Here is a 60,948-nt window from a genome sequence, read left to right as displayed (position 1 = left end):
ACTTCGCAATCTAGCTCGCAAGATCTCCTTAACAGAGTGGAATACCGCACATACAAAGCGCACACGACTGCACAGACCAAACCCGTCAGTTGAACTCAGAGATCCGGGCGGTCTGCACCGACGCGAAGCGACTCTTCGTTGTCAGTTGTAGCTTGGAGTTGTCTTTACGAATGCCTACTCAGCACTAATCGGAATGGCTGATAGTCCTACGTGTGATGTTTGATGATGCGAAGAGAACATTGACCACTTATTGTGCCATTGTCCTCAATTTCAAGCGCAAAAACAATCTTTGTCCAACGCATTGAGGAAATTCGATGATCGTCCTCTGAGTGAACAGACAGTACTAAAGCACCGTCCCCACCGATCATCGGTTCAGAAGACAGTGAAGGCACTTTTATGCTTTCTCAGAAAGTCTGGTTTGCGAGAGCGGCTTTAACTGAAGTACTGCCCGTACACGTATCTACACCTTCTCTCTCCCTTCTCTCACTTCCCCTTCTCCCTTCCCCCCAGCGTATGGTAGCCAACCAGACCCTTGACTGGTTAACATCCCTGCCTTCCTATATTCCTCTCTCTATCTCTCTATACATAGAAAGGCAGGGAGGTTAACGAGACGTAGTTCAGGTTGGGTACCCTGCATGGGGAGGGGGGGAGGAGGAGTAGGGGACAAAAAGAGAAAGAGACTCGAAGGGGGGAAGAGAGAAAGAGAGACCAGCACAACTAAACCAGTTACACTATAGAGCGGTAGGGGGCGGCGTTCTTAAAGGGCCCCTCACCAGGCCCCATAGCAAATTTTAGTTATACGCCGGAAGTTGTTAAGTGTGAACTCTAGGGAGCTTTCTGACGCAAAAAAAGAAATTCAAATCGGCTCATTAATAGCCAAGATAGAAATATTTCAGTGCCGCGAACCCATGATCTCAGCAGGCGGGCTCCACTGCCAAGCAAGACGCTCTCTCCACTCGCCCTGTCTAAAAAGCTCCAACAGAGTCAACCTTTCCTTATCCCTTCATGAACCACTTCTCTCCATCCACGCGCCACCGCCGCTTTCTTCGGTGGAGGGGCTTTAGCCTACGCAAGCGAAATCCCTTCACTGCGTTCTCCCATACCGGACCGGGATGATCGCGTGACGCGTACGTCACAGACTCCGCCTACATTTTTTTTCTCCTCGCTTTTTTTTTTCGGTGCTACGCGCTTCCGCCGACGGCGTCGCGCTCGAGCTGTTGTCTCGTTCACACAGCGCACGATTTTGCGCGCTGTGCACAAAGAAACATGACTAGCGGTATAATTCAGTGCTCCATGAATACTGAGGCAGAACAAGCGGATCGCAGAGCATGATCACGCTGCTGGAACACGGTAAAAAATGGCATAGTTTCGGTACGTGCGCACGTGACCGCATGACCGTGGGAACAAGCAGACGAAGCGGAAGTACAACTCTCTTGCTTCGGTGCGAAGTAAAACAAAGAACACGCAGAGATTCCGTTTGTGTGTTTTATTATTTCGCTACACTTCTATTCGCCGATTCAAGCAACAGATCGCACAGATAACAGATGTTGTCTTGAATAATTCTCGAAGTCACGTATCACTACGAGCGGCGTCACACTGCGGACACGACTATGTGGGCGCCGGCATAGAGTTTCATACAAAAATAGGAAACTCTATGGGCGCAGGGGCATCGTTAAGGTCACCGTCCGGCTTGGAGCGCGGCGGCCGCGAGGAGAAGGAACAACGGCGTTTGGTTTGAAATTTCAGATCTTTCCGCGGCGCGTTGCGCTGTAGTACTTTGCAGACACGATCGTTATCGCGCAATGTATGATCTGCGCTTGTCAGCTCAATATGGCCAGACCTCGCTAGGGGCCCTTTAAAGGGCAACTCCGGTTATTTTTCGATATCCACTGATCGTAATAAAATTTTGCATATATGTTCTCTTTTGCACTCTGGTTATCCGTGCTAAACAATATGGCTGCAAGTCGTTTAGTTTTCCTGAAAATCCGTTTTAAAGATTGGTTGCGTGCCCGACTCATGTTTTTCTACTGGTCACCCCGTGTTTGTGAGGTCAGATACTACACCGCCACTGGCGCTTTAAATCGTCGCTTACATCGCCGATCTTCGGAAACTCTGTAAAAGCTGCCTGTGTGGTCAGTAGACATCATCCACTTCGCTTTTTCGGCGTTAGCGCCAAGTGTAATGCGTGTTTAGCACGCGTTCTGCGTGTTTACATTACGGTAGTGACGGATCTGACGTCATCGACTCATCGTGCCGTGACCCGAATGCAAGTGATCCGAAAAGCGGGCATGTGACCCAAAAAGCAGGCAACATAGATGACGACTATTGTTGTTGTGGAACAAAGGTACGCCCCAAAAGCCTGCAAACTGTGTTTTGGGGTGTAGCGCATTCGTAGAATTCTCAGTCCACGCGTTGCCCAGTGCAGTTGCTTTTTTTATCTTCGACGCTTTCATCTACGGAATAACACTCCGTATAGTACCACTGCAATTCGGGGATGCAAAGTTACGTCATATCACGTATGATTTGCGCCCCTTCGTGCTTCCAGTATATGCGAAATACTCCCTTTTCTATCTTTTTTTTTGTTTTGTCTCGAGCACGAGCGGTGCATGCGCTGTAAACCGATTTACACCCGTAAGGGTGTTCTTATGCGTACTTCATTCACGCCCTTAAAGGGGTTGGGACACCAAATTTTGAGGCTATAAAAAGCATGTGGTAGGCTGCTTCCGTCTGCAAGGACACCCAGAACGAGGTATTGGACGCTGCAAACATTTCAAAATAATTTTAATTCAACTCCAAAAAGTCATTAAAAACTCCTTCTAGTAGTCGAGACCCATCGCTAGCGCGGCATTTACTACGTCACAGAGGAGGAACCAAAATATTGGCGTCATAGCACACTAGCACAAGAACGTGACGTATGATGAGTAGCGATGAAATGCCGATTACGGAGCCTGCGACCGAGCATAGCCTCCACTATGACCGAGCTACAGGCATATAGAAATCCTTTCTCAATGCAAAGAAGGGGTAAGGCGCGCAGACACGGACACAAGAGTAGAGAAGTGGACAACACGAACGCCGCACGGCGGCCCGCGAACGACAAACTGCGTGCGGCGAGTTGCCGTGCGGACGGGCCTTTACACGCTTGAGTGTAACACTAGCCGGCCGACTCCGAAAGGGACCAGGATATGCGGCGTTCGTGTTGTCCGCTTCTCTCCTCGCAGAGTCGCATAGTTCGGCAGCTCGGAGCGGACTCTCTCTCTCCTTCGCTTGGCCTTTCCCCATTACCGGCCCGTCACAGCATCCCCAGGAGCCGAGAAACCAGAAACCGAAATCGCTCGGTATAATAATGCTATTATTAAATTATTTATCGGATATATATGAATCCCGCTGTGTGTATCGTGCTCCCTGAAGCATGACGCAACGTTTGAATCAACAAACGCATGAACGAAAATCTTGATGTCTCCACCCCCTTAAAGCCCTCGAAATGGCTATTTTGCATGTAGATGCGTCGTTTTCAAGGGTGGAATTTGCAACAGTACACCCTTAGCAAGGTCAGGTATTGACGGGTGCAAATTTCTATATTACGCCCTTCAAACAGGTAACAAAATGTATTTCAGGAAGAAGGTCATAAATAAACTATCTGTCCTCTATAGGCAATCTACTCTAAAATTAAATTATGGGGTTTTACGCCCAAACCGCTTTCTGATTATGAGGCACGCCGTATAGTGGGGGACTCCGGAAATTTCGACCACCTGGGGTTCTTTAACGTGCACCTAAATCTAAGTACACGGGTGTTTTCGCCCCCATTGAAATGCGGCCGCCGTGACCGGGATTCGATCCCGCGACCTCGTGCTCAGCAGCCCAACACCATATCCACTGAGCAACCTCGACGGGTGCAATCTACTCTCTCTGACTGAATATTTACTAAACAAACGAAAAAAAGAACACTCCGCAACCACATTTGCTTGTAGGATGCGAACACGAACTCAACAGCATGATCGGTACTAACAGTTCACTCATGTTCAATTAGGTAACCGCTTTAATAGCACATAGGAGCATTGCGCACATGCATGTGACAGCGAGCAGATGACAAGTATTCCATGAAGTTGGTTCTCCCTTTATTTTTTACAAGTTGCCCACTACTTGGCGAGGCGTAATAAGAGGTATGATCGGAATTTATGGCCGTAAATACGAAGGCAACGCTGGGAACCTTGAGCACGCCTGTGTGTTTTGCATAAATACGCGGTCACCTGCGGACAGACAGTCACATTTAGTGGAGATAACGGTGCTTCTGTTGCTTTCATTTTGATGCTTTCATTGCATAGTTCCATATAAGTGCTGTTTCTGCGAATAAAATCAGTTGCAAGTCGGCGCTATCCGTGTAGCCTCTTTTTTGTTGTCTTGCACGAAGGTTTCACTTTCATCAACTGGCAACACATGCAGGCGTTATCACCCTGAGGTAACGAAGAGCTAAACGAGCTGCAATCAAGCTCCTTACTATAACCATTTAAGAATGCGATAAGCCCTAATAAGTGCGAATGTGATATGACTTGTGAATATATATGATATGGCCTTTATGAATTGCAATCATCGCGAATATTTTTAAGTGTTTGGACGTTCGCTATTGCCGTTTTGCCATTCGACATCGGGAACACGATCGCTAACGTTTGGATCCTTATTGCGCCTGGTTTCTGCATTATGTGACGTAGTACTCAGGTTTTATCTCACGGAATAATATTTGGTCATTCGCGTGCAGATGTACGCATTTAGTTAGACTCATTGTCTCAAGTCGTGCCTTCATTGTGCTCGCTATTACCGCACGCTTCCGAGTGTGGACGTTGTTCTCACGTTTTCGCGCGAAGTACGGAATCACTTTTCCCCAGTGCACTTGCACGACCGCGTGAACCCTTGTTCTCCACTTTTATTGACATTTTCTTTCTTTTTACGTCTTCATATCTTTTTATCTCTGTTTTTTTTTTTTTTTTGGTGTGGCGTTATGCAGTTTTTTTTTACCATACCCGCCGAAATCACTCGCTGGTGTATAGCGTTCTGCTGCTAATCACGAGGTCGTGGGTTCGACTCGCTGGCGCGCCGGCCGCATTCCAAGCGCTCGCGTATACCCTGCTTCCCATGCATGTAAAAGTATCCCAAGTCGTCAAGATTAATCCAGCGCTTCTACACCTCTTATAGCCTCTCGTGCGGCTATGCTAAAAAAAAAAAAAGAAAAACCGTCAATAAACTCACATAATTTAGAAAGCTATTAAACAATGAACATCTATTAAGTACTCCCGTGTCTGTTGAGCCGACTCAGCTTAATTGTCAGTGGGCCGAAGCTGCAGCAACTTCTGTGAGCAGAAAAAAATTAAATAAATACAATAATACCAACAAACATACTTAAAAAATAAGGGAAGAAAAGGAGGGCAGGTTGCGCGTTTCTTTTTTTTTTTTTGTGGACGACGGGCGGCTTTGGGGACGTGCGGCAGAAAAAGGGAAAGGAGGATCGAAACTGAGAGGGAGAGGCCAGGGCCCGGGCGAAAACGCACGGCCCCGTTGCTCGGGGAACCGATTCGTATAGTCGCATAGAACGTGTGGTGTCGCGCCGGCGGTCAGCTGCGACGCTTCGATCGCCAGCCGCTGTGCCATACACGGCATATATACGCGGGACAAACGCGGGAAGCGGTGGTTTGCGTACACAGGCGCAGCCTCCGCGAGGACAACTAACCCGGACGCCCGGCCGAACGTCCGACCGGCGCGCTATAGGTGGACTTTACGTCACAGCGAAAGCAAGGTGAGCGGGTCGTATACTGCGCGAGCGACGTATTTAGGAACGGTAACATTGTTTTCGTAATAGAGCACCTCGAGCTGTTTAGAAACTGATCAAGTTAAAGCTCGAGCCATACACGGTTACGTAGGCCTCTGCTTGCCTGTTCCGATGCTTGTGGAAGGGGCGTGAGGTAGGCCGGAAGTTGACCAATTCGAAGCCTTACGCCCGATGACACAGTTAACCCTGTACTGACGCGGTATACGAACTGTGGTACACTCCAAAGGAGACCACAGCAATAAACAGAGCCACTCATTGAGAGTACACCATAAAGAGGTCATTCGTTTCAGTAAAATGTCTATATCTTCAATATGTCTTGAAAGCCAGCTGAACAACTGAAACGATGCAAAAGTAATCGATCACTTCGACGTTGCATCCTCCTCGCCACTTTCGACGGAATTCCCCCAGCATGACGAAACTGGCCTTACATTTTCCTGGGTTTCACACTTTTTATACCCACGTAAGTTTTCCCCAGTTGGTGCTTCTGGGGGATTTCGTCGAGTGTCAGCCGAAGGGTATGCCTGCGTTATTCCGGAAGTACGCGCTAGCCCCGCGATTCGAATTGTTGCGGTTGTTGTCGTCTCGAAACATGGAATCTTCTCACGACACCGGCGGCGTAGCAGTGTCGTCGACTGATTGAGCACTTTGTTCACATTACTACACCTGCGGCTAAAGTCTTCCGAAGAGTTTCGGCCGCTTTGTCTTCCGGAATTTCACACGCGAGGTTTCCTTGTATAGCTTCACCCTCAATTATTCAGCTAGTTGCATAGAAAATACTCGTTCAGACCATCGTTCGTAACCGTGTGTTTGCTCAGATTACAGCTCTATATGAAAAAAATGTTTGCAAATATATTACCCCTGCTGAAATGGAAGAGTTTTTCACATAAGATTACAAAATATATGAAATGGCAACCCATATATTATAGATATATATTATACATATGCAGAGGCTGCTTGACGCACGGAAGCCGCTCTGTAGCTTATTTATAACAGGTATTACTGCTCAGCAACAGATCGCGAACGTAAATGCAGCCAGGATAAACACAGTGTACGAACTTATGTCCCTGGAAGGCAAAACACTAAAAGTGCGCTGCTGGCAAGCCTGCAGCGAGACTTAAGTACACTCCATGGGTCACCAACTTCTGAATGTGGTCTTGATTTCACCGTCCAGTGACGTAACGTACATTAGGCGCTGTGTTTAAAAGTGTGGTCGACGTGAGTCTTGCCTACGCACTGCAAAATACACGATGAAAAACTGTCAGTGATGGGAAGTTTATGCGCGCGTTAATTTTTCTAAACATCGTCGCCACGTAACCTCCCAAAACACTCAATTTTCGGCAATCGCGAAGTGATGAGACAGGAAGACAGCGGCGTGGTTTAGATAGCAAACGGGGTAGCCGATATTCCAGTTGACATTAGAAGAAAAAAAAATGGAGCTGGACAGGCCATGTAACGTGTAGGGCAGATAACCGGTGGACCATTAGAGATAAAGAATGGGTGCCTGCCAAGGGAGACGAAGCGCAGCCGAGGACGGCAAAAAATTAGGTGGGGTGACGAAATTAGGAACTTTGCAGGCATAAAGTGGAGTCAACTGACGCAAGAAAGGAGCAATGGGAGATTGCTGGGAGAAGCCTTCGTCCGACAGTGGATATAAATAGATTGGTGATTATGATGATGAATGATGATGATGATGATGATGATGTTGATGATGATGATGAGAAGATGAGACTTTCTCGGGAGTGTCTTTTCATTTAATTGTTTCTATGCGTCTTCCATACTACTTTATTATAAGTAAGCCATTATATTACCACCTGCGGTGGCGAGCGCATAGTCGGAATGTGTATAGGAAAAACAACCCCTTTTTTTCTAAAACAGAGTCAAATCGGGAGATACATCCTTTTGTTTCTCTCTAATCTGCAGCTATACTTGCATATACAAGGACCCGGTGGCTGCGCTGCCAGAGTTACGTCGGAGCGGGAAGTAACATGAAACACCGAAGAAAGCGTCCTTCTTGGGAGGTACGGTCCCCGGTCACTCCCCTTCAGTATGGCTTGTCTATGTAATGGGTGCTTAACTTTTGCAGCTATAGAGACATGACATCAATGGCTGGTGGCGGCGGCGGTGGCTGCAGCGTTTGCGCAACCAATAGAAATCGCACGCTGCGGATCGCGCTATGGAGCTCGCGGGCTACTTATGTTTTATTGAAATTCAAGGTTGAAGGAGCACTGATAGGACACTTATGACTGCATTGCTTGAGTGGAATGAAGGTTCTCGAGCTTGAAATTCTAGAAGAAACACTGCAAAGTCCCACATTTGCCTAATTTATTTACTAGAATAACTTCTGAACGAGTAGGTTTCTGTTTGGATTTTCCGACTAATGCGGGTGACGGGTCACGCAGAAGGTGGTCACGTGGGAGCGAAGAGCATTGTGAAGTTTTGACGCTCGCTCCGGCTCGCTAGATTGTGTTGCTGTGCGTCTACATCGGAGCGTGCAGCGACGAGCTCCTGTAGTATAAAAATGTACTGCGTTGCATGTTGAACTTTTATAGCGACGTTCTCTGTAGCATTATTTTTTATCTAAACTACAGCTGGAGTTCTCGATCGCCCTAAATACTGGAAAGTACAGATGTTTTCATCGCTTACGGGTGCACAAGCTATGTAGTGTTTCCTGAAATACTTGCCCATGTGCACGACTAAAGTACCCTTGTTCACTTTCAGTTAAAGTAATATGTTGTTACATTGCCAATGGAAGACTGTTATTATTGTAGTATTTGTTTTTAGTAATCTGAAGCAGTTGAACTTGCATAATTCAAATGACCAATTGGCTATCTTGTATTGTCCCTCTGTATTGCCTAGCTGCACCAGCCCTACAGCAGAAATACTAACTAACTAACTAACTAACTAACTAACTAACTAACTAACTAACTAACTAACTAACTAACTAACTAACTAACTAACTAACTAACTAACTAACTAACTAACTAACTAACTAACTAACTAACTAACTAACTAACTAACTAACTAACTAACTAACTAACTAACTAATTAACTAACTAACTAGTTAACTAACTAACTAACTAACTAACTAACTAACTAACTAACTAACTAACTAATAAACGAACCTACTTATATCTGCATTTCACCCAGACTGGAATGTAACGTAGTAAGATGAGAGTATGTGTTAATAACTGAACATTTTTATTAATGAAATATTTTTTGCGGGCCTTAGATGCGTCTGCGCGCTCTTCCAATGTTTCTAGCGATTCGAATATGTATACAGCACTTCATCTTTCATCGAATCAACATTGGAACCGAGGTTAGCGCTTTAGGCTTGTTGGTGCAGCGTGATACCAAACAATAAAAGGAAAGAAAAACGGAGAGAGAGAACAACAGCAAAGAAATTTAGACAGGGACAGAAGGCAGGAAGGAAGGTAAAGCGCTTGTGTTTGTTGTCCTGCCTTTTGTCCCTGTACCAAGTTTCTTGCATACTACCAGCTAAATTCGCCGGTGCTGCCTAACACGCGAAACAACGCCTTCATATTTTTTTCGCGCGCAGTGATGCTTGTCGGCCGGTGTGGTGCTACGCCGGCGCCGCGCCGTGGTCATGCTGTCGGACCCCTGGCGGCTGCGACCGGCAGTGCCCGACGTGATTGGAGATGACGTCAGCTCTGACGATGACGACGACTACTACGATGACAGTGGTAGGCAGTTCATCTTTTGAAAATAAGGGGGGGGGGGGGTGCAAATTAAGAGTATTTTACGAGCTCACTTTTACGTCGTGAGAGCGCTGTGTGCACTGTCCTGATTCAACCAAGTTTGACTGGAACAGCGCGAAGAAACGAAGGAAGCCCATTTTTATATCTCCATGCGCGGTACCGGTTAATTTAATTTTCATTTATTTCGTATCCGGGCTCGGTCTTTAGTGCTACAGCCTTTGGATTCTCTGTAATTGCCAGTGGATTCGCCTCTGTATCTTCCAGTGGCTCCCATTTGAGTTGGCTCACACTCAGCGACAGTCACAGACTTTGATGCTCGCGTACACTCACATTAGATCAGAGATAAGAACATAATGTGCGCGAAACGCCTAGCGACGCCTCTCGGTGGTTGGGTGCTCAGCGCTGAGTAACTGAATCGGCATCGGAGTTCGACAAATGTTCTGTCTCCAAAAAACGATCAGTTTAGTTATCAAAACGATCAAAAAACGATCAGATTAGTTATCGATCAGTATTTGACTGATATATGAGAAGAACGGCCTATTCGAGAACATTTTCTGTAAACTTATGTAATGTGCTAATAAAGCTCCAGCTTCTGCGTGTTCTTATTACTTCAGTGGGTCACCTTTTCAAATTAGCTGTACAAGAACATAGTGTTTTTTACCACGTAGCTGAAATTCCCTAAAGATGTCCCCAAATAGGTCGTTTTCATATATCAATTCAATACCAATTGACATTTTTCGGACACCGATGGTCCTTCACTTAAGCAGCTTCAAGCTAGACAGTGTACTTAGGCGAGCGGACGACCACCATGAGAGGACGCTAGGATCGAGTGTCACACACGCCTCACGTGTCGCATGTCTGAGGATGCACCGGCACTCTCGTTTCTATATATACTCATGTCCACTCATAATCTTCGTCCCTAATGCGTACAGCTATGAAATCAGGGTGAGTACGAGCAAGTGATTTCCTGAGTGATCGCACCAAACCTATGGCGCTGAATCGCAGGTTTGGCCGACGCGTACGAGATCGCGCGCAAGGTCCGCGAGGCCAACGCCCGGCTACGGGCCGACATCACGCCCCTGGAATCGAGTCGCCAACGACGGGTTCAGTTCCGGGATCCCATCCGGGCCGTGCTCCTCTTCACGCCCGACGGAGGGGAGGAGAACGGCGAGGAGGACGAGGACGACAACGCGGTCGACGACGGGGAGGAAGACGATGACGAGGCGGCTCCGCAGGCCGAGGACGCGCTGGCGCGCTCCGGTGCAATTCGGAGGCTCGTGACGGCCGCCGTGGAACGGAGGAGCAGCCTGACCAGCGAGGAACCGGACGAGCCTTCTTCTACGGTAATGATGACGGCTGGCGGACCCGAAGGCGCTGACGACGACGACGACTTCGAGCAGAGAATGGCACATGCTAACGACTCCGGTGACGACGTTGTAAGCTTTTTGTAACATTATTGTTGGAATCAATCAATCAATCAATCAATCAATCAATCAATCAATCAATCAATCAATCAATCAATCAATCAATCAATCAATCAATCAATTTCTTTTTAGGTTCATTGACCCTAGGCGGGTACAAAGAAAGGGTAACCTATCAGGCCTCACAGCGTATGCATGTGCCGACCTGGAAAATTGGCAAACAGCGTGCGCGGAAAGTTCAGCACATCAGCAAAACACAACTGAACCAGGAGCATAGGGACGACAGGTGTTGTAAATAAAGCTATATTTAAATTGGCTAGTAGTATCTTAAATGGTCGAAACAAAAGGGAACCCTTTATCAGCTCATTGTGCAGCAAACGTTTGCACATAGAAAGGGAAATTCACATGAGTATACGCAAACCACAAATAATTGCACATCGCTTTGTGATATAGAAAACGAAACCAACAACAGCAGATAGCTGGGTAAGAGGGAAGTTCACTCGAACCCATTCCCATCGAACGCAGCTCCCGGCCTGTCGACAGCGCAGGGTCAGATCGTCGAGTTGACGTGGTGCGACGACCGAGCAAACATGGCCGAAGTATGACCCTTGTAGTTGTTGATAAAAGCCTATGTTACGCATTTACATCCCGTTATAGCAGCGTATGCTTACTTGTGGCGCGGGAACCAAGCGGGTTGGAGCACATAAAATACAGCAGGTCCTCCCATGACTTCGTCCTGCAGTGGACATAAGTTAGACTGATTATGGTGAAGACGATAGTAATCACAGTGTAGTTGCTACGCGGCGGGGAACGAAGTAGTTGACGCTTCGCTCGAAGTTCGGTGGATGGACTGTTCCGTTGAGGCGGTATAGGAACAACGGACAAAATTTGCCTCGAGCGTGGCAGATTAAGATATGCTCGCTGTAAAAGATGTCAGCCAAGCGGCGCGGAGCTAACGCCGGATGCCGCTTCACGTGCTACACATGGGCCTGCTGCGAAGAATTTAATTTCGCTAACCATCTCTTGTTGCCTTTTCTTGGTCATCGTTTTGCTCACGTCGTCTTGAGCGACAGAAAGCTTAATTATCTTTACGTCTGATACACTCAGTGAAGATTGACAGTTGCGCTGAGCACTTGTGCGATGACTCGCCGAGATGACTTAGCCGCAATGACACCGCCACTTAGAACGAGATGCGGTTAATTGTTCGAATGCCGGCCCAAATTCCAAAGAAGGAGATGGCTTATCGACCTTTTGAATGAACGCTAAATAAACTCAGCTCCTCAAACTTATTCCACAGTGGCATCCCTGGCAGCGTTTGTGTTGCTTTGGGGCTTTAAACTCGTCTATAAACTTTACCACTACTTGTACTTGGTGAGCGAGCAAAAGTACAAGAATCTGTTTCACGTTCTTAATAAGGCATTAATGAGGAAGATGGAAAACGCGGCTGCTAATTGAAGCAGCTTGGTGAGGTTCTCTATATCGCTAATACACGAGCATGAAAACGAAAATAATATGAATGCTCAGAAATCGTGCGGTTCACATGTATATTTGAAGCAGGCTTGAGGCATTAGGACAGGCCGCCATTGGAATCTGAACCTGGCAACGTTTAACGTTAGAACGTTATCTAGTGAGGCGAGTGTAGCAGTGTTATTGGAGGAATTAGAGGGTAGTAAAAGGGATATAATAGGGCTCAGTGAGGTTAGGCGGACAAAAGAAGCATATACAGTGCTAAAAAGCGGGCACGTACTGTGCTACCGGGGCTTAGCGGAGAGACGAGAACTAGGAGTCGGATTCCTGATTAATAAGGAAATAGCTGGTAACATACAGGAATTCTATAGCATAACGAGAGGGTGGCAGGTCTTGTTGTGAAACTTAATAAGAGGTACAAATTGAAGGTAGTACAAGTCTACGCCCCTACATCCAGTCATGATGACCAGGAAGTCGAAAGCTTTTATGAAGACGTGGAATCGGCGATGGGTAAAGTCAAAACAAAATACACTACACTGATGGGCGACTTCAATGCCAGGGTAGGCAAGAAGCAGGCTGGAGACAAGTCAATGGGGGAATATGTCATAGGCTCTAGGAATAGCAGAGGAGAGTTATTAGTGGAGTTTGCGGACCAGAATAATATGCGGATATTGAATACCTTCTTCCGCAAGCGGGTTAGCCGAAAGTGGACGTGGAGGAGCCCGAATGGTGAGACTAGAAATGAAATCGACTTCATACTTTGCGGGAACCCTGGCATCATACAAGATGTAGACGTGCTCGGCAAGGTGCGCTGCAGTGACCATAGGATGGTAAGAACTCGAATTAGCCTTGACTTGAGGAGGGAACGGAAGAAACTGGTTCATAAGAAGCCAATAAATGAGTTAGCGGTAAGAGGGATCAATGAGTTAGCGGTAAGAGGGAAACACGAGGAATTCCGGATCAAGCTACAGAACAGGTATTCGGCTTTAACTCAGGAAGAGGACCTCAGTGTTGAAGCAGTGAACGACAATTTCATGGGCATCATTAAGGAGTGCGCAAGAGAAGTCGGTGGTAACGCCGTTAGACAGGAAACCAGTAACCTATCGCAGGAGACGAAAGATCTGATCAAGAAACGCCAATGTATGAAAGCCTCTAACCCTACAGCTAGAATAGAACTGGCAGAACTTTCTAAGTTAATCAACAAGCGTAAGACTAATGGCATAAGAAACTATAATATGGATAGAATTGAACATGCTCTCAGGAACGGAGGAAGCCTAAAAGCAGTGAAGAAGAAACTAGGAATAGGCAAGAATCAGATGTGTGCGTTAAGAGACAAAGCCGGCAATATCGTTACTAATATGGTGAGATAGTTCAAGTGGCTGAGGAGTTCTATAGAGATTTATATAGTACGAGTAACACCCACGACGATAAGGTGAGAGAGAATAGTCTAGAAGAACTTGAAATCCCACAAGTAACGCTGGAAGAGGTAAAGAACGCCTTGGGAGCTATGAAAAGGGGGAAGGCCGCCGGGGAGGATCAGGTAACAGCAGATTTGTTGAAGGATGGCGTGAACACTGTCCTAGAAAGATTGGCCGCCCTATATACACAATGCCTCATGACCTCGAACGTACCGGAATCTTGGAAGAACGCTAACATAATCCTAATCCATAAGAAAGGGGACGCCAACGACTTGAAAAATTATAGACCGATCAGCTTACTCTCCGTTGCCTACAAAGTATTTACTAAGGTAATCGGAAATAGAATCAGGAATACCTTAGACTTCTGTCAACCAAAGGACCAGGCAGGATTCCGTAAAGGCTACTCAACAATAGACCATATTCACACTATCAATCAAGTGATAGAGAAATGTGCGGAATATAACCAACCCTTATATATAGCCTTCATTGATTACGAAAAAGCGTTTGATTCAGTCGAAACCTCAGCAGTCATGGAGGCATTACGGAATCAGGGTGTAGATGAGCCATGTGTAGATATACTGGAAGATATATATAGCGGCTCCACAGCCACCGTAGTCCTCCACAAAGGAAGCAACAAAATCCCAATAAAGAAAGGCGTCAGACAGGGAGATACGGTCTCTCCAATGCTATTCACAGCATGTTTACAGGAGGTGTTCAGAGACCTGGAGTGGGAAGAATTGGGGATAAAAGTTGATGGAGGATACCTTAGCAACTTGCGATTCGCTGATGATATTGCCTTGCTTAGTAACTCGGGAGACCAATTGCAATGCATGCTCACTGACCTGGAGAGGCAAAGCAGAAGGGTGGGTCTGAAAATTAATCTGCAGAAAACTAAAGTAATGTTTAACAGTCTCAGAAGAGAACAGCAGTTTACGATAGATAGTGAGGCACTGGAAGTGGTAAGGGAATACATCTACTTAGGGCAGGCAGTGACCACGGATCCGGATCATGAGTCTGAAATAACCAGAAGAATAATAATGGGCTGGGGTGCGTTTGGCAGGCATTCTCAAATTATGAACAGCAGGTTGCCACTGTCCCTCAAGAGGAAAGTGTATAACAGCTGTGTGTTACCAGTACTAATGTATGGGGCAGAAACCTGGAGGCTTACGAAAAGGGTTCTGCTGAAATTGAGGACGACGCAACGAGCTATGGAAAGAAGAATGATGGTTGTAACGGTAAGGGATAAGAAGAGAGCAGATTGGGTGAGGGAACAAACGCGGGTAAATGACATCTTAGTTGAAATCAGGAAAAAGAAATAGGGGGGGGGGGGCATGGGCCGGACATGTTGTGAGGAGGGAAGATAACCGATGGTCATTAAGGGTTACGGACTGGATCCCAAGGGAAGGGAAGCGTAGCAGGGTGCGGCAGATAGTTAGGTGGACGGATGACATTAAGACGTTTGCAGGGACAACATGGCCACAATTAGTACATGACCGGGGTAGTTGGCGAAGTGTGGGAGAGGCCTTTGCCCTGCAGTGGGCGCAACTAGGCTGATGATGATGATGAGGCATTATTCGGAAACTTCAGTGCAGCACCTGACGGGTTTGACCTGACGAGTTCGGGAGCTCGGCGTACTTGTGACATTTACAGGTCCCGAATGTAGTTTCAACAATAGCTTAGTGTCGCTCTGTGGGACGAAACCAGCTTTATTATAATGTTTTCGATCCCATTCGAACGTCGAAGACATCAAGAAACACTGCGTCACAACAAATTCGGGTAGAAACCATCAATAATAGTTGTCGCAGACAGTGTTATTTAGCTTGAGATCGGCTGGAATTGCGATGAGAGTTTGTGGCATTTAGAAAAAACTACGGACGTTCGCGCCGCACATCCGTGAAGGGTGACGCGCAGTGACTCGATCGCGCGCCGACGCGAGGGGAACAGAGCTGGTGAACAGAACCCGCCGAGCGCGCTTAACTGCGTTCCTCCACGTACTCCAGAACAAGTCACCCATATTCCCCCTAGTACGCCTCCTTCGCATCCCCCTCAACGCATGCTCTCTCCTCCTATACATTCATAAAATTAGTGCAATCGGGATACATTAGTAAAGACTGCACTGCAAGTTTTGGACACAAGGTAAGAAAGGGAACATACAGAAATCATTGCACAGTATGCAGAGTGTCATGTCGGCGTGACCACGATAATGCGTTGACACGTTGAAGGATCGAATCGTCACAAAGAAGCGGACGCTCAGAAATGCATTCTTTGCGCAGGACAGTTTCGAGTCGGACGACAACCCGTCGGTCAGCGAGGACATCTCGGAGCTGTCCACGGAAGGCAAGGACGACAACCAGGAGGCGTCCGTGCAGGAAGCGAGCGGCGCTGCGGACGCCGAAGACGACAGGCGCTCGCCAGATGGCGGCAGCACTGCATCGGCGTCGAGCGATTCTCAGGACAACCGGCCTCCGCAGAAGCCAGCAAATTCTCGGGACAGCAGCTTGGAAGAGGCAGCCAGCAGCACTGTGCAGGAAGAAGGGCAGGTGAACTTCGACCTCGGCGCACATGACGACGATTATGTTGACGAGGAAGCCCCGGCTAGCGGCGCTCCGAAGAGCGTCACAGAACCGGAGGTGACGTCACAGTCTCCAGTGAGGAGCGTCACAGAGCCGGAAGTGACGTCACAGTATTCCGTGAGGAGTGGTGATGACTCCAGTGCACACGGCGGCGAGAAGGTGAGCTCGCAATGCTTCTGGACTCGGCAATAACCAAAACATAGGACAGAAACCGTTGGAGGATGACTGTCAGAGTAAGAAAAATTGCTGTTCGGTAGACCTGCTGAGATGTGCTGCTGGAGGTCGGACAATTAAGTGCTGTAGCGTGTTGTCACCACGGGTTCTGGTTCGTCGTTGCTCGTCGCTGTTGTAAGAGGTGCTGTTGCGGTATGGTTTACTCAGTTGGCTAATTCTATACGGCGTGTGGGTGCTGTGACGTTGCATTACTTCCAGGATTTGCCAGCGTTACAAGAGAGAGAGAGAGAGAGGGGTAACCACACGCAAATCTTTGCGAGGACCAAAAAAATACCGTTGGGAAGGATACCCATCGTGCACCGATAGCGATATCGGGATAGGGCCATCAAGTCCACCACGTTAGATTGGACTGTCTCCGGTATTGAGCCAGTTTACATGGTCAGACAACCGCCCACGTCGTGTTAGGGGCAGAGAGGGGGGGGGGAAGCGAAAGAAGGCTTAATTGCAAAACTGCTCCACTTGCAACGCTCGGTAGCGTCATAAGGAAGACGCACTGAAAAGCAGAATGTTTGTCTATCCTCTCCCGACTTGCCAATATGACGACACGAGGTATATAGAGGCGATCCGTAAATTTATGCTTTATTTGCGGTACTTGAGGTGCTTTGAAAAGAGCTAAATCTGCTACACATGCAGTCTCGAGACTACATCCTGCACCTAGCTTAGCGCATGTGAAAGTGCGGTATAGACTCATGCTCTCTCTCTCATTCCCCATTCCCCTCCCACGCGTAGGGTAGCAAACTGGACTCAGACTCGTTAACCTCCCTGCCTTTACTTCTTCCCTTCTCTCTCTCTCGAGACTGCCTGTGTTATTATTATTATTATTATTATTATTATTATTATTATTATTATTATTATTTGTTTTGGAAACATACATACATTTATACATATGCCAGGAAGGGGAGAGCGAAGAGCAGGCTGGCTACGCCTGCCTACTCTTCAGAAAGGAGGAGAGAGAAACATAGAAATGGAACATAGGAAGACGGGGAGGAAAGAGGAAAGAAAGAGAACGACGACAAATCTCAAGAAGTGAATCAGAAAACACACAGGTCACAAATAGCACAGGTCGCACACAGTAGGGCCGGTCACTGCAGATCACGCTAGAGAAGAATGTTAAAATAGAATAGTGCCTGAGGTGTTGTCATTCGATAAATTCTAATAGGCTACAAACGTGAACCTAAATTAGTTGCTTGTCGAAAAGTAAGGAGAGCGCGATGAGCCTGGTCACGTCGAGACGCTCAACCACTGGGGTACAAACATTCATCGAGTGTCGTACACCGCAGGCCATGGAGGTGATAGTCCCTCACTAGAGACTAGCGCTGTGCAGTGAAAGCGGGACACTCCAATATCAGGTGCTGAGATGTCTCTCAGCAGCCGCAAGACGTAGACGATGGATTGGCCACACGACCTTGCCAGTATAATCGATTGAACACGTTCACACAATAACCCTTAGTTGAGTAGTAGTGCTCTAGCGCGACGAGGCAAGCCTCGACTGCGAACACAGGGCGGAAACATTCCATTTGCGATACGCTGATCTGGATGCTGCTTGAGTAGGTGGCTACGAATCAGCGGACGCGCGTCATCAAGCTTGCACACAATTTTAGGGTTGACATAGTCGTTATGGCCGCAAGTTGAAGCCAGCCGATCAGTTTATTTATTCTGGCGATCCCTGCATGTGAAGGTATCCATTTGGCAACGAGAGATACCCCATGTGATGCAATTTTGTTGGTAGAGTCAGTAATGCTACACGCATAACTGCACAATCAATTTGACTGCGTTATAATCTGCTAAGAGCAGCGCGGGAGTCCGCAAGGATGACAATCTTTGATGAGGTCAACTCCTCTTGCAAGTATTTCAGTGTGACATTAGTCGCTGCTAGAGCAGCAGTTGTTGACGTGGCTATACGCCGTACTGGTGTCGAAGGGCAGAAAAAATCTGCAGAGGCGCCTTGCCCATCGCTATGTATAGATGCATCTGTGAATACTTGGAGATAATTTGGAAGTCTTTCAAACAAGTACGATTGAGCCACTTGGAATATTGCAAAAACAGGCACACCAGACGTTTTGTGTATGTCAGGGATTGTGAGATAAACGGGGAATACGTGTTTAGTGGTATCTTTCGGAGGCGGGGGCGTAACTGAAGCAGCATTTTCAGAAATGTCAGCAATGTTAATAAATAATGCCACCATTTTTCCCATGCGAGAAAACTGGCGGTGAATCAGTCGATCAAGGAGCGATTGACAATTTGATGAACGGTGTAGACGCTCAATCTGATATAGAGCTCTCTCGTCTGCTTGCAGCCTCAAGCGTAACTGATGCGCTTCAGCGAGTAAGCAACAGATTGCGCCTCACAAGGTAATACAAGCATTATTCGAAGGGCAACGCTATGATCTCGTTCCAGTCGGGCCTGCAAATCAGGTGGCACATTCAGGACTGGTAACGCATGCATCATGCGTGGGAGTACAGATGACTGGTACACCTGCAGAGCCGTTGTTTGGTCGCAGCCGGCTCCTCTAGCAGTCAAGGCGGCCACATACTTGAGGAGGAATTGTGATTTGCGTCGTACAAATTTAACGGCGGGGCGCCAAGAGATCCGATCATCATCATCATCATCATCATCATCATCATCATCATCAGCAGCAGCAGCAGCAGCAGCAGCAGCAGCAGCAGCAGCAGCAGCAGCAGCAGCAGCAGCAGCAGCAGCAGCAGCAGCAGCAGCAGCAGCAGCAGCAGCAGCAGCAGCAGCAGCAGCAGCAGCAGCAGCAGCAGCAGCAGCAGCAGCAGCAGCAGCAGCAGCAGCAGCAGCAGCAGCAGCAGCAGCAGCAGCAGCAGCAGCAGCAGCAGCAGCAGCAGCAGCAGCAGCAGCAGCAGCAGCAGCAGCAGCAGCAGCAGCAGCAGCAGCAGCAGCAGCAGCAGCAGCAGCAGCAGCAGCAGCAGCAGCAGCAGCAGCAGCAGCAGCAGCAGCAGCAGCAGCAGCAGCAGCAGCAGCAGCAGCAGCAGCAGCAGCAGCAGCAGCAGCAGCAGCAGCAGCAGCAGCAGCAGCAGCAGCAGCAGCAGCAGCAGCAGCAGCAGCAGCAGCAGCAGCAGCAGCAGCAGCAGCAGCAGCAGCAGCAGCAGCAGCAGCAGCAGCAGCAGCAGCAGCAGCAGCAGCAGCAGCAGCAGCAGCAGCAGCAGCAGCAGCAGCAGCAGCAGCAGCAGCAGCAGCAGCAGCAGCAGCAGCAGCAGCAGCAGCAGCAGCAGCAGCAGCAGCAGCAGCAGCAGCAGCAGCAGCAGCAGCAGCAGCAGCAGCAGCAGCAGCAGCAGCAGCAGCAGCAGCAGCAGCAGCAGCAGCAGCAGCAGCAGCAGCAGCAGCAGCAGCAGCAGCAGCAGCAGCAGCAGCAGCAGCAGCAGCAGCAGCAGCAGCAGCAGCAGCAGCAGCAGCAGCAGCAGCAGCAGCAGCAGCAGCAGCAGCAGCAGCAGCAGCAGCAGCAGCAGCAGCAGCAGCAGCAGCAGCAGCAGCAGCAGCAGCAGCAGCAGCAGCAGCAGCAGCAGCAGCAGCAGCAGCAGCAGCAGCAGCAGCAGCAGCAGCAGCAGCAGCAGCAGCAGCAGCAGCAGCAGCAGCAGCAGCAGCAGCAGCAGCAGCAGCAGCAGCAGCAGCAGCAGCAGCAGCAGCAGCAGCAGCAGCAGCAGCAGCAGCAGCAGCAGCAGCAGCAGCAGCAGCAGCAGCAGCAGCAGCAGCAGCAGCAGCAGCAGCAGCAGCAGCAGCAGCAGCAGCAGCAGCAGCAGCAGCAGCAGCAGCAGCAGCAGCAGCAGCAGCAGCAGCAGCAGCAGCAGCAGCAGCAGCAGCAGCAGCAGCAGCAGCAGCAGCAGCAGCAGCAGCAGCAGCAGCAGCAGCAGCAGCAGCAGCAGCAGCAGCAGCAGCAGCAGCAGCAGCAGCAGCAGCAGCAGCAGCAGCAGCAGCAGCAGCAGCAGCAGCAGCAGCAGCAGCAGCAGCAGCAGCAGCAGCAGCAGCAGCAGCAGCAGCAGCAGCAGCAGCAGCAGCAGCAGCAGCAGCAGCAGCAGCAGCAGCAGCAGCAGCAGCAGCAGCAGCAGCAGCAGCAGCAGCAGCAGCAGCAGCAGCAGCAGCAGCAGCAGCAGCAGCAGCAGCAGCAGCAGCAGCAGCAGCAGCAGCAGCAGCAGCAGCAGCAGCAGCAGCAGCAGCAGCAGCAGCAGCAGCAGCAGCAGCAGCAGCAGCAGCAGCAGCAGCAGCAGCAGCAGCAGCAGCAGCAGCAGCAGCAGCAGCAGCAGCAGCAGCAGCAGCAGCAGCAGCAGCAGCAGCAGCAGCAGCAGCAGCAGCAGCAGCAGCAGCAGCAGCAGCAGCAGCAGCAGCAGCAGCAGCAGCAGCAGCAGCAGCAGCAGCAGCAGCAGCAGCAGCAGCAGCAGCAGCAGCAGCAGCAGCAGCAGCAGCAGCAGCAGCAGCAGCAGCAGCAGCAGCAGCAGCAGCAGCAGCAGCAGCAGCAGCAGCAGCAGCAGCAGCAGCAGCAGCAGCAGCAGCAGCAGCAGCAGCAGCAGCAGCAGCAGCAGCAGCAGCAGCAGCAGCAGCAGCAGCAGCAGCAGCAGCAGCAGCAGCAGCAGCAGCAGCAGCAGCAGCAGCAGCAGCAGCAGCAGCAGCAGCAGCAGCAGCAGCAGCAGCAGCAGCAGCAGCAGCAGCAGCAGCAGCAGCAGCAGCAGCAGCAGCAGCAGCAGCAGCAGCAGCAGCAGCAGCAGCAGCAGCAGCAGCAGCAGCAGCAGCAGCAGCAGCAGCAGCAGCAGCAGCAGCAGCAGCAGCAGCAGCAGCAGCAGCAGCAGCAGCAGCAGCAGCAGCAGCAGCAGCAGCAGCAGCAGCAGCAGCAGCAGCAGCAGCAGCAGCAGCAGCAGCAGCAGCAGCAGCAGCAGCAGCAGCAGCAGCAGCAGCAGCAGCAGCAGCAGCAGCAGCAGCAGCAGCAGCAGCAGCAGCAGCAGCAGCAGCAGCAGCAGCAGCAGCAGCAGCAGCAGCAGCAGCAGCAGCAGCAGCAGCAGCAGCAGCAGCAGCAGCAGCAGCAGCAGCAGCAGCAGCAGCAGCAGCAGCAGCAGCAGCAGCAGCAGCAGCAGCAGCAGCAGCAGCAGCAGCAGCAGCAGCAGCAGCAGCAGCAGCAGCAGCAGCAGCAGCAGCAGCAGCAGCAGCAGCAGCAGCAGCAGCAGCAGCAGCAGCAGCAGCAGCAGCAGCAGCAGCAGCAGCAGCAGCAGCAGCAGCAGCAGCAGCAGCAGCAGCAGCAGCAGCAGCAGCAGCAGCAGCAGCAGCAGCAGCAGCAGCAGCAGCAGCAGCAGCAGCAGCAGCAGCAGCAGCAGCAGCAGCAGCAGCAGCAGCAGCAGCAGCAGCAGCAGCAGCAGCAGCAGCAGCAGCAGCAGCAGCAGCAGCAGCAGCAGCAGCAGCAGCAGCAGCAGCAGCAGCAGCAGCAGCAGCAGCAGCAGCAGCAGCAGCAGCAGCAGCAGCAGCAGCAGCAGCAGCAGCAGCAGCAGCAGCAGCAGCAGCAGCAGCAGCAGCAGCAGCAGCAGCAGCAGCAGCAGCAGCAGCAGCAGCAGCAGCAGCAGCAGCAGCAGCAGCAGCAGCAGCAGCAGCAGCAGCAGCAGCAGCAGCAGCAGCAGCAGCAGCAGCAGCAGCAGCAGCAGCAGCAGCAGCAGCAGCAGCAGCAGCAGCAGCAGCAGCAGCAGCAGCAGCAGCAGCAGCAGCAGCAGCAGCAGCAGCAGCAGCAGCAGCAGCAGCAGCAGCAGCAGCAGCAGCAGCAGCAGCAGCAGCAGCAGCAGCAGCAGCAGCAGCAGCAGCAGCAGCAGCAGCAGCAGCAGCAGCAGCAGCAGCAGCAGCAGCAGCAGCAGCAGCAGCAGCAGCAGCAGCAGCAGCAGCAGCAGCAGCAGCAGCAGCAGCAGCAGCAGCAGCAGCAGCAGCAGCAGCAGCAGCAGCAGCAGCAGCAGCAGCAGCAGCAGCAGCAGCAGCAGCAGCAGCAGCAGCAGCAGCAGCAGCAGCAGCAGCAGCAGCAGCAGCAGCAGCAGCAGCAGCAGCAGCAGCAGCAGCAGCAGCAGCAGCAGCAGCAGCAGCAGCAGCAGCAGCAGCAGCAGCAGCAGCAGCAGCAGCAGCAGCAGCAGCAGCAGCAGCAGCAGCAGCAGCAGCAGCAGCAGCAGCAGCAGCAGCAGCAGCAGCAGCAGCAGCAGCAGCAGCAGCAGCAGCAGCAGCAGCAGCAGCAGCAGCAGCAGCAGCAGCAGCAGCAGCAGCAGCAGCAGCAGCAGCAGCAGCAGCAGCAGCAGCAGCAGCAGCAGCAGCAGCAGCAGCAGCAGCAGCAGCAGCAGCAGCAGCAGCAGCAGCAGCAGCAGCAGCAGCAGCAGCAGCAGCAGCAGCAGCAGCAGCAGCAGCAGCAGCAGCAGCAGCAGCAGCAGCAGCAGCAGCAGCAGCAGCAGCAGCAGCAGCAGCAGCAGCAGCAGCAGCAGCAGCAGCAGCAGCAGCAGCAGCAGCAGCAGCAGCAGCAGCAGCAGCAGCAGCAGCAGCAGCAGCAGCAGCAGCAGCAGCAGCAGCAGCAGCAGCAGCAGCAGCAGCAGCAGCAGCAGCAGCAGCAGCAGCAGCAGCAGCAGCAGCAGCAGCAGCAGCAGCAGCAGCAGCAGCAGCAGCAGCAGCAGCAGCAGCAGCAGCAGCAGCAGCAGCAGCAGCAGCAGCAGCAGCAGCAGCAGCAGCAGCAGCAGCAGCAGCAGCAGCAGCAGCAGCAGCAGCAGCAGCAGCAGCAGCAGCAGCAGCAGCAGCAGCAGCAGCAGCAGCAGCCTGGTTATGTCCACTGCAGGGCAAAGGCCTCTCCCATACTTCTCCAACTACCGCGGTCATGTACTAATTGTGGCCATGTTGTCCCTGCAAACTTCTTAATCTCATCCCTTGGGATCCATTCCGTAACTCTTAATGACCATCGGTTATCTTCCCTCCTCATTACGTGTCCTGCCCATGCCCATTTCTTTTTCTCGATTTCAACTAAGATGTCATTAACTCACGCTTGTTCCCTCACCCAATCTGCTCTTTTCTTATTCCTTAACGTTACACCCACCACTCTTCGTTCGATAGCTCTTTGCGTCGTCCTCAATTTAAGTAGAACACTTTTCGTAAGCCTCCAGGTTTCTGCCCCGTACGGGAGTACTGGTAAGACACAGCTGTTATACACTTTTCTCTTGAGGGATAATGGCAACAAGCTGTTCATGATTTGAGAATGCCTGCCAAACGCACCCCAGCCCATTCTTATTCTTCTGATTATTTCAGTCTCATGATCCGGATCCACAGTCACTACCTGTCCTAAGTAGATGTATCCCCTTACCACTTCCAGTGCCTCCCTACCTATTGTAAACTGCTGTTCTCTTCCGAGACTGTTAAACATTACTTTAGTTTTCTGCAGATTAATTTTTAGACCCACTCTTCGGCTTTGCCTCTCCAGGTCAGTGAGCATGCATTGTAGTTGGTCCCCTGAGTTACTAAGCAAGGCAATATCATCAGCGAATCGCAAGTTACTAAGGTATTCTCCATTAACTCTTATCCCCTATTCTTCCCAATCCAGGTCTCTGAATACCTCCTGTAAACACGCTGTGAAGAGCATTGGGGAGATCGTAACTCCCTGCCTGACACCTTTCTTTATTGGGATTTTGTTGCTTTCTTTATGGAGGACTACGGTGGCTGTGGAGCCGCTATAGATATCTTTCAGTATTTTTACATACGGCTCGCCTACACCCTGATTCCGCAATGCTTCCATGACTGCTGAGGTTTCGACAGAATCAAACGCTTTCTCGTAATCAATGAAAGCTATATATAAAGGTTGGTTATATTCCGCACATTTTTCTATCACCTGATTGATAGTGTGAATATGGATAGTGTGAATTGGTGTGAGATGCGATCACCCACAATTAAACCTAAATAACGGTGTTGTCGCAACAGCTTACCGGCGTCTCGTCAAGGTACAGTTGGCTCATTGTTCGACGAGCGCGTTGTTTAGGATGATATGCTATTGCAGCCGACTTAGCAGGTGATATATGCAGGCCATCTTCACCTAAGTACTCGGAAGTCGCTTTTAGAGCTCCTTGCGAGCTTGCACGTAGCCTCGGACCAAGGCATGAAGGGCCGCTTATCCATAGAGCAATACCATCTGCATAGATAGCAATGCCCACATGGTAGTCACAGTTCCGGGGCAAAGGACTTGGAAGCGTGGCGAGTTAAACAGAAGCGGCCATAGAACGCTGTCCTGTGGGACACCGCATTTGATAGTGCGGGATTCGCTTGTCATTCCCCCGACACGGACTTTAATCAAGCGCTCCGATAGAAATTGTGCACAACGCGCAGCAGACAACCGGAAATTCTGGCGGTTGCAAGAGTGAAAATAATCGCCTTATGTGGAACCGAGTCGAAAGCTCGCTCCATGTCCAGGAAGATCATGTAGGGGGAGTGCTTGCTTCCTCTAGCAAATTCAAGCGCGGAAGCAAGTCTCAAATTCTGTTCAGAGCTGAACCGCGGGAACGAAGGCCACTCATGACATCAGGGAAGAAATTTAGTTTCTCTAGCTTGACATCCAGGCGAAACAGGACCGTTCGCTCCACTAACTTTATCACATTTGACGTTAGGAATATTGGCCTGTAGGACTTGAGGTGTCTTGCAAGGCGTCCGGGCTTTAAAATTGGTACTACCGCGGACGACTTTCATTCAGAAGTAATTACACAGGTTCACCATACTTCATTATACTCGTCCAATATACGGTCATGAATACCCTTATCAACGTTCCGCAATGCTTGATAGGTCACACGTTCTTCGCTTGGGGCAGTGCGGCGTTTGGAGAGGCTGAGCGCGAGTCGCAGCTCCCCAAAAGTGAAATCTGCCTCGTCCATCTGGCAGGCTGGACCGTAGGAACCAGTTATAGTACTCTGACTTTGCAAAAAAGGAAACTCGCCATTTGTGATGTTACTAGACATAGGAGAGACGAAAAGGTCTGGAAATGTCTCCGCTAGAGTATTTGGTGACAAAGCAGCCGTAGGATTCTTGCAGATTTCGGGAGTGCGGAGAGCCTTGAGTAAGCGCCATGCATTTCCAAAACCACTTCCAGTAATGCAGCGAACTACGTAAGGCTGCCCAAATCTTGCAATGAAGCTGTTTTGTGTGCCGCTGTATGGCTGCATCAATGCGGTTGTACAGAGTCCAGCCGGTACGTCGTATGAAGTACTGTTCCCGTCTATAATCACCGCGTCGATATGCGCGAATCCGCAAAAGTTTAAGATCGGGAATTGGTTTGCTGATAGTCCATCGTTGTTGTACTGCAGCTTGTCGCGAACACTCACTAATCAGTTTGACCAGACTGTCTTGAGATGGTGCCTCTGAGATCAGCTGGCAGAACATGTCAAGTTTGTCCCTCTGTACACGACAGTCTGGCGGTTCGCAGGATGCGTTGGTGTTACACAAATGGGTAGGTGATCTGAGCCCCAAGGGTCAGCTTGGTTAAGCACACGGTTAAACACCCAAGGTTTAGCACCCAAGGTTAAGCCCAGATCTATCGTTGAAATCGCAAGGTCTATAGTGGAATGCTCTTTTCCTCTGCCAAATGTAGGTGAACCGCCATTCAGTATTTGCAAATCGCTCTTGATACTGAGTTAATTAATCTATGCTCCATGATTGTCTTGGGGACGGGAACACCATCGCGGATGGTGGACATAAAAATCTCCGCACAACACAAATGATGCGCTACACCTATACACTGAGCATTCAAGTAGTGAGGTATCCGAATTACGCGTAGGCCGTTTGTATACGGTTGCCACCGTCGTAGTGACACCCCTGAGATTCACCGTAACTCCTGTACACTCAAATTCATCATCAAAAATGTCATCTCTGTCAAGAATCGTGAAATCCAAGTCAGCGAGTAAGTATATTGATGCATTGGCAGCATTGCGCGTATGCTCTGCGTCCACACACTGAAAAGAGCCACAGGCTAGTTCCGCACGTCGAGTGTTAATGCGCACACCCACAAAACGTGGCAGTCAATATTCGTCTTTCCTTACATTAGTTTCCTGAAGCGCTATCACATCTGGTGGATTCTTCGTAGCGACGAGTCGAAGTACTAGACCAGCGTGCCGCGGTGGCAGCGACCTCACATGCCATTGCAACACAAAAGGGCGAGGCTGCTGACAACTGTTAAAACTATTTCCGGTGTAACGTTTAGTGAAGGCCATCGAGGACTAGGAGGAGGGCCTCCAAAAGTTGATCTGCTTCTGTTGCTGCTGGTGCCTGACGACCGGCGATTAGAGATGTGATGGCGTTGACAAGCATATTCAGATGGTTCACTATAGTTACACATCATCGTTGGCTGAGATCGGTTTATGTACTGTGTTTGCAATGTTCTTCACCGTGGTCGCAGTATTTTTAGAGGCTTGTTCCGACGATTTCGATGGCAGCACTGGCACCGATGTCTCTGAAAAGTAGAAGGTCCGCGCCTCTTCTGTTTCTTGCTTAGTCGAGGCATTTCGAGTCGCTGCACAAGCACTACGGCGACGCGTGTTTTCATCTCCTGGTACCTTCTTTTTGGCTTTCTCTTTTAGCACCTTTAGTTGATCGTTCAATAAGGAACATCCTTTGTCCGTGGCCAAATGTCCTCCTTTACAGTTTGGGCAAGGATATGTCTGACTTTCAGAGTACTCTACACAGTGATTCGCGCGGCATTTGGCACAGACCAGATTTCTGGCGCAAAAGCCCTGAAGATGACCAATCTTAAGACATCTATGGCATTGTAAGGGCCTTGGTACGAAAGGCTGAACAGAATAGCGCACAAGCCCAGCCTTTATATGACTGGGCAGCTTTCCACAGGCAAACAGTATCTTCAGACACTTTGGCGAGCCCAGCCTTCGAACACTAATTATTTTGCATGGTGGTGTGCAAATAATCATGCTCTTAAAAACGTCGTCTTTGAGATACATGGCGACACCAGATACGAGCACCAGCTGTTATATGCGCACCCTGTGATATGTAACGCCGCGTGTGGACACCACAGATTTCAGACAAACCAATACATGAAAACGCAGCGTCGTTAGGCCGAACAGTACACAATTAAGCATAGTATACGATTGCAATAAATGAAGAACCTCTTAGTGCGGCGCATGTCCAACAATTAAGTAATACCATTTTATGATGAGAATTACTTGAAGAAATGAGTGCTACAAGGACGCGGACTAAGAGAAGAACACGTACGATGGAGAGTGGCTCACTTCCAACTAAACGTTTATTTGAAGAAACAGGACTTATGTAGATAGAAACAAGAAAAGCCCAACAGCGACTTCATGACCTCTCTATCGCATCAGAAAAGCAATCTCTTTTTCTGTGAGTGCCACTGACGGGCAGCTGATGTCTCTACATGTCGTACACGTTCTTCTTTTACTCCACGCCTTTGTAGCGCTCATTTGTTTTCTTCAAGTATGTTAAACCAACTCGCCCACATCAATCTTCTGATGTGAATTATTTTTTACGTTTCCCATCTTATGAAGGTTCAACCAACGTAGAACGAGTGCAGCCGGTTGACACAGTCGTCTCGGCCGGCGTCGCGTGACGTCATAGTACTTTCGGCACGATGGACGCCTTTCACAAATGCGAGAGCTAATCCACGATCCTTCCGCGAGGCAAACAAGCCAATAGGGACACTGCTGTGACCAGCATATTTAAACAGAAAACAGCGATTGGCGCGCTTAAAGCCGCGCAATAGATGTGGGGAGGAATTATCAGGAGCACTTCTGTCGCGAGCCGCGCATTTTCAGCGTATTAGTAACTTAGTAAATTTAGCAGCTACGCTTGTCGCTACATTTTTATTACATCTTTTTAAGAGTGTGAGACGCGCACCTACTCAACCTTTCGCCGTTTTCTACTAACGAGCCTGTCCTCCATCTCACATCCCGCCGGACAGCAAGCTGCCGCCGTTGGACCCCTACGGAAGGAGTCGCCTGTCGCTAAACCTCGTGTCGCTGCTGACAGGCCATCGACCAGCCCAGCCACGCTGACCGCCATCTACGGTGCCTCGCCGCGACCGAGATCGGTGGTAACCGCTGGTCGTATCGGTGGAGGAGCCGTTCGCAGTCATGGTGGCCCGGGCTCTGTTCCGAACGAGCCTCACCAGCGTACGAGGAGTTCTTGGAGCAGGGCCACGCGACAGACGTCGCTGCAGTTTTCAGCCCGGAGTGCTCGGAGCGTGCCGTCGGGAAAGCCGACGGCAAAGTCTGCCGAGCACGGGCCGCCGCAGCTATTTCCGACTCGCGGCAGCAGCCCGAAGCAGGTAAGTGCGTGCAGTCGGCCACAAAAGTTTAAAAGACGGGGGATTTGCGAAAGCCTGAAATACCGTGAAGCCAGAGAGCATAGCACCCCCAGACGTCGACGACAACAACAACAACAACAACAACAACAACAACAACAACAACAACAACAACAACAACAACAACAACAACAACAACAACAACAACAACAACAACAACAACAACAACAACAACAACAACATGCAGCAGGTTTTGCGAATCACACGGTGATCCCTTAAATTGGAACCGCTATGCTTTAGCAGAGCACAAGCTTATTTCCCGTAGCACCCATGTCCAAGAAAATCGGGGTGGACTGTACCTAACGGAACGCGCTTACTCCATGGCGTAACTGCTTCCTGCACGTAACCTCTCGTCATATGACTCTTCTATATGAAAAAAAAGTGTTTGAGAAAAGAAACAGAAGACAATGGGAAAGGTCAGTCCTCTGTATTTACTGCCTGCTAAAAAAAATCTACTGGTTTGCTCCATAACTGGAGTTGGCTGCAAGCTCTGAAGCGGGCGGTCCCGGCGCGTGAGAGCATTGGTGGATGGTCCCAAGACTGTTCCTAATCGTCAAGCGCCTTCAAATGGTGTGAGCGCTTGTTCAATAGTATGTGCTCTTCAGAGCAACGGCGGTGCCTTGGGAGCTTTTGGAATAGGGAAATTTGGGAGCTTTTGGACGCCTGATTTAATAATACTCGTAGAGAAGCATTTCCACTGATGTGGCGCACAGACTGCACTGAAAATAAACAAAGTACAGTAGAGCAGGGCAATAATTTCAGTTACTCGCAGCCCATACAGCCTACAATGGGCGACTGTGGTGGGCACCTACAGCATTTTACAGGTTTCGCAACATTTGGATCATGTAGCACTAAGGCTCCCACTGTCCGTAAGCCAGATAGTTCACCCAACAACTTTTGCGTCATCCTTAAATGCTGCTAATAGCGCTGCACTGTACAGCCCTCACTTTTTTGAGCCATCTGTACAATCACGACCTAAAAGAAAGAGAATGATGCGATATTAACACGTAAACGCCCTGCTATACGCCGCTATAATTCATGTCGAAACCTGAACACCAGTTGCTGACTTGGATGATCTCAATATTACAACAAAAATGCAGCATATCCAACGTACCCTGCCAAATCTATATACAGCGAACCTTTCTGTAAAGAAGTGCACTTCCTGTTAATCTTCGCCAAGCGCCAATGTTGTGAGCTTGGCTTCATGCCCACGCTTAAATTAGAGCAGGTGCTCACGTTTTGCAGCACGTTTCCCAGCATATCCCAGTCGTGCTTGCTGGGCGCGACGCTTCTCTTGTTTCACTTTCTGTTACTCTACCAGGTTTAGTTTAGGTGGCATGTTGGTCAAGAATGCAATGCACCTTTGAACCCAACCAGCGTTCATCATCATCATCATCAGCCTGGTTACGCCCACTGCAGGGCAAAGGCCTCTCCCATACTTCTCCAACAACCCCGGTCATGTACTAATTGTGGCCATGCCGTCCCTGCAAACTTCTTAATCTCATCCGCCCACCTGACGTTCTGCCGCCCCCTGCTACGCTTCCCTTCCCTTGGGATCCAGTCCGTAACCCGTAATGACCATCGGTTATCTTCCCTCCTCATTACATGTCCTGCCCATGCCCATTTCTTTTTCTTGATTTCAACTAAGATGTCACCAGCGTTATAGGGCTTGAAAGAGGCAAGCTGGCTTCCTGCTCCATTTGTTTAGGGTACCCGACCTCCCCATGGAGGCGCAAATGCGATCGTCCACGCGGTTGCCAGGTGGCACGATACCTGTGCAACGTGAGGCCATCCCCTCTGGTTCCCTCTCTCCTATGTTATCGCGGCTCTCCCAACGCCTCCTATGGATGTCCGTGTCTCGGCCCCTTCACCCTCTGCACCAGCGGCCAGCGACCCGCATGCGCAAGCCGGCTTTGCTCCTCTACCTCCCACTGCTACGAGCGAAGTTGTGTGAGACATCGTTTCTAGATGGCGCCGCCGTTCAGCAGCCGAATGAAGTCAAGGGTACAATCAGGACTCGATGGCCACCAAAGGTCAGTGGGACGCCTCACATTGGGCACTCACGGGAAGACTACAAATGAATCTGTGCAGGTTTTATATGGGCTGAACAAGTCTTGAAGTGAGGGAAGCTCAGAGTAAAATTGATTATAAAGAACGACTGAGTAATATGGGAAGAATGTGGTTGGTAGATTATTCAGATATTTGTAAAGGAAAAAAAAATATTGATTTACAGTGGAGGAAAAGCTTACCAGCAGGTATGCGATCTGTATGGGGAGTAACATAGCAACAAAGAACGTCAAGCAGAAAGTCAGAGAGGCTGAGATAATCTCATGGGTGACGGCAATGGAAAAGAAACCTGCTATGAGTAACTATACTTAAGAGGAAAAAAACGAAATCAGTAAGGACACAATTTATGATAACTCAAAGGGAAGCTCATTACTTTTCGAAGCGATATCGATGCCTTAGAACACGCTCTTATAGATTGAGATACAACGAGGTAGAAGAAGCATGCGCTTGCTGCGGTAAAGCTAGGGAGACAATGGAACATGTTTTATTAGAGGGTGAACACATCTGCCCTGCGGTCGATTTAGGCACCACGGGCCTCCTTGAATCCCTTGGGTTCAGCGAGAGCAGGGGAAAAGTAAACATGTCCGCAACAGAGATTAGTAAGAGGCGATTGGAAGATTGGTGGAAGAAGAGTAGGCAAGCGGGCAAACGACGGAGACGTACAAAAACAAAGTTCCCAATAGGGGTTCAGAAAGTTTGGTGATCGGAATTCTACGTGGGGATGTCTTTCTTTTTTCTTTTCTGCTTCTTAACATAGATAGGACTGTAGGCAATACAATAATAAGAGCTTGGTGAAGCAACCCCCCGCTCCGTCCGTTCTAAAGGGGATGCTCATAGCACCTATCCATCCATCCATCCATCCATCCATCCATCCATCCATCCATCCATCCATCCATCCATCCATCCATCCATCCATCCATCCATCCATCCATCCACATCCATCCATCCATCCATCCATCCATCCATCCATCCGAATGTGAGCTATTCGGCGAGAACGTACGAGCAGTAGCTGCAGCAGGTGGCAGCTGCGGTCAGCAAGAAAAGCACAGTGGGCATTCGCAAAGAAAGCTTCGCGTTAAAAAGGAAGAGGCGCTTTCTCGCTCTTTCTAGCTGGAAGTCACATGTCATTCTCATATGACAAAGAATACATATCCAGAATTTATCCAACAGTTATTAGCCAAAATTGTGTTTTCGACATTGCTTGCGGATGGTGACCCTATCAAAAAGTAGTAAATCCGCATGGTGGCACGTCACCCGTTAGGAAGCTTGCATAACTTCCCCGGTTACGCACTTTAGAGCGACTATTTTAAGGCCGCTTTTCAGCCACGTCACATCAGCTTCATAGAACTCGTCACTCCACTGCGAAGTCACTAGCACTGACATGGCGCTCTTTGGTCGTAAATGGCCCTTGTGCCAATAAACAACACATTCAGTCATTCAACTTCCCCGGTTACGTTTCAAACGACCGTTTAAATAAACAACACCTGGGGCGCTATTCTGGGGTGATCACTTTCGGAGACAGCTTCACTTACTCGAGATTTCAGCTTACTCGACAAAGGACGTGTCCGCGAATACAGCATACAACGTTTCTTGCGCGGTGCCAAGCTCGCCATCTTTGCACAGTGCTAAGAACACTGTCGGCCGTATACGCCTCGTGCACCGCCTATAGAGGCGCCACTGAAAGCCATCTAGCGGACGCTTCCAACAGTACACGCGGGAGCAGTAGCAGACGACAACCCTTTGCACTGAAGATCGCGGCTGCGATTTCTCCTTTGTTCGGGTGCCAGGGTGCTTCTTCTGCGGTGACAGTTGTAGGGAAGATGCTGACTTCTGTGCGAGCGGGTATGAACACGATGTTACCGGTGTTTGGGACAACATGGTCCACATACGTGCAAGGTGTGTTCCGCAGACAAACGCCATGAACCCCATTTACATTACGTGGAGCTCATGTTCACTAGCCTATAAATTTTGTTGAGTGATGCGATCTCTCGATGTTTTTTTTTATTCTACCCTTGCCGCGATGCTGCTTATGTACCTTAATAATATGCACCCGTCGTTAGTGCAGACTTATATCAAACAAATCCGCACGGTGCAATCTCTGCATATGCCGTTGTGATTTTTCTGCCGATGAATACATGTTACATCGCCGAATAAGTGCAGTCGAAGTCGCCTCAAAAAAAGTAATCGCCAATTTATTGATGGAAACGCGTACACTAGGCAACGAAGTCACCAAACACACGGGTTAATAAAAGCACGTGTTAGTGCTGTACTGCCCATGCAGTTCTGCTGCATACGCCGATGAACTACCGTTCCCGCTGCAGTTTGTGCAATTTTAAATTCCGCAAGGGAGCTGCTTCGAAACATACAAAGCTAAAGACTGAATAGCTTTTCAGTACTTTTTTATATTACTAGAGAGAGGTGCCACATGATATATTTAAAGGCAGAGCAGCGCCAGTCAAAGTAGATGAGCGCTGGCGGCAAGGCCCGGTTTAGTCGTCTGCAGCGTAAGTATAGAATTCAGATGAGTACAAAACTCACATGCAAGAAGGGACTACGTTGTGAAACAAACAAATCACTCGGCGTGTTAAGTTTGCTCAGGCAGCATCGAGGTGTGATGACTTCCCAAACGGGACGCGAACTTTTCAGCGAGAAATGGAACAAAAATAGCATATGCAGCAGCTATTAGCAATTCTCGCCTTGAACTACCTATTTTCTAAACACATTTCCAAAAACGCAAACAATATCTAAGATGCCCTCGGGCAAAAAGAATAAAGCTGTTAAAGAAGCACTCCCTTGGTATCATTCCGATAAGACACAGCGTGATTTATACCCTTTACAAACAAGGCAGGGTGAAAACTTTGCAGCTCAAAAGAATCGACAAGAGTTATGCATGGAGCAACTAGCAACAGTTAAACATGTGCGCAGCCACGCTTAAAATAGATGTAAAAACATGAAGTGCCCGACAGCTAGTGCGAGGATTTACCGCGCCACATGAAACCAACAATTTCAGTCCTTGCAAACTTCAGTAGCTTTAACATACAACGCAATGCGCTCGTGCAGTCGTGCTGCCTAGCTAGCGCAACGCGGTAAAGAAGCGGAAAATAATATAAGCGGCAAACAGCATTCCGAACTTTAGCGAAATGCCTTTAAACCTCATGCTGCACTTCGTTGCTGCACTCATGCTGCACTCATGCTGCACTCATGCTGTACTTCGATCATAGTTAGACGCGTGAGCAACGAAGTTGCTCACGCGTCTATGATCGAGTGGAAAAAAACACCGACGCGACAAAGCAAAGGATGAGAAGAAGAAATTTCCCTTCGAAGCGACGATCCATTCTCGCTACCGTTGCTCCCGCTGATGAGGCTTTGCCGGGAATGATTAGAACCACATCGCCGGCACGTTTTCACCGGTATTTGAGCCCCCCACCCTGCAACAATTCTTCTTCGACATTCCCTGAAGCTTTGGCCACCCCACACGTGCGAATGGTGTTGCCTATCTTGCTCTGAAAACGTGAATACCGTATTTACTCAATTCTAAGCACCCCTTTCTTTCACGATCGCGATGCCCAAAGTGAGGGGGGGTGCTTAGATTCGAAAATATAGAATAACCCCCCCCCCCTTTCTCTTTTCGCTGCGACATCACGACGAGACGGGTGCGAGAAATAACATTTTATTTTGCAAACATTCAAAAGAGAAATCAGTGCAGACAGTGAACCAACCGCTTGTGTAGGATTCTCAGTCACTATCACTGCCACTCGAGTTCGCCACACCGCTTGAACCACTGCTCTCGATATCCCACAGCAGGTTGTCTTCCGTTCCGTCGAAGTTGTTTGTGATAGAGCACTTCTTAAATGATTTGACCACAATGTCCACTTGGACCCTCTTCCACCCGTCCGAAATCCACTTTGCGATGGTTGATGGGGACGCTTTCTATAGCTTTCCCGTCGGCGTCTTCTTCCGGTCAGGGTTTCGCATCCACTCTTAGAGAGAGCCAAGAGATCATTTAATTGAAAGAAGGCAGAGAGTTCGGCCTGACCTAAGGTGCTCTAGCCTGCTACTCTGCACAGGGGGAGGGGGAGCGGGGACATAAAGATGTGATGAGGGATGATGATGACTCTTCGTACTCCTGTCGGAGATTGGCTTTGAAGGGCTTGTTGACTGAAACGTCGAGGGGTTGCAGCACTGGCGTCATGCCACCCAGAATCACAACCAAGTCGCTATTGATGTTCCGAAGCTTTGTCTTTACCTCCGGGGTCAGATGGCCGCGAAATGCGTCCCACAGAAGCGTCGACCGCATGCCTGCAGGTCCATCGAGCAATGATTCCAGAGTGAGCAAGCTTGTTTGGCGGCATTGGCTACGCGCTCTTCCTAACAAATAAGGGGGTGCTTAGATTCGCATGCAAACTTTTTCCCAAACTTTTTCGCGAAAATAGAGGGGGGGGGGGTGCTTAGAATCGGGGGGTGCTTAGAATCGCGAAAATACGGTAAGACAGAGAAGCACGATCAACGACACAACAAACTACGGCGCGCGCCAGGCTCCTCTCCCGCGTGTTCTGCGCAAGGCCGCCACAAGTGGCGCGTCCGTCGGCGTGCACGCCGCGTATACTTCAACGCGTCCAGTGCCGAGCATCGCAAAAGTGACCGTCAGAGAATACCATCCGTGATGTGTGCCGGTATAGTGGCATAACACTCCAGCTCCGGAAGGTCAAGTTACGTCAGAAAGCCTGCTTAACGTTTCTCTAAAGTTTAAGTTAAAAGGCGACATTTTCCCAATTGTGCGCAGGTTCAGCGGCACTCACCGGTGGCGAGACACGATCGAGCGCCGTCTGAAGACGCGACTAAGACGGCGAGCAACATGGCGTCCACTGCCGTCGTGAGCGGCTCGACGTCGACGTACGCGCTGCCTCGGGAGCTCAAGGAGGAGCTGATGCGCAAGAAGCGGCGCGAGAAAGAGCTGCAGCTGCAACGTCAAGCACGCGAGGAGAGCGAACGACGGGAGCGCGGCCTGGAGGCGGAGCGGGCTTTTCGGGCATGGCTGGCTAAGAAACGTCGAGGAGAAAGCTTGACGCGCGTCGACAGCTCATCCAGTAGATATGTGAGTAGTCTGCAACACGTTACGACAGTGGTTATTTACTATAATCACACAATTACTTCGAGAGAGAGAGAAAGCATTGACGTGCTTTTGCTTGAGTTGGTCATAGGTCATTTCTAATTTACCACGGCGGTGTATTTCCTTTTTTATCAATTTACAGTATGACTGTTTCCGTAGGTGATAGCTCTAGCCACCATAACTCCATAGCTCATGCCGCGAGATCATTTAGACTGTGGGTTTTGTGCATGGGGTACCCGTGAACGACGTTGGCTATGGGTTGCTCGTGATGTGCGCGAAGTGATGCTTGTTTTGTTATCACGCACTGGCGAAGTCAGCTTTGTTATTAGTGTTCAACAGTCTTTCATTATTTATGAAATAGGGTTCTGCCATGTGGCCTTGAGGTGGACCTCACTTAGGTTCCATCAGGAACAGTTATTAATAACCAGGTTCCGGGAATAAACTCGTGTCTACGTGGCTTGGCGATGGCAGTATGACTAAAGCGTGCTGCCTGTTGAACACCATATCTTCTGCATTCTCAATGCATAAATTGGAATATCACTGCAGAGTAAAGCAACTATTTCTCAATATGAATCAGCTTACTTCAATGAAATGTCTAAGGCCAGCTTCTTTTGGCAGTGCTCAATACCTCTGTCAGCATCATTTCGATAAACATGCAGTGTAGCTTTAATGCTGCATATCGATACAATGCGCATGGTAATGTAACGACTTTAGATCTCAACATAGCTCAAATAATTTTAAGTGATACGTATAGGACCAATTGTGATAGTGCCTTATAAGATATCTAACATTGCTTCAAAGGATTATTCACTTTACTTCGATTCAATTCGCTTTACTTATATTGAACAATGCCATGCGAACGGTTTTTTGAGATTTCTAGCACGTGCGGCCATTACTGCATTCACAACGAGCGCCGGTCCTAAGTCGGATTCAAAACTGTTCGGTGGGAATTCATGTATAAAAACACGCTAGCAACAGGGATCGTTAACCGGATACACATGCGTGAACCAGCGACCACATAGAGCGTGTTCCGCCAGTGACTTCGACAACTCGGTACCAAAGATGCGCACGCAGTTTGGTTGCACTGAATGTTTCGCTGGAGGTGTCCCACTATGTGCGGCAGGGCTCATGCGACTGCTCACGTCGTCCGACGCATTGTCTTAAACATGCTCAGGGACTTTTGTCTCTTTGGCTTCTCTTCAGTGGCGTAGCCATGGGGTGGCGCACCGGGCACGTGGCTCGATATCTGCCAAATTTTAACGCGACAGCGTTAAGGCGCTCGTGTCGCAGAAAAGCCGGTGTCGTCGGCGTCGGCGGCGTTGGCCGTGAGCGATAAATCCCGGCAGGCACTTCATGAATAAAAAACAACTTGCAAGATGGGCTGGCGGGGAATCGAACCAGGGTCTCCGGAGTATGAGACGGACACGCTACCACTCAGCCACAAGTTCGATGTTTCAACGCGGTACAAAAGCGCCTCTAGTGAATGCGGTGTTGCCTTAGAAACTAGCCGTAGAAAGTTATGCTGCGGTGTATATCAGTAATTATGAACATGTAACTTACAGAAGTCGCAGTTACACGAGTAGCGAAGTGCGTTTCCGCTACATTTCTTCTGCGCTTTCCGCACACGCTGAGCCATCTTGGGGCAAGCACAGAAGACCCCCTCCTCTCAATGTACGGTGCTGCCCCGACAGGTGGCGCGCCACGCGCGCATTGGGGCTGTGCGGGGACCGGTGCGAGGCGCGTCGCGGCCCGGACTCCCTCTCCCCTGATGACGCTTCGCCTTACTCCCTCACTGGTTGCATAATCAAGCGTCCTTCCTTTTTTTAGATCACTATCTGTCTATCTCTCTGCCCGTGCCGATCACGACCTTTGGCTGGCGTGCATCGTTTCCCCCTCCGAGACACCGAGTTCTTCGGTTCGTTCCGCTTGCTCAGGCGCACGTTTCGTTGCCGCGCCGAACGCTGCGTTGCTCGACGCTCACCGCGTCCGATGCGGGGCGCCTCGTGAGTGATCGCTGCGCCGTAGCCCATTGTCTTACACCCCTTGGCGGGTCGATGGGAACGCTGTCGCGTTTCACTCTTGAATGCGAAGCTTAAGCGTCTTCTAATTTTTTGTGCTAATTTCTGTGCTGTCCCCCTCCCGCCTCCCCTTCCCCATCCCCGGTCAAGTGCTTGCCTGTCTACCGAAACATCTTGGAGGTTGCTTTTTATTTATGAAGTGCCTGCCGTGATTTATCGCTCACGGCCAACGCCGCGGACGCCGACGCCGACACCGACACCGACGCCGACGACACCGGCTTTTCTGCGACACGAGCTCCTTAACGCTATCGCGTTAAAAAAAACATTTCTGGCTACACCACTGCTTCTTTCCCACCGAACCGCAGGATGATTCGTCGCAGAGCGAATCGTCGCGTGCCACGGACACACATGGGCGTCGCGCCGCGTCCTCGGGCGCTTTCGAGGCGTGGCTACGCCGCAAGGAGCGGCAGCAGCGCGAGGAAGAGCTGCGGCGCACACTACGGGAGCTCGACCTAGCGGCGACGGAAAAGCCCCGCCGGTCGCGACAAGAGGCGCAGCAGGTGTACCTCGCGTGAGTGATCAGTCCGCCTCCACTGTCGACGAAGAGGCTTCAGAGTGGCGGCGTCTCTTTGTACGTTCCTCCACGGCACCTGTTGCCGAGTGAACGCGCTAAGAAGAACGAAGCGCGTAGGGAAAGTTACCGTTTATACGAGCGTAACATGTGACGCAAAAATGTTTGAGCTGTGCTGATCTAGCACTCGTTGTATAATTGACGCACAGGAGCAAAGAGCGGACATCGCAGAAGTGCATTGCTTCAACTCGCGTGCATGTGTTTGTGTACGCGTCTGTCTGTCCGTTGCAGTGGTGTGACTGAATTTTTCTTTAGTCAGTCAGTCAGTCAGTCAGTCAGTCAGTCTTGTGACCGATGAATGAAGTCTTTCTACCAGTCACTCAGTCTGGTTACCGATAGCTAAGGTCAGTCATTCAGTCGCTCTGGTGATCGATTACTAAAATGTATATGTCGCTCTGTCGGGCCGTGGGCTACGTGTTTAACCATGGCGCGAGCGAAATGGCATGGCAAAACTAAGTGTGCCTCTTGATCGCAGATGGCTGGAGCGCAAGTACGAAGAAGAGCGCCAGCGTCGCCTGGCGGCTTGGGCAGAACGTCGGGGAGGCCGCGAGGCAGCGCTGTCGGCGCGTTCCCTGCGGATCCTCGAGCGCTACCTTCGCAGCGACGAGTTCAACCGATACCCGGAGCTGGTGGTCTAGAGAGGCTTTGCAGTGGTCGGCAGCTGCTCAATTCTCCAGCGTGGAACCAGAATAAGCAGCGCGCGAACGTTTTGTGGCATTGCGATGCTGTGAATCCAGCAAATCTAGGAGGCCACGTAGTTTATGCATGATGTCACAAAGATATGCAGTTTGGATGATGTGTTTTCAGCACGAGTGTCTGGCTGTGTGTGCGTGCATTACTAAGGCTGCCTTTTGTCGCAGTTCTAGTTGGGCTAATAATCAAAAAGTGGCACCCTGACAAATGGTTAAGCAAGGAGTGGTGCTTGAATTATACTCAAGGATGTTTCTCCTAATCCTCAGTGGTTAATTATGGTGCAATAAATATTGTTTATACAAAGTTACGACATCTCTTACTTCCCGTCATGCGGAAAATGAGACCGCAGTAGACCGACTATTCATGGCCATGCATGAACATTGTCAGATAAACTTGGCGACGTGCATTTTTTGTATTCTCTATTGCATTACTGGATTGGGGCTACAGTGAAACATTCAGTGCAAAAACAAAGTGACAAGGCAATAACAAAACAAAAACAACCACGGCATTCTGTTAATTCACTTTGCACTTTTTAGACATTGTGATGTAATCGTTCTCGTAAGTGCACGGTTTAATCGCTGCGCGTTTGAGTCTCAAAAATCGGGCTTTGAGCTCTCAAAATATTCGGAGAAATAAGTGTTTCCTACTTTTGTCTATGAGCCCACAACGTAATCAATGCTTCGACATATGAAAACTCTGCAAGATATGTTTCGTAATTTTTGTATTGTAGAATAACGAACTGAAGTGAAAGGCTACACCAACCATCCACACTATTTTTTCTACGCATACATTTAATAGCTGCAAGTAGGGATTGGGAAATCTGGGCATCGAAGTTAAGATGTTGATAGAAAGGCTGCTTTCTGAAAGAAAAAGGTAAGCTAGATAGGCATTTTTGATGACCCGAAACAACGATAGGGGCATCCATTAGGAAGCAAATACACTATGATGCAGATTTATTTTTTAGAAACCAAGTGGCGCTATGCCTATCATTACAATCTGCTAAAGACAACTTTGATCACGCTAACGTGTAAGCAAGCCTTAAGGTGCTTCCCTGATTCATGCATGAGCGAATGGAAAGTGGAAGTATTAACATGCTTTTCCTGTCGGAATTTCATAACTGGATAGTTTGTTGCTTAATGCGGCTCTCACTAGTGCAGGCAGGTGAATTGACTGTCAGGTGGCTGCTACGTACTTGTTCTATTTATTACCGTTATACTAGCGGTTAAGTGCATTTTGTATTTATTAGTATTAAAGTAAGGTACAAAGCCGATCCAGATTGGATTCTTGCCTAGAGAGATCTTGCAAAGCACGCGCAATAAACGAAGCTGGTGCATTCATGCCCGCACCGACTTTACTCCGCATTCACCGTTGTTGTGTTGCACTCAAAAGAAAGAAAATTGGGCGAGTCGGTGTGATTCACGTTGCTCTTGACAGAACAGGCGAAAACTCGCGAAAATACTGCGGTCCTCATTAGTGAACGATTGCATATGTCGGCGCCCTGGAAGCTACCACACCGCATGTAGCACCACTGTACAAAGAGTCGCTCGTAATCTTCATTTGCAGAGGCGTTCCCACTAAGTGAACAGTCTAGTGCACTAGTGAGTACGTCGATAGTGAATAAATGGGTCGCTGAATTGGTGCGCTGGGTCTTCTGGTTCGAGGTCAGCTTGCTGTCTCCCTGTGGCATCGAGCTGCCCAATTCTCGATCACTGGCATCGAAAGAGAGAAGTGCAGAAACCAGCTCACCGCCAAGGCCACCGTAGTGTAAACCAGATGGTGAACCTGGCGTGAACACCGGTGGAAGAATGAACCATGGTCGTAAGGACACTATCTTGCCGTGAAACCTCGAACTTGCTAGGGCTGGCATATTGAAGTTGATTTGAACACTCAGAGTAGTGTCTTCTTTCGTATTGCTCTGTCTAGCTCTGTTGGCAAGAATCCAGTTCGAAAGGAAAGTTTCCGACAAATCTCGAGTGTTCTCAAGCGCACCGCCTGAACTATGGAATACGAGAGGCCCCGTAGCATTGTCGCCAAACAGCTCTTCAGTATGGTTCAAAACAACTGCGGCCTCTGCCCCTCGGGACCGCATTGCTCCATTCGTATATAAGTGCTCGTCTGTTACTAGGGCCAGAATCTGTGCCATCGACGCTATTGTTTGAGCAGCGGCTTTAGGAAGAGACTTTCGTAGGTGAGGCACGGCAAACGGCACCCCGACTAGCTTCTCCGTCAAACCTGCGCAATGAATGGGGTGCCGACGCCTCGCCACTTCTTCGCTACCGTAGTAATTGATTGCTAGCTCCAGGTTTGCGTACTTGGCGATGTCCTGCACAGCGTACCAGCTGACGTAGCGATGCATCACGCGCTCTCCGAAACTGCGCGTCAGGTTCCAGAAGGCGTCGACGAACGATTTTCCGAAAATCCTCACCGTGACGCGTTTGCTACTACTTGCGTTGGTTAAGTGTCTCTCGAGTACTACGCGCCAAGGCCGCCTCGTAATGCCTCTAGTCATGGATTCAAGCTCTTCCAGTGGCACGGACACGGTCTCTGCGTCGTCCGAACGCCTGCGCAGCGTCGGCGTAATCGTTTGCTCCCAGTGGGCGACATTCTCGACGCTGGCCGGCGACACGCTCTGACTCGCGAAGTTGCTGCGCAGTGTCGCGAAGTATCTCTCAAACTGACCGAGCTTCACAAGCTGGGCTTGCTTCTCGGCCAGCGCGTCGAAACCGTTGGCCCGCCGCAGGTGAAGTTGCGTTGGACCCGCGCCTTCGCCGACGAGCTCTACATGCAAGACGGCCGATAGGAACAACTTGGTGCTTGCGCACAACATGGCGTCCAGCAGGTCTGGGCAGCTGCCGTCCTGGGGCCACGTTATGCCGCATTTGTTCAAGACCGCCCTCGCTTCGCCCAACTGGTCTCGATCCAGAACGTCGTCGCACGACTGGAAGAACTGCGCGGCCTTGTGCGCTGGCGTCTGGCCCACGCGAGGAACCACCGTGCCACGCGCGGCTCTAACCACGGCCCGGTAGAAGCGGTCCCGCGCGTAGTCCATAAAGCTTCCCACCCGGTTGGCATCCCATCTGCGAGTCGACAGCAATGATAAATTTAGCGTGTACGTTGAAAAAGAAAAAACAAAGAATCAAAGAAGCACAATGGCAGAACAGACAAATCAGGTCTTCTTTTTATTAACTTACTGTGATCGCGTTTGTTTTAACTATGCCTCAAACCCATGTTTATGGGCAAATATGGATGGCTGAAAATACAAGTATACATAAAGCGATTTGTGGGCTCTTCGTTCCTCCTGTATGATTGATGATTGACCCAGGTAATGGATTATTTTGCGGGTGTTAATGCCTGAACTATTTGTGTACTTGTGTCTTGTGTATCTCTAGTGCGCGTTTAGTTTTCATTGATTGATTTGTTTTTATCCTTTTCCTTGCCTTGTTTTGGAATGCGGTATAGATCACCCTAAAGAAGCATACTTTCTTCTTGTTCCACATTAACAAATAACCCTGCCAATGAAGTCTGTCATCATTGTATGGAGGACAGCCGTTATGATGCACAAGACCACAGGCCGTACATGTATACTTCAGCGTTCTGACATGGTCATTGACTGGGTAAGCTCTCATGCACATTTCCGTGCACGCTTAGACGTAGTTATCAGTTCTCGGCTCATCGCTAAAGCACGTCTTATTCGTACCTATTTACAAAAAAAGGAACTGTTTCTTTTGCAGTCTAGACAGCTGCCTTTGCATTCACACTTTTCGTCTTTACGGCAATGCACTAATTTAGCCGCACCAACTGCTTGGTGACTGCTGTGACGGCAGCTGGTGAATGCGAGAGCGCGCTTTCCTGGCGACTTCTGTCACACTCATTAAGTGAACAAGCTCGGTTTTTCTCGCTTCCTCTTTAGTACGACTGCAGGTCATCTCCATACTTAATCTCCATACTTAATTAGGTCAACAAACCAACACATTGCTCACGCGTAACTCGCCGAAGCTATAGTTATCGCTCTACCAACACTGCACACCTTGGTAAACTCACACAGCGGAACTAGGAGTGGCCACACATGCCACTTACATATAAAAACGCACAGAGCGCGAAGCACTACTTCCAATTATTTTACGGTAGAGAATAGAGTATACTAACTATGGAAGTAGTTGGAGCATGCTCGCGGAGAACGCCACTTGGGCGAAATTTTGACTTTGCCTAAAAACGTAGTTGGGACCTCTAGTATAGAAACCCCATACTAGAACACCAGGCCGCCACTTTGATCCTCTTTGGGAAGCGTGCTCGGCCTTCCACTGTGGAATGCCGAAGGGCCCTCGATGGTAAAATAAATGAAGCAGATTCGACGTACTTTGTTGGAATCTATATGAAGCGAAGCTTACGAGGCAGTGTTCCCCTGTACATTCTCACCTGGCTTAAGGATGCCCCAAATGAGGAGCTCTGCATTGCAATGCGCCTTTGAACGCAACCAGCATTAGGGAGGTTGAAAGAGGCAAGCTGGCTTTCCGCGCCATTTGTTTGGGGTACCCGAGCTCCCCTTGGGCGGCTGCGATTGCTATGCGGAGCAACGCATGCGAAACTTCAGGCCATCTACACTAAAGTCACTGGAAAAAAATTCAGAGTACCGCATTCGTTTTCCTCGCGCCGCCGACGCGTTCATTGGCCCAACCGTACCACGTGACTTTGGAGTGCCATATACCTTCCAAGCGCCGGGCGGGCCGGCTGAGTTTGAGCACAGCCAGCGAAGGTTCCCTACGTTTTTTGTGTTCCGATTGTCGCGCTCGCATTTGACGGCAAGGAAATCATGCCTGGCTGCTGCACCTTCGGATGCAGCAACCGAACTGAGTCTGGAAAGACTTTTTTTTTCTAGATTCCGACCGGGAGAAATGACCGAAAGCGTCGTTTTGCGTGATTACACAGAATCGGCCGGGAGAACTTCAAGACTACAAAAAACAGCCGCGTGTGCAAGGTATAAGTACACCTTGCTTGTGCTTTTCGGCACTGTTTGTTTTTATTTTTTGTTTTTTTATTTATTTTTAAGTATATATTTAAGCGAAGTGCACGCGGTGTTAGCGACGCTACGAAAATAGGAGTTCATTGCAGGGATCGTTCTCGTCTTGCACGCTTGACGCGGGTACACGTGTACGCGTTTGTTGCTCAACAAACGCAGTTACTCCGTGCTCGTGGCACGCGAAGGCACACTTGTCGCGCGAGAATCCCGCGTCCTCACATGCACCAGGTACTCGCATGATTTGTCCGCGCACGTGAGCGCGCTCTCGCCTCGAGTCACTCGACCCATATGGGACTTGTTTTTCGCAGATCGTGACGATCGCAGTCAATAAAAACATGGTCAATACGAGGCCCATGATACTTCCTTTTTATGCGAACCATATTAACCATATTAACCATATAAGCAACACAAGGCTTGCAGCGGTGGCGTAGAGGTAGAACACCCGCCTCGCGTGCAAGAGGTCCGTGGTTCGAATCCCGGTGCCGGCAATTTTCCACCGGATTAAAAAAAATCCGCGTATTGATAAAATTGCACAAACAGGCCTGGAGTGTGGCCTGATCCCGGTGACCAGAACCGGCAACGCACTCCCTCACCAGAGCAGGATTGGCCACCCTGGTGCAGTACTTGGCCACAACCTCCTATGAACACAACAATCAAACCCCGGCCCTCAGTCCCCAGCAGCCGCGAAGCAACTGACCACGGCGGCGGTCAGACCTGCGACGCAGCAGAGGGTGCTAAGAATCACTGGCTCCGGACAGGCCGCCATTGGAATATGAACCTGGCAACGTTTAACGCTAGAACGTTATCTAGTGAGGCGAGTCTAGCAGTGCTATTGGAGGAATTAGAGGGCAGTAAATGGGATATAATAGGGCTCAGTGAAGTTAGGAGGCCAAAAGAAGCATATACAGTGCTAAATAGCGGGCACGTCCTGTGCTACCGGGGCTTAGCGGATAGAAGAGAACTAGGAGTCGGATTCCTGGTTAATAAGAATATAGCTGGTAACATACAGGAATTCTATAGCTTTAACGAGAGGGTGGCATGTCTTGTTGTGAAACTTAATAAGAGGTACAAAATGAAGATTGTACAGGTCCACGCCCCTACATCCAGTCATGATGACCAGGAAGCCGAAAGCTTCTATGAAGACGTGGAATCGGCAGTGGGTAGAGTGAAAACTAAATACACTATACTGATGGGCGATTTTAATGCCAAGTTAGGCAAGAAGCAGGCTGGAGACAAGGCAGTGGGGGAATATGGCATAGGTACTAGGAATAGCAGGGGAGAGTTATTAGTAGAGTTTGCGGAACAGAATAATATGAGGATAATGAATACCTTCTTCCGCAAGCGGGATAGCCGAAAGTGGACGTGGAGGAGCCCGAACGGCGAGACTAGAAATGAAATAGACCTCAAACTCTGCGCTAACCCTGGCATCATACAAGATGTGGACGTGCTCGGCCAGGTGCGCTGCAGTGACCACAGGATGGTAAGAACTCGAATTAGCCTAGACCTGAGGAGGGAACGGAAGAAACTGGTACATAAGAAGCCGATCAATGAGTTAGCGGTAAGAGGGTAAATAGAGGAATTCCAGATCAAGCTACAGAACAGGTATTCAGCTTTAACTCAGGAAGAGGACCTTAGTGTTGAAGCAATCAACGACAATCTTGTGGGCATCATTAAGGAGTGTGCAATGGAAGTCGGTGGTAACTCCGCTAGGCAGGATACCAGCAAACTATCGCAGGAGACGAAAGATCTGATCAAGAAACGCCAATGTATGAAAGCATCTAACCCTACAGCTAGAATAGAACTGGCAGAACTTTCGAAGTTAATCAACAAGCGTAAGACAGCTGACATAAGGAAGTATAATATGGATAGAATTGAACATGCTCTCAGGAGCGGAGGGAGCCTAAAAACAGTGAAGAAGAAACTAGGAATTGGCAAGAATCAGATGTATGCGTTAAGAGACAAAGCCGGCAATATCATTACTAATATGGATGAGATAGTTCAAGTGGCTGAGGAGTTCTATAGAGATTTATACAGTACCAGTGGCACCCACGACGATAATGGAAGAGAAAATAGTCTAGAGGAATTCGAAATCCCGAAGGTAACGCCGGAAGAAGTAAAGAAAGCCTTAGGAGATATGCAAAGGGGGAAGGCAGCTGGGGAGGATCAGGTAACAGCAGATTTGTTGAAGGATGGTGGACAGATTGTTCTAGAGAAACTGGCCACCCTGTATACGCAATGCCTCATGACCTCGAGCGTACCGAAATCTTGGAAGAACGCTAACATAATCCTAATCCATAAGAAAGGGGACGCCAAAGACTTGAAAAATTATAGACCGATCAGCTTTCTGTCCGTTGCCTACAAAGTATTTACTAAGGTAATTGCAAATAGAATCAGGAACACCTTAGACTTCTGTCAACCAAAGGACCAGGCAGGATTCCGTAAAGGCTACTCAACAATAGACCATATTCACACTATCAATCAAGTGATAGAGAAATGTGCAGAATATAACCAACCCTTATATATAGCTTTCATTGATAACGAGAAAGCGTTTGATTCAGTCGAAACCTCAGCAGTCATGGAGGCATTACGGAATCAGGGTGTAGATGAGCCATATGTAAAAATACTGGAAAATATCTATAGCGGCTCCACAGCCACCGTAGTCCTCCATAAAGCAAGCAACAAAATCCCAATAAAGAAAGGCGTCAGGCAGGGAGATACGATATCTCCAATGCTATTCACAGCGTGTTTACAGGAGGTATTCAGAGACCTGGATTGGGAAGAATTGGGGATAAAAGTTAATGGAGAATACCTTAGTAACTTGCGATTCGCTGATGATATTGCCTTGCTTAGTAACTCAGGAGACCAATTGCAATGCATGCTCACTGACCTGGAGAGGCAAAGCAGAAGAGTGGGTCTAAAAATTAATATGCAGAAAACTAAAGTAATGCTTAACAGTCTCGGGAGAGAACAGCAATTTACAATAGGCAGCGAGGCACTGGAAGTCGTAAGGGAATACATCTACTTAGGGCAGGTAGTGACGGCGGATCCGGATCATGAGACGGAAATAATCAGAAGAATAAGAGTGGGCTGGAGTGCGTTTGGCAGGCAGTCCCAAATCATGAACAGCAGGTTGCCGTTATCCCTGAAGAGAAAAGTATATAATAGCTGTGTCTTACCAGTACTCACCTACGGGGCAGAAACCTGGAGGCTTACGAAAAGGGTTCTACTCAAATTGAGGACGACACAACGAGCTATGGAAAGATGAATGATAGGTGTAACGTTAAGGGATAAGAAAAGAGCAGATTGGGTGAGGGAACAAACGCGAGTTAATGACATCTTAGTTGAAATTAAGAAAAAGAAATGGGCATGGGCAGGACATGTAATGAGGAGGGAAGATAACCGATGGTCATTAAGGGTTACGGACTGGATCCCAAGGGAAGGGAAGCGTAGCAGGGGGCGGCAAGAAAGTTAGGTGGGCGGATGAGATTAAGAAGTTTGCAGGGACGGCATGGCCACAATTAGTACATGACCGGGGTTGTTGGAGAAGTATGGGAGAGGCCTTTGCCCTGCAGTGGGCGTAACCAGGCTGATGATGATATGATGATATTAACGTAGGTTTCGGGCCTTCGCGCGACGCCCGGCGGTGGCCACCATTGAACCTGAAGTGGGGTCACGTGACATGACGTCACGTGATGACGTCACACAGGCTGTAGATGGGGCCTCATATCGCGCCGTCGGTCGCCTCCAGGCGGTGGCCACCATTGACCTTCAAGTGACCTTCAAGTAGGTCACGTGATGACGTCACACCGGCTGCAGATGGGGCCTCATATCGCGCCGTCGGACGTCGCCCGGCGGAGGCCTCCACGCTTCGGTTCGCGCCGTCGCGCGCGACGCGGCGGCGGCGCCACCATCGCTGCATCGCGGGATATGTGACGTCACGCCAGGGATGAAGCGGCGCGCGCCCGCCGTCGCGTCAGTCTCTGTGCCCGCAACCGCGCCAGCGTCTTTGCGCCGGGCGTGTATGCGGTCAAGATGCCTCCAAACGCTAAGGATACGCTAAGGTTAAGCCCAGTGGATGCTTCGCATCCACTGGGCTTAACCTTGATAAGCCTCCAATTTTTTTTCACTTATCCTTTGCTCATTTATACATACGCATTTCGACCTTGAAACCAATGGCCAGGTGATATTCAGAACACATGCTTCAAATTTTGAGCTTGTAAGCCGAGCACATGCAATGAACTGAAGTCAGTATATACATATTATGTTTTATGTTGAAATGCTACGGTGCATACCCAAATAATGTTGTGCTTGATGCATAACAAGAAATACAAAACAACAGAACACTCAATAGCTTTAGCTTCACTCTGTCACTATGCATGTTACATAAACCGCTCTAAAAGCACAAGAATTTTATACATCGCCTATGTAACTTAGAAAAAAAAAGTGCTGCGTCACCAGCGGGCGTTCCTACTTTTTTTTACACATGCAGCAAATCTTGGCAGTCTAAAAAAACAGTCATAAATAAGTTGAGAGGGGTAGCCGCTCATGAACGCACTAGACAGCCGCGTTCATAAATCGCAATTTAGCAAACTCTCGCTCATTATCCGCGTACAGAAGTACATATACGTTGCTGTAATCACGCAGATAGCTCATATTGGCCTCCCACAAGATTTAGTGCGCAAAATGGTCATCGAAGTTAGTTTTTATGCCTGCCCTGCACAGATCGTCTTACAGGCCAAACACCGGTGCGCACACGGCAGTCGCAGTGCGTCGTGCGTATACGGCGGACGAAGTCGCCCGGCAGAGTCGAGAACGCGCGGTATCCGTTCACATACCAAATTAAATGTATCCGATTTAGCTTGTGATATCATACAATGAACGTACGTGCCTGTGGCACTGTCAGGTGTTAGTCGTCCTGCTTGGAAACATTCAATATAGAAGCCGACGGCGGTCCACGATGTTCATGCCCAAAAGCACAAGCTTGCCTCAGTCCAGCTCGAAGTGACGAAATGTTTCCTTCGTAGCTCGCACCGCGGAAGGGAAAAAAAAACGCGTGCATAAGCTCCCGATAGCAGCGCTAAGCTGCTGCCCACAATCGTAGCACAGTTCCAGCAGTAAACACGATCGGCGTGCAAAACAACCACCGGCTGCTTTACTTCGCCCAAAATAACATTTTATTTTCGTTCTTAGCAACCATTATCTCCGGGCACAAAGTATTTGCACTTCAGTAAACACCCAACGCGATGTGTCACCGAATATCAAGCTCATCCAACACGGCGGCCTTTGCCGCGACGCAGTCGGCTTGGAAGGCATATGGCGGTGGCCGCTCAGTGTTACCAATCAAATGCCGACCTTTGCGGTACTCTGAAATTTTTTCCAGTGGCTCTAATCTACACCGGTTCCCTCTCCCGTCTCATCGCAGCTCCCCGCGTCGCGGAAACCTCCCCCTTTCCACCAGCGGCCAGCGACCCGTATGCGCAGGCCGACTTCCCCTCTCTACGTTCTAGTGAAACGGTGAAAAGCAGCAGGAAAAGATGTACTACCAGTGGATTTAATCAAATGTGGAGGAGACATAATGCTTGAGAAACTAGCGGCCCTTTATACGAACTGTCTATCGACCTCAAGAGTCCCAGAGAACTGGAAGGATGCCAACACTGTACTAATCCACAAAAAGTGAGACGTTGAAGAATTGAAAAATTTTAAGCCCATTAGCTTACTTCCAGTGTTATATAAAATATTCACCAAGATAATCTCCAATAGAATAAGAGCAACACCGGAATTTAGTCAGTCAACGGAACAGGCAGGTTTCAGAAAGGGATACTGTACAATGGATCACATCCATCTCACCAATCAGGTAATTGAGAAGACCGCAGAGTACAATCAGCCTCTCTAAATGACTTTCATAGATTACGAAAAGGCATTTGATTTAGTACAGACACCAGCAGTCATGGAGGCTTTGCGTAATCAAGTGGTACAGGACGCTTACGTATCTTGGACAGTATCTACAGAGATTCCACAGCTACGTTAATTCTCCCCAAGGAAAGTAGGAAGATACAGGAGAATGGGGTCAGACAAGGAGACACAATCTCTCCAATGTTATTGACTGCGTGCTTGGAAGAAGTATTCAAGCTATTAAACTGGGAAGGCTTAGGAGCAAGGATCAACGGCGAATATCTCAGTTTCTCTTATCTCTTCAATTTCTTCAATTTGCAGATTTGTCCTGTTCAGCAACACTAGGGACGAGTTACAAGAAATTATTGAGGACCTTAACAGAGAAAGTATTAGAGTGGGGTTGAAGATTTATATGCAGAAGACAAAGATAATGATCAACAGCCGGGCAAGTGAACAAGAGTTCAGGATGGCCAGTCAGCCTCTGGAGTCTGCGAAGGAGTATGCTTACTTAGGTCAATTACTCACAGGGGACCCTGATTATTTACAGAAGAATAAAAATGGATTGGAGCGCATTCGGCAGACATTATCACATCTTGACTGGAAGCTTACCATTATCATTAAAAAGAAAGATGTACAATCAACGCATTCTACCTGTGCTGAGATATGGGGCAGAAACTTGAGACTGACAAAGAAGCTAGAAAACAAGTTAAGGACCGCGCAAAGTGCGATGGAACGAAGGATGTTAGGCGCAACGTTGAGACACAGGAAGAGAGCGGTGTGGATCAGAGAGCAAACAGGGATAGCCTTTATTAACGCGATAGCGTTAAGGAGCTCGTGTCGCAGAAAAGCCGGTGTCGTCGGCGTCGGGTGTCGGCGTCGGCGTCCGCGGCGTTGGCCGTGAGCGATAAATTATGGCAGGCACTTCATAAATAAAAAGCAACTTCCAAGATGGGGTGGGCGGGAATCGAACCAGGGTCTCCGGAGTGTGAGACGGAGACGCTACCACTCAGCCACGAGTTCGATGCTAGAAATCGGTACAAACGCACTTTTAGTGAACGCGGTGTTGCCTTAAAAACGTGCCGTAGAATGTTATACTGCGGTGTATATCGGTAATTATGAGCACGTAACTTACAGAAGTCGCATTTACACGAATAGCGAAGTACGTTTCCGCTACATTTCTTCTGCGCTTACCACACACGCAGAGCCATCTTGCGGCAAACACAGAAGACCCCCTCCTCAATGTACGGCGCTGCCCCGACAGGTGGCGCGTCATGCGCGCATTGGGGCTGTGCTGTGCGGGTGCCAGGCGCGTTGCGGCCCCGACTCCCTCTCCCCTGGCGACGCTTCGCCGTGCTCCCACGCGGGTTGCAGAATCAAGCGCCGTTCCTTTCTTTAGATTACTATCTGTCTATCTCTCTGCCCGTGCCGATCACGACGTTTGGCTGGCGTAGATCGTTTCCCCCTCCGAGACACCGAGTTCTTTGGTTCGTTCCGTTTGCTCAGGCGCACGTTTCGTTGCTGCGCAGAACGCTGCGTTGCTCGACGCTTTCCGTGTGATAGGTGGACGCAAAGTCCGATGCGGGGCGCCTCGTAAGTGATCCCTGCGCCGTAGCGCTTTGTCTTACACCCCTTGGTGGGTCGATGGGAACGCTGTCGCGTTCCACTCTTGAAGGCGAAGCTTAAGCGTCCTCCAATTTTTTTATTGACATTAAGAGAAAGAAATGGAGCTGGGCAGGTCACGTAATGCGTAGCTTAGATAACCGTAGGACCATTAGGGTTACAGAATGGGTGCCCAGAGAAGGGAAGCGCAGTCGAGGACGGCAGAAGACTAGGTGGGGTGATGACATTAAGACATTCGCAGGCCCTAGCTGGAATCGGTTGGCGCAGTATAGGGGTAATTGGAGATCGCAGGGAGAGAGGCCTTCGCCCTGCAGTGGACGTAAGATATGATGATGACGATGATGATGATGATGATGCGGACGATGTAGTATGAGCCATGGCTCCTAGATGGCACTGCCGTCCCGCCGCCAAGTGTGAGCTATTCGGTGATAACGCACGAGCAGCAGTCGGCCGCCGCCGCCGCAGTAAGGAAAGTCCGAGATGATTGGCAAAGAAGGCGTCGCTCTAAAATAAGTGCTCACTTTCCGCAGACATGTTTATAGAAGTCGTCGCACGGGTGCACGTCGTCGCGCACGCCTTCCAGCAGGAAGCGGCCGTAGGCGAGGCATGAGCCCGACGAGCAGTTGTACGCCTCAGGCATGTTCGAGTGCGTAGCCGCTCTGAAAAGCTTGGCTAACCCGGCGATTAGGAAGCCGGCCACTATGAACACCACGATGAGGAGGAAGACCAGGAACGACGTCGGCACGCCCTTGACGCCCGGAAGTTTGATGTCGTCTTCAAGATCATGTGTCTTGGCCTTCCTGCCTGTAGTTGACCAAAAAGATGTTGGATAGCAAAAGAAGATAAACACATATGCGCTGATTACGACCATATTCGAAATTTTTACGTTTCAGTCCCACTGAAAAAACTCTGGTTCTAAAACCAAATTACTAAATTGCTGTCCCCTTAAAGGTCTTACTCTGCCTGACCAAAAACATTTAAAATACTCACTAATACTTGCCGTGCATTTTCGATGAAGCTTTCTAAAAGTTATCAGCAGGATTTCAAAAAAACGAAAACAAAACACCTGTGGCATGTAGAACAAACCTACTCATTGATCTGACTTACTCGAGGATGCGGAGATTAAATTGCACAAGAACTCGAAACAGATAATTCACAGAAATGAGCAGAACATTACTGATCATCATCTTCACTAACGGTTTTAGGACACACGTTAAAATTTACGAAACGAGACCAGTGAGTTCTGAAGGCACATCCTCTTAGAGAGAGCGAGAGAGAGAGAAACAGAGGGAAATGTAGCGAAGTTGCCCAGGGACGTTCCCAGTTGTCTACTCTACACACGGGGAATGGAAATGGGAATAATAGATAAGCAGGCAACAGAATAAAATGAATAATGGATCAGTCACCGTGAACACATTCGCAGAGGAACCACCGCTGTTACAAGCGTTCGTACAGTCCAGTCACCTTCAAGAAGTGCACAACGGCTTTTGTAACCTTGTGCATGCAAGAGCACATCATACTTCCAGGATCTCTGCCTCCGAGGGCACTCTATTATCCGATCGGCTGAGTCCAGCGTGCAGGGCACATCGTCGAGCGTCAGAGGCGGGCAGCTAGCGGCACACAAGGCGCTCTGTTGTCTCGTCGCACGAGCGCAAGTTTCACCCTGCGCTGTTGGCCATTCTTATCGTGAATGAACAGGCATTTGTAAATGCCACGCCCACTCACACGCGACACAAATTAAGTCGTTTAGCGACGGGAGAGTTAAGGTGGCAGGCGAAGTGGCAAGGTCGAGAGATTACAAACGTGAGTTGGTGAAATGCGGTGAATTTCATCGTAGAAGTGCATCCACTTATAGAAAGACCTTCGAAACAAACACCCGTTTTGAGATCCGTGATCAAACCTAAGTTCAAAACGCAGAAAAACAACTGAAAGGCCAACGTAACACAGACCTTTAAGACTTGAGAATTTCCTTATAAAGCTTCGCTATCCTCGTCGACATTTTGGGAACGTACTGTATCGAAACTGGAGTCATCCTCAGAATTCGTTCCAAGTGGACATGCCTTCCGAGCTCTCCGGAGAACATTCATAAATTGCAACATGCGCCGTAAGCAATTATTTGAAGAATAATGAGCAAAATGTTGGTAATTATACAATTTTGTTTTTAGATTTCCCGTGCGAGTAACGTTTGCTCTTAAAGTGACCCAGCTCAAGGAGCGGAATTCTGCTACATCCTCCAAGCGATTAAAAAAATCTGGCAACCATCCAAGAAAAATAAAACATCCGACATGTTATGCAAAAAAGAAGTGTGGCGTGCAGACAGGACAGAAGAGTAGAGAAATGGACAATGCGGCGTTCGTGTTGTCCACTTCTCTACTCTTGTGTCCTGTCTGCACGCCTCACTTCTTTTTTTGCATAATGACTCCTTACCAACTAGCTCAGCTTTCTGTCGTTCTAATCCGACATGTGTTGTTTTCTTAGCAGGATTTTAGTCTCACACAGCTCAGCTGTGTTGTGCATTACCAGCAACCTTTCCTGAAATATACATTTTACCAACATATGCGTTTCCGAGTTTCGCAAGTGTTTTTTCAAATATGAACATCATATGTAAAGCACATTCAAATGTAAAAATACTAAGTTATATTACAATTATTAGGCCAAAATTAATATATGTCTACGTGGTCGAGAACCCTTACATTCCATCCAATATATATAGTATTGAACAACTTCAAGGAAAAGCTGTCCGCTCTGTCTACAATAGTTTCTCTACATTTGACTTTCTAACCAAACTCATGAACTATAACAATATTTCCTTTCTTGAAATGCGGAATAATAATTTCGCCTTGAATTTCTTCGCCAGATATTTAACAGTAAGCTAGCCCTCAACACCTCATTATAACAAACCTACAACTCCGTTGGAATGCTCTGTTTTTTTTTTCACGCATAATTCACGCTTTGAATTGTCGGAACTGCGCATGTCCCCTTGGTTGTATTACTAACAGGGTACGAATTACTTTTAGTTACCGTGTTTTCGTATTCTCATGCCGTTCCTGCTTGTACGTTGAATCTGCAGCGTGTTATAAATAAAAATTTAAAATAAGAGGGGTAGCGTATCTGAATTTACAAAATTATATTAGTGAAGATTACAGCGTACTATACGTTTCAGAACCATCATCTGACTAAGAGAGAGTGTATATACAATGGGGGCGAGGGAGCAGGAAGAGGCGGGGCTCCGGATTATTCAGGTCACCTGACACCCTTGCACGTGCGCGAAAAGCACGGTGCGCGTGAATTTTAGCCTTCTGCCCCCCTCAGAATGTGCCTCATTTGGGCACGGGAAACGCAGTTTTTATTGTTGCAGTCGATCATTCTTCTGCACATTTGTGTTAATTTTCTTTGTCATGTTGTTATTTCTGTGTAGCCTGTCATAGAATGAGGGGAGAGGCCGGGTAATCCTTTTCATTTTTGGGGGGGAACTAACAACTATCCCTTATGCAGCGTATGCAAATATTAGGCATAAAATAATAAGACCAATTAACAGATGTAGTAACTACAATGAAGATAGATCTCAGTATGTACATTACGTTAGGAAGTTTGATTAAGTTAGGTCTGAATGTTCTTCAGTAATACATCAGGCTATATACACGAGTCCGGCAGATTTAGAGCGCCGAGCTATAGCAGAAAATTTAGTGAATGCTGCTGTTGGGAGCTCGGTTTGGCGGAGGCTGAATACACGTTTTGACAGCTTGAGAACGGAGAGTCGACTGGCTTTATTTAAAAGTAAAAGCAGATTTGCTGAGCGGTTGTGGTGGCGCCCCAGTCGGACAGCAACCTCGGTTCGAAGAAAGAGCAGGGGGCATTGAGCCCCACGGCAAGACACGGCGAAGTGATGGACGGTCGTGTGAAACTGCTGGAGGTGCATGAACATCTGGAAAGACGGTTTGTTGCAGATGTTGCAAGGGTGTGGTGTGTGCGTGCGTGTGTGTAAGGGGTCTAAGGAATCCTTGGCTAATTGGCTAAGGAGTCCTGCAGATTGTCAGATGGAATATAGAGCTCATCATCATCATCATCATCATCATCAGCCTGGTTACGCCCACTGCAGGGCAAAGGCCTCTCCCATATTTCTCCAACAACCCCGGTCACGTACTAATTGTGGGCATGCCGTCCCTGCAAACTTCTTAATCTCATCCGCCCACCTAACTTTCTGCCGCCCCCTGCTACGCTTCCCTTCCCTTGGGATCCAGTCCGTAACCCTTAATGACCATCGGTTATCTTCCCTCCTCATTACATGTCCTGCCCATGCCCATTTCTTTTTCTTGATTTCAACTAAGATGTCATTAACTCGCGTTTGTTCCCTCACCCAATCTGCTCTTTTCTTATCCCTTAACGTTACACCTATCATTCTTCTTTCCATAGCTCGTTGTGTCGTCCTCAATTTGAGTAGAACCCTTTTCGGAAGCCTCCGGGTTTCTGCCCCGTAGGTGAGTACTGGTAAGACACAGCTATTATATACTTTTCTCTTGAGGGATAACGGCAACCTGCTGTTCATAATTTGGGAATGCCTGCCAAACGCACTCCAGCCCATTCTTATTCTTCTGATTATTTCCGTCTCATGATCCGGATCCGCCGTCACTACCTGCCCTAAGTAGATGTATTCCCTTACGACTTCCAGTGCCTCGCTGCCTATTGTAAATTCCTGTTCTCTCCCGAGACTGTTAAGCATTACTTTAGTTTTCTGCATATTAATTTTTAGACCCAGAATATAGAGCTACTTTGAAGTTATTAAAATCACCTAACCTGACCAACATGATCAATTAGAAAACACTTGAACTCTTAGTTTTGAGGTAAATTTTGTAATTGGAAACGTTGTAAGTCTATAGCTAGAAACTCCTGAAGCAGGTCGCTTTCGCGACGTTAATTATTCATAAAACCGCCCTAACTGTATGCACTTTACTGAGTTATGATATCCGGTTCTTCTTTGCGGATTTATGGAGTTGTAAGACAACTCGATTTTATGAAATATTTATGAATATGAAATTTTGTGTCAAAGTCACGACTCATTTATTTATTTATTTGTTCGCGATACCATCAGGACTTCTCCATGAAGAATTATGGAGGGGAGGGGCTACAATGTGGTGATAGAGGTACGAAACAGTAGTAAAGAAGGCATGGACGTAAAGATGACTCAGCAACACTCTTAGAAAAAACACATGCCAGCTACAACAATAACGAAGGTAAACTGAATGACAGTGACACAAAAAGGTATAAGAACAGATATGTCCAGCAAGCATCATGATGTAATAATATGTAACTCCGCTGAAAACTGCCTCTCGAAGCGGAATACTTCTAAGTTAAGAAAATTTCGTACAAATCAGTTCTTTCGTTGAGTAACAAACGCATTTGTGCGTTTTACATGTATTTTGAGATAACGCAATAGCTACATTAGTCACGTCGTACACAATTTCACTAACGGCCGCTGCGAAAGCCTGTTAAACTCGTGTACGTGGAATGCAGGAGCGCGAAGCCGTTCGCAACGCTACACGAGATGGCGTCACCCGTTGAACGTAACGCGAATTTGTCAAAATACGCCCCCAAATTTCACCGCCGTCCTCACCTCCTATTCGTCCCAGGCCGGGGAATCCCCTTCGTATGAACGCAGTCGCCTTGCTTCTCGCCCTGTGGGCCTTCTCCCCTTTTCTCTTCGCCGGCAATGGCGACAGTGGTGCTGGCGACGCTCTGCTGTCGGACTGAGTTCTCAGGTCGTGAGTCGGCTGGAGCAAAAACAGACAGTCGCACATATGATACAGTAAACAGCCGGCGTAACTCCGTGCAACTTGTACTCGTATTGGTTGCACACTATACTGGTTATTTTGTAGCGATAGCAATTATACGGACACTGCAGGCAAATTTTCGCCGTCGCCGTGATGTACCGCATGAAAAGTTCAAGTGCGACAACATCTTATCGCACCCTGCGGGCCTGTGAGTGCAACGGAAAGCGCGCGAGCGTGAACTAACAAGGACGCTGGCTTGATGCGTGACGTCTTCTCGCACGCGCAAGGTGGGAGGGGGGGCTGCAGGTGACGTTTGTCTTCCTCGAGCCCAGCCATGGCCGTGACGGATGTCCGCGCGGCTGAGCGCCTACGCGGCCTGCGCGCCTTGTCTTGATAGTCATCTGTGGCCGGTGCAATGTTCGGGCGATGCCAGATGGCTAGTGGCTTCGTGCGCGATATCTTCCTGCGCACCTTTTCTTTTCTTTTTTTCTTTATTGGTTTATCACATATACATGTGATGGGAGGCGAAGGGAAAATACATTCAAGGATGGCTTGACGAAGTCCTTCGCCCCCACGCTGGCAAAGACACAGCAGAGGCACACACGTCCTGTTCACATGGTCGTACACATTTACAAAACCATCATATTAAGCACAACATTGCCATAAAGCTTTGGGAGTACCCGACCCACACCGCTAGGTGTGGGTCGGGTACTCCCAAATTTCGAGGGCGCGTTGAAGCGAGATGCAGCACGAAGTGCTGGCTCTCCCTCGTCATCCCTCCAGCGTGGAAAGTGATCGCGCATTCCCCATCATCGAGTGAGATCTTTTCATGTTGGCCTGTGCACGCATGACACCATGCTTGGTAATGGTAAGCGAATGCTTACAACAGCTTATACGGCTGATAAAACAACGAACGTTGCTTCGTGTAGTTCATGAATGTTTTGCCCTCTCTATCAAGGCTTGGCCTTTCGGGCAGAACCGCTACTTCTACTGCGATAGCAATTATATGGTCACACCAGGTGCATTTATGCCGCCGCCAGTGGCGTCGCGTTGCCGCTCGTCGTATGCTGTACGTGCGTGTACAAACACGCGAGCGAAGCCGGCGATCGCGGCTCAATCTAGCGCTCGTGAAGGAGAAGCGCAAAGAAAACGCGCCGTCTACCGTCGCGCGAAAGGCCGTGGGGGGAATGGAGTCGGGAGGGGGCGGCGGCGTTGTGCTTCGGCAGCAACTGCGCATTTCAGGACTTGGCCCAAGGGGAACTGACGATCGCGGCTCAATCTCGCGCGCCACGTATGGAGGAACGCGGGGAGGCAGCGCGGGAGGGAGCGGAAGCGGCTTCGACTCCGCCAAGTATGCATACTTTGCAGGACCGTGCGCGGTAGCGCGTGCCTTATATCGAACGGGATCTGCAGACGGTTCATATCTTTTTGTGCGCTGTGTTTTTGTCGCTCTTGCGTTGAAGCGACAGACAGGACGAATGTTACTTCGCTTGCTGCTGCTGCCACGCTTGCTCACACCAGCGTCCAGTGTTTTGAAGCGAGTGTCCCTGCTCATCGAGTGTGATGTCTTCATGTTTGCTTGTGCGCGTTGACATCATGCTTGATAATTCAGAATGCTTCCAAAATTTATACGGCCGATAAAACTACTATTATTACTTCTTATAACTGTGTGCTAATTTGATATCGCAATCGATGCGTGACCTTTCGGTCGAAATTGCGAGTTTTTTTTACGGTTCATAAAATAAAAAAAAATATTCACCGACGATTACAATACTCCATAATGGAAAATTTAAGCGCAGCTGTATGCGTGTTTTCATATCGCGATATATTGGCTAGTGCTGACAATCTACTTCGTGCGGCATGTTGCAAATGGAGCGAAGTGGGGCGCGACGGCCTCGCTAATCGTGACGCGTGGGCTCTATTCGCAGCAGCCGCCGCAGAGAGACGTCCGCTCACGCAGCGCTTTGTTTCCATACAGACGACGCGCGCTACTCTGGCGCCATCTCGTAGCCATCGTCGCCGCAACGCCCGTCGTGCGCGGCACTACGCATTTCTTCTCACACTGTCGCCATCATCCTCCGCATTCGGCCTCATGGTTCCGCTGCATAATCCTCCTGCGCTTTCCTCCCTCACGCTCTCTTCGTTATCGCCGTCTTTCATCCGCGCTACGCTTTCGCTTATTCATCTTTCCACAGTGCTCATTCACTCGGTTACGAGGACGCTGAGGGACGACGCCGACGCTCGCCGCAAGAACGGGTGCCTAAGAACTGCGCTCCAAATAAAAATTTCCCGTGGCATGTGACACAGTTCTCCTTCTTCAGCTGGAACACTCAAATGGAAAGATATTATTTGCAGGAAAAATCAGAATGCAGAATTGACTAATCATCCAGATTTCGCTAATTACCCTTTTATGTAAGTACATTAGGGCACGTATTGCGACTTATGAATTGTAGCCAATGAGTCCGCAAGTCGTATCTACTAGGAAGTTATTCTGAGGATTTGAAGTTCCAAGAGACAGAAAATTAAAATATGCTTACTATAGCAAGTGCATTTCCATTTAAGTCATCAAAGTCTTTAATAATGTAAATGAATATCGCAAAAGTAACAGGAAACACACGCAAGTATAGTAAGCATAGAACTCTAACTCAGCCATAAAAATTTATATTACACCTGTGTAAGCTGCGCCTGTAAGATACGTGGAGTAGACAAAGTTGATGCATTCATCACCACTGTGTAATATACTACTGATTTGGGAGTAGGACCATTAGGAAACCCTCGCAAACATCATTTGTCCCATTTGTCAACTTAGGACGATCTAACGGATGGAAGTCACTGAATTACAATGTCTGCTTTTGGTACGCAGTTACGGATTTCTAAACTTGGTGCTAAGTTTATTTTGTTTGAATTTGCCGATTTTTGATTTTTTTTTTTACAAACCTCCAGGCACTAAATCAAGTTTCTTCTTTCATGGAGTTAACACTCCTATCACCAAAAAAATCATAAAATCTAATACAAGTTAGATCAGCAGCTGTTTAATGAGAGCACTTATGTGGGTCACGTCTATTTGAATAATGAATTCAGAGCTGACTTCGAGATAAAGCACCCTCTAATATCACTATGGCTTGCACTGACATCAATGCTAGGCGCCTTCTTAGTGAACCAGCAA

General features: G+C 49.1%; 1 protein-coding gene across 1 annotated transcript; it reads left to right on the top strand.

Moving 5' to 3' along the window:
• The first annotated feature begins 9,378 nt into the window (after positions 1-9,378).
• LOC142584287 (uncharacterized) lies at positions 9,379-39,786 on the top strand. The gene is made up of 7 exons (XM_075694426.1): positions 9,379-9,519; positions 10,540-10,970; positions 16,114-16,572; positions 28,565-28,930; positions 35,817-36,128; positions 38,527-38,732; positions 39,268-39,786. Exons 1-7 carry the CDS (start codon positions 9,423-9,425, stop codon positions 39,428-39,430), a joined length of 2,034 nt encoding a protein of 677 aa, XP_075550541.1. The 5' UTR covers positions 9,379-9,422; the 3' UTR covers positions 39,431-39,786.
• The last annotated feature ends 21,162 nt before the right edge of the window (positions 39,787-60,948 follow it).

Source organism: Dermacentor variabilis, chromosome 6 (assembly GCF_050947875.1).
Source record: "Dermacentor variabilis isolate Ectoservices chromosome 6, ASM5094787v1, whole genome shotgun sequence".
Classification (NCBI taxonomy): Eukaryota; Metazoa; Arthropoda; class Arachnida; order Ixodida; family Ixodidae; genus Dermacentor; species Dermacentor variabilis.
This window is presented reverse-complemented; position numbering and strand designations above follow the sequence as displayed.

Coding starts and splice junctions, on each gene's coding strand:
- LOC142584287 (XM_075694426.1), top strand. CDS start 9,423: ATGCTGTCGGACCCCTGGCGGCTGCGACCGGCAGTGCCCGACGTGATT. Junction 10,971..16,113: donor ACGACTCCGGTGACGACGTT/GTAAGCTTTTTG, acceptor TTCTTTGCGCAG/GACAGTTTCGAGTCGGACGA. Junction 36,129..38,526: donor ACAGCTCATCCAGTAGATAT/GTGAGTAGTCTG, acceptor ACCGAACCGCAG/GATGATTCGTCGCAGAGCGA.